At 46.9% G+C, this 71,126-nt stretch overlaps 1 protein-coding gene across 1 annotated transcript; it reads left to right on the top strand.

Annotated features, from left to right (window-relative positions):
- The first annotated feature begins 14,275 nt into the window (after positions 1 to 14,275).
- LOC139672662 (dynein axonemal assembly factor 9-like) lies at positions 14,276 to 62,151 on the top strand. The gene is given in 31 exon segments (XM_071557108.1): positions 14,276 to 14,560; positions 14,655 to 14,911; positions 18,595 to 18,730; positions 20,993 to 21,074; positions 21,825 to 21,873; positions 24,921 to 25,008; positions 25,377 to 25,453; positions 25,715 to 25,759; positions 26,198 to 26,243; positions 26,681 to 26,792; positions 27,510 to 27,580; positions 29,102 to 29,152; positions 29,908 to 30,004; positions 34,488 to 34,594; positions 37,326 to 37,472; positions 41,141 to 41,229; positions 41,444 to 41,542; positions 41,777 to 41,867; positions 43,342 to 43,368; positions 44,189 to 44,277; positions 45,442 to 45,588; positions 47,770 to 47,895; positions 49,796 to 49,833; positions 54,439 to 54,574; positions 55,008 to 55,094; positions 57,000 to 57,106; positions 57,782 to 57,856; positions 57,986 to 58,185; positions 59,618 to 59,683; positions 60,009 to 60,102; positions 61,733 to 62,151. Coding segments are annotated over 31 exon segments (3,234 nt in total). The 3' UTR covers positions 61,846 to 62,151.
- The last annotated feature ends 8,975 nt before the right edge of the window (positions 62,152 to 71,126 follow it).

Here is a 71,126-nt window from a genome sequence, read left to right as displayed (position 1 = left end):
AACACCCTCCTTGCTCCCAAAATGGAGCGGGAACAGACGGGCGGGATTGGGAAAATCAGCATGTCTTCCTTACAGGTTGTGATGAGCTCAGCAAAGGGAAAGGGAGCACCAAGAGCTGGAAATCCTCATGGTGGGAAGGAGCGACAAAAATCAGAGAGTGCACAAACAATCAGATTTTTAAATTTAATATTTATTACTTTCATTATTATGTTAATATATTATTATATATAATATAATTCATTCTCATAGGTGATTACCAATTAAATTTATCTAATATATTGAATAAGAAATCTTTAATCGCTTTTCTAACACATTAATTAAAGTATTCTCTTCTCCGCGGACACCCGCTTGTCGCGGGGGGAGAAGCTTGCGTGCTCTCATGAGGTTGAGAGCTATGCTGGAGGTGGTTTGTGCTGCCGGTAGGGTCTTCCATGACAGACAGGTCTCAGCTGAAGGGTCAGACAAAGTGTGTCCACGGGCAGGATGGGCTCGCTAGCCGTCTGGCAACCATCCTAGGAGAAGGAGAATTCCAACCCCAAACCCGGGCAGATGGAGCTCGTTTAGCCTTGCAAGGCTATCCATCTAAGAGAAGGATACTCTAAGCAAACCTACGTCCTGAGGTATTCGCTGTCACCGTCCAAGCTCGCTAGGCTGTGGCAGATGAACCTTAGGAGTAAAGGGTGGGGCCAGTTCTGCGCACGCCGTGCCTCACTTAAAAAATCCATTGCGCAGGCCTGAAGGGTTCACCCACATTGCAAAGCCCTGTAGCGACAGGTGAGGGTCGAAAACGGCAGGTGACAGGAAGCAGCTGGAAGCCGCAGACCCAACCCTGCATGCAGGCGGTTCAGGATATGGGTCATTAGAGACTTGACCCCGGAGATGACAGTCTCTTGCGGCAGCATCCTGAATGACCAAGCAGCCTTTTCTAGGGACAGCACTGCTTGCTCCACACGGAGAGGGGCCTAGCAAAGGTGACCTAAACAAAGCTCATCTCCACACCCGGTTGGATAACCGCGGCCAACCGGCATCTTCCATGCGGTCAAACAAAAACAAAGAGATTTCAAAGGCATGCACACCTGCCTGCAAAGGTGTGTTCAAACTAACACTCGCATGTTGGAACATCAGAACCATGCTTGATACTGGGGATAGTGGACGTCCTGAGCGTCGTTCTGCTCTAATTGCCCATGAACTGTCACGGCTCAACATTGACATTGCTGCTCTCAGTGAAGTTCATCTTCATGAGGAAGGCAGCCTTAAAGAACATGGTGCTGGCTACACACTCTACTGGTCAGGCAAACCCAAAACCAAAAGACACCGTTCAGGAGTTGGCTTCATGATTAAAAACTCCATTGCCTCCAAACTTGAAAATCTGCTGACAGGTCATTCCGATCGCGTTATGTCCTTACGCCTCCCTCTACACAACAAGCAGCATGTTGTTCTTTTTAGCATATATGCCCCAGCTCTCCAAGCTGACCCAGCGGAAAAAGACAAATTCTACACAGACCTGAGCCGCCTCACCCAAAACGTTCCTGCAGATGATAAGATCATAATCCTTGGTGACTTCAACGCCAGAGTAGGTAAGAATTGTGAAGCCTGGAAAGGAGTCCTGGGCAAGCATGGCGTTGGAAACTGCAACGACAACGGACGCCTCCTGCTAGAGTTTTGCACAGAACGGCAGCTCACCATCACCAACACTATCTTTCAACAGAAAGACAGCCTGAAGACAACCTGGATGCATCCTCGATCCAAGCACTGGCACCTCATTGACTATATCTTAGTACAACAGAGAAATGTCAGTGATGTCCGTCATACTCAAGTGATGCCGAGTGCAGAATGTCAAACAGACCACCGCCTTGTGCGCTGCAAACTTAACCTCCACTTCAAGCCCAAACCTAAGAGGGGCGGCATTCCAAGGAGGAGGCTCCAAGTCAGCAATCTTCAAACAGCCACAGTGAGAGACAGCTTGCAGGGAAACCTTCAGACTAGACTTAAAGATAATCCCATAGGATCCCTCTCCTGAAGCGCTTTGGCAACATATTAAAAGTTGCATCCTGCAGTCCTCTGAAGAGTGCCTAGGGTTCTCCTCCAAGAAAAACAAAGACTGGTTTGATGAGAACAATCAAGAGATCCAGGAATTGCTGAAGAAGAAGAGAACTGCTCACCAAGCACACCTTGCTCAGCCATCTTGCCATATAAAAGCCGCCTTTCGTCTTGCATGGAGTAAGCTCCAACAGAAACTTCGAGACATCCAGAACAAATGGTGGCTTGACCTAGCAGAAAAGACACAACTATGTGCAGATTTGGGTGACCAAAGAGGATTCTATGAGGGCCTGAAGGCAGTGTACGGACCCACACACCAGGTTCAAAGCCCCCTACTCAGTGCAGATGGTCAACTGCTTCTAACAGATAAAACCTCCATCCCGAACCGATGGTCTGAGCACTTTCAGACTCTCTTCAGTGCCAACCGTGTAGTCCAAGGCTCAGCAATTCAGCACATTACACAACAACCGGTGAAACATGAATTGGATGCAGCCCGTACTATGGGAGAGATACTCCAGGCCATACAACAGGTGAAAACTGGCAAGGCAGCTGGGGTTGATGGAATTCCACCTGAAATATGGAAGCATGGATTCCACGAGCTTGTTGTGCGTGGCTGGGAACAAGGGGAACTACCACCAGATCTCCGTGATGCAGTCATCATCACCCTGTACAAGAAGAAAGGAGAAAACTCAGACTGCTCAAATTACCGAGGTATTACTTTGCTCTCCATTACTGGTAAAATCCTTGCAAGAATACTTCTGAACAGATTCGTACCCACTATTGCAGAAGATCTTCTACCTGAAAGCCAGTGTGGTTTCAGAGCCAATAGGAGCACCACAGACATGGTGTTTTTTCTCAGACAACTGCAAGAGAAGTGTAGGGAACAGAACAAAGGTCTCTGTGTAACCTTCGTTGACCTCACCAAAGCTTTCGACACTGTGAACAGAAAAGGCCTGTGGCAGATCTTGGAATGTTTAGGATGTCCCACCAAGTTCCTCAAAATGATCATCCTGCTACATGAGGATCAGCGTGGACAAGTCACATCTGGCCATGCACTCTCTGAGCCCTTTCCAATAACCAATGGTGTGAAACAAGGTTGCGTTCTCACACCAACTCTATTCACAATCTTCTTCAGCATGATGCTCCAAAGAGCCACAGCAGACCTCGATGAAGAAAACGGCATCTACATCCGATATCGTACCAATGGAAGCCTCTTCAACCTAAGGCGACTGAAGGCCCACACCAAGACCCTGAATCACCTTGTCCGTGAGCTGCTTTTTGCTGACGATGCCGCCCTCGTTGCTCACACAGAAGCAGCTCTGAAGCGCTTCACATCCTGCTTTGCAGAGGATGCTGAGCTTTTTGGGCTGGAAGTCAGCCTGAAGAAGATGGAAGTTCTCTACCAACCTGCACCTCAAGAAGTCTTCCATCATCCTCACATCACCATAGGCAATTCAGAGCTTAAGTCAGTCCAGCAGTTCACCTGTCTGGGAAGTATCATTTCCTCAAACGGTAAGATTGACAAAGACATAGACAACAGGCTGGCAAAGGCATACAAAGCCTTCGGAAAACCCCATAAGAGAGTCTGGTCCAATAAACACCTGAAGAAAAGTACAAAGATCAGTGTCTACAGAGCCATTGTACTGTCTACTCTTTTATATGGGTCTGAATCCTGGGTCATCTACCGCCACCACCTGCGGCTTCTCGAACGCTTCCATCAGCGCTGCCTCCGTTCAATCCTAAACTTCCACTGGTCTGATTACGTGACCAGTGTGTCTGTTCTTGAAAAGGCAGGGGTCAGCAGTATCGAGGCCATGCTGATGAGAACGCAGCTGCGCTGGGCAGGACACATCTCCAGGATGGAGGATCACTCACTGCCTCCCAAAGATTGTGCTCTATGGTGAACTCGCTACTGGCTGCCGCAAGAGAGGAGCCCCGAAGAAGAGATACAAGGACTGCCTGAAACAACACCTCAGCCTTGGCCATATTGACTGTCACCAATGGTCCACTCTGGCCTCCAATAGGAATTCATGGAGACACACCATTCATGACGCTGCTGCTTCCTTTGAGAATGCACGGAGAGTCAGTCTTGAGGAGAAAAGACAACGCAGAAAGAACCGTTCCTTGCCAATGTCACCTAGGGAGACGTTCCGCTGTGCCTTTTGTGACCGGACCTGCCTATCCCATATCGGCCTTTTTAGCCACCAGCACGCTTGCAGCAAGTGTGGGTAGTGCCCTTCTCAAATCTTCGTTCACTAAGCCTGGCCATGATGATGATGATAATGTAGCACACTAATGATTTTTTCCGTATACACACTTGGTCCATCTCCGTCGCCATCTTCTTGTCCATCTCTGTCGTCCTCTCCTGCAGAGACAGAGAGATCCAAACCAAATAATTTCATTTCTGAATAGTCCCTGAGCTAATCCAAAGCAGAGGGCAGGGAGAGAGAGAGAGAAAGAGAGAGAAAAAGAGATCAGCAGTTGTGGTTCCAGTGTGGATACAACTGACGGGATATCAGTCCAGAGTCCAACACTGATCCAGTTGATGGCATGTGAGTCCAGTGTCCAACATTGATCCAAGTGATGAGATATCCATCTGGAGTCCAAAGCTGATCCAGCTAAAGGCATGTCAGTCCAGTATCCTAACACTGATCCAGATGATGGGATGTCAGTTTGGAGTCCAACATTGATCCAGTTCTTTTGTAGGAGGGAGGGAGGGAAATATTTCAGAGGAGGGAAGGGAGCCAGGGAGGGAGGGAGGGAGGGAGGAAGGGAGGGAAGGGGAGGGGATGAGGGGAGGCAGGGGAAGGGTGTTGCCGACCAAGGGAGTGGGGAATGTGGGGGAAGGTGGTGAAGGAAGGGAGAGGAAGGGGTGGGATGGGATGGGATCCAGATGATGGGATGCCTGTCCAGAGTCCAACGTTGATCCAGCTGATGGGATGTCCATCCAGAGTCCAACGCTAATCCTGGTGATGGGATGTCCATCCAGAGCCCAACGCTGATCCGTGTGACGGGATGTCAGATCCCCTTCTCCTCATCCATCTCCATTGTCCTCTTCTTGCCTACCTCCATCCTCCTGCAGAGAGAGAGGGAGAGAATGAGAGAGAGGGGGTAGGGAGATCCAGGACCTCCTCCCTCCTGAGGGATCAGCTCCCGCAGTCGGACTGAGCTCTGCCCTCCTTATATACCCCTGGGGCAGGGCAGGGCTCTGGAATGTCACAATGGGCTCTGGGCACCACCATGGCCATGTCACAAAGGGCCCTTGAAGGTGCCTCTGATGTCACAAAGGGCCACCCCTAGCCGCCCATAGGCAGGGAGAGGATGGAACTGGCCCAGGGCAGCCCCAGCACCTCCAGCCCCTGTCTGTGTTCCCTGCTGTGCCCAGAACCTTCTCCTTTGAGGAGATCAATGGCCATAACAGAACAGTTTTGTTACCTTTTTCAGTGTTATCACATAAAATTGGGATATTCCCCACTCATTAGTGGTGTTACTGTTTAGCACCCTTTTTCCTGACAAGCAATTGCTACACTTTCCTCTTTTTTCTTAAAAAAGCAAATATTTACAGACAAGGCCCAGTGTAGCAAAAATCCTAAAAATGTGTCCCCCTGGGTGAGGAATTGGGCAGTTCCAGCCTCAGTCACCACGAGGGCACCTGCCAGGTTTGGGCTGGGCAGGGTTGGACACAGGTGGGATTGTGGTTGTGCAGGTGGAATGAGGGCAGAATAAATGCAGGGCTTTTAAAGTTTCCCTGAGTGCTGTCCCATTGCTGAGAAGGGCTGGAGAAGAGGCAGAGAGGGTGAGGAACTGTGGAGACGAGTCTTTCTTCCCTCAGGCACTGATCTCTTATCCGTGTGACAATGACAGCACCCAGGGAAGGGCTGGAGGTGTGCCAGGGTAGGGACAGCACCCAGGGAAGGGCTGGAGCTGTGCCAGGGCAGGGACAGCACCTAGGGAAGAGCTGGGTCTGTGCCAGGGCAGGATCAGCACCCAGGGAAGGGCTGGAGCTGTGCCAGGGCAGGGACAGCACCCAGGGAAGGGCTGGAGCTGTGCCAGGGCAGGCTCAGGTGAAATATCAGGGAAAGGCTCTTCCCCCAGAGGGTGGTGGACACTGCCCAGGCTCCCCAGGGCACTGGGCTCAGCCCCAAGGCTGCCAGAGCTCCAGGAGGGTTGAGATGATCCACTGGGGCACAGGGTGGGATTGTTAGGGTGTCTGTGCAGGGCCAGGGAATGGACTGAATGGTCCTTGAGGGTCCCTCCCAGCTCAGGACATCCTCTGTCCTATGAAAACTGTGTCTGTGACACTGCGATGAGCTGTAAAGAACACCCACCCAAGGGAGTCAGGACAACTCCTCCCCTCCCACAGGCCAGAACACTCCACCTGCTTCACAGCCTCTTCCAGAACTTCCAGCCAGGTCAAACATGTCTGTGCTGCTTCCTCCTGCCTTTGTCTTCACTCCTCTTTGGTGCCAAACGCCCCGTGGCCTTTCCTACCCACATCTCCTGCACAAACTGGAGTAGATCAGAATTCCCTCCAATAATTTTTTTCCAGAAATTCTCGATAAAAAAGTTATCTGGGAAAGTGTGGTGCTGAGTAGAAAGGTGGTCAGACTGTGGGAGGTATTCTGACCCCCACCAAAGTCCACCCTCGTTCTTCCAACTCAACCCACAGCCACATCTGGTGGTTGGAGAAGTCCCTGGACACCAAGGGGCAAGAGCAGAGCAGGAGTCCAATCCACCTTAGCAAACCACCCCTGGAGGGATTTCAAAGCCTTGTGCATGTGGCACTTGGGGACATGGTCAGTGGTGGCCTTGACAGTGCTGGGGGATGGTTGGATTCGGTCTCTGAGGTAATTTCCAACTTAAATCATTCTGCAATTAATTCTGTCATTTTGTGTTATCCCATTTTAGACATTCTTTCCACTGCTGTGTCTCCACAAGGTTTAGGTCCTGGTTGTCACCTCAGGGCTTAGAGGCTTGGAGGCCTCAGGGCTGCCAGGCTTGGAGGTGCCCTGATGTGCCTAATCCAGGAATACCCTCAGAGCCTCCATACATTTTCATTTCCGTGGGCAATAATTCTGCCTTGTACATTCATGGAATCATGGAATGCTTTGGGTTAGAAGGGACCTTAAAGATGCTCTCATTCCATGGATAGGAACACGTCCACCCAGCCCAGGGCGGTCCAAGCTCCATCCAACCTCTCCTTGGACACTCCCAGGGATGCGGCAGCCACAGCTTCTCTGCCCAACCTGTGCCAGGGCCTGCCCAACCTCACATCCAGGAATTCTTTCCCAATTTCTTCCATTTTCCTACATTCTTTGCTCTCATTTTCACCCCTGGCTACGATTCTATGAACTTAAGCTGGGATTTGTTTAAAGCAGGGGTTGTCCTCTTAGTCTGTACCAAGCTGATGCCCCACAGCAGGAGCTGCAGTTCCTCCAAAACACAGAATTATCACAGAAGCAGGGAATGGTTTGGCTTGGAAGGGACTTTGAAGACCATCCAGTTCCAGGTCCTTGAAGAAGGGACTAAACCACACCTGGCTTTGTTGCTTTGTCTGTAAAATGGGCAGAAAATGGACATTCTCATGTCCTGGGGATCTGCAGAGGAGCTGCATGTTCTTCACAGCACACACAGAATCAGGTTTTTGAGCACTGCAGCTCCTCAGGAAAACGAAGCTTTGGCAAGACTGAAAGTTGCTCTTGGAAATCAATCCATTTCCTCAAGAGTTTAAAAAAAAAAAAGAAAAAACCCAAGAGGATAAAAAGAGGGGAAAAAATTGCACCAAATGATCTTCCTGGCCCAACACTTCTTGAGAGTAAATTAAGATAGTAAATTAAATAAGGTTGATCTCCCCTTGAGGAGCTCAGTGGAAGCAGGCAGGAGAGAGGGCTGCTGTACTTTTATTTCAGGATGCCTGATTTCTTAAGGGTTGCTAATTGTGAATCCCTCTTGCCCAGAGAGTTGAACTTTCCAGTACAAAGGAACCATAATGGCTGATCTTTGCCTGGTTGGAATTCCAGTGCATGGGCACTGCTTTTAATTTTCCTGTGCTCCAGGGATCCCATGGATTACCAGGGAATTTAATTGCTCTGTAGAGATCCTTGAGGAGTAAGTTATGGCTCCAGAGCTGCTTGTTACACCAGCAACGATAATTAATGCAAAGAAAACACTCCTGGGATGAGTGTATTGGATCCACAACTGATCCCAGTGGGAATCAGGCTATTCCTTTGGAGCCTCAGGTACACAGAAAGTTCTCCTAAAGGGGAAAAAACCCTTGGAAAACATAAGCAGCATCCACAAACCCTGCATGATCCAACATTAGGTACTGGAAAGGAATTGGTGGCTGGGAGGGAGGGCAGGCCCTGGCAAAGGTTGGGCAGAGAAGCTGTGGCTGCCCCATCCCTGGGAGTGTCCAAGGCCAGGTTGGAAAGGGCTTGGAGCAGCCTGGAATAGGGAAAGGTGTCCCTGCCCATGGCAGTGTGTTGGAATGAAATGATATTTAGGGTTGTTTCTAACCCCCCTGCTCCAGAATAGCAAAGCATGGACTTGCCCAAGGAATGCCACGTTCTCTGTAATCAGAGAATCATCATAAAATCACAGGGGTTTGGGTTCGGAGGGACCTTCAAGATCATCTCATCCCACCCCCTGCTATAGGCAGAGACACCTCCCTCAAGCCCAGGGTGCTCCAAGCCCTGTTCAAGCTGGCCTTGGACACTCCCAGAGATGGGGCAGACACAGCTTCTCTACCCAACCTCTACCAGGGCCTGCCCACCCTCCCAGCAACCAATTCCTTCCCAATATCACACCTATCCCTGCCCTCTGGAAGTGGGAAGCCATTCTCTGTGTCCTGTCCCTCCATACCCCAATTCTAGGTGTTAACACTGAAAAAAGTATCACAACTGTTCTGTTATGGCGTTTGATGTCCTCAAAGCAGAAGGTTCTGGGCACAGCAGGGAACATAGGCAGGGGCTGCAGGTGCTGGGTTTGCCCCAGGCCAGTTCCATCCTCTCCCTGCCCATGGGGGGCCAGGGGTGGCCCTTTGTGACAACAGAGGCACCTTCCAGGCCCCTTTGTGACATGGCCATGGTCGTGCCCAGAGCCCCTTTTGACATCCCAGAGCCCTGCCCTGCCCCAGGGGTATATAAGGAGGGCAGAGCTCAGTCCGACTGCGGGAGCCGATCCCCCAGGAGGGAGGAGGTCCTGGTCCTGGATCTCCCTCCCTCCCTCTCTCTCATTTTCTCTCTCTCTCTCTGCAGGAGGATAGAGATGGGCAAGAAGAGGACAATGGAGATGGATGAGGAGAAGGGGATCTGACATTCCATCTCCTGGATCAGCTTTGGACTGTGGATGGACATCCCATCAACTGGATCAGCATTGGACTCCGGACTGGTATCCCATCAGCTGGAGCCCATCCCATCCCTTCCCCTCGCTCCCTCCTCCTCTCCCTCCTCACGCTCTCCTTTCCACCCATCCCTCCCTCCTTCCTCCTCCTTCCGCCACATCCCCTCTCTCCCTTTCCCTGCCTCCCCTCATCCCCTCCACTCCCCTTCCCTCCCACCCTCACTCCCACCCGCCCTCACTCCCTCCGTCCTTCCAAATATTTCCCTCCCGCCCTCCTACACAAAAGATTCTCTCTGTCCCTCCATCCCTCTCTCCCTCCTAGAAAAAAACTGCATCGACGTTGGAGTCCAGACTGACATCCTATCACTTGGATCAGTGTTGGACTCTGGACTGACATCCCATCAGTTGTATCCACACTGGAACCACAACTGCTGATCTCTTTTTCTCTCTCTTTCTCTCTCTCTCTCCCTGCCCTCTGCTTTGGATTAGCTCAGGGACTATTCAGAAATGAAATTATTTGGTTTGGATCTCTCTGTCTCTGCAGGAGAGGACGACAGAGATGGACAAGAAGATGGCGACGGAGATGGACCAAGTGTGTATACGGAAAAAATCATTAGTGTGCTACATTATCATCATCATCATGGCCAGGCTTAGTGAACGAAGATTTGAGAAGGGCACTACCCACACTTGCTGCAAGCGTGCTGGTGGCTAAAAAGGCCGATATGGGATAGGCAGGTCCGGTCACAAAAGGCACAGCGGAACGTCTCCCTAGGTGACATTGGCAAGGAACGGTTCTTTCTGCGTTGTCTTTTCTCCTCAAGACTGACTCTCCGTGCATTCTCAAAGGAAGCAGCAGCGTCATGAATGGTGTGTCTCCATGAATTCCTATTGGAGGCCAGAGTGGACCATTGGTGACAGTCAATATGGCCAAGGCTGAGGTGTTGTTTCAGGCAGTCCTTGTATCTCTTCTTCGGGGCTCCTCTCTTGCGGCAGCCAGTAGCGAGTTCACCATAGAGCACAATCTTTGGGAGGCAGTGAGTGATCCTCCATCCTGGAGATGTGTCCTGCCCAGCGCAGCTGCGTTCTCATCAGCATGGCCTCGATACTGCTGACCCCTGCCTTTTCAAGAACAGACACACTGGTCACGTAATCAGACCAGTGGAAGTTTAGGATTGAACGGAGGCAGCGCTGATGGAAGCGTTCGAGAAGCCGCAGGTGGTGGCGGTAGATGACCCAGGATTCAGACCCATATAAAAGAGTAGACAGTACAATGGCTCTGTAGACACTGATCTTTGTACTTTTCTTCAGGTGTTTATTGGACCAGACTCTCTTATGGGGTTTTCCGAAGGCTTTGTATGCCTTTGCCAGCCTGTTGTCTATGTCTTTGTCAATCTTACCGTTTGAGGAAATGATACTTCCCAGACAGGTGAACTGCTGGACTGACTTAAGCTCTGAATTGCCTATGGTGATGTGAGGATGATGGAAGACTTCTTGAGGTGCAGGTTGGTAGAGAACTTCCATCTTCTTCAGGCTGACTTCCAGCCCAAAAAGCTCAGCATCCTCTGCAAAGCAGGATGTGAAGTGCTTCAGAGCTGCTTCTGTGTGAGCAACGAGGGCGGCATCGTCAGCAAAAAGCAGCTCACGGACAAGGTGATTCAGGGTCTTGGTGTGGGCCTTCAGTCGCCTTAGGTTGAAGAGGCTTCCATTGGTACGATATCGGATGTAGATGCCGTTTTCTTCATCGAGGTCTGCTGTGGCTCTTTGGAGCATCATGCTGAAGAAGATTGTGAATAGAGTTGGTGTGAGAACGCAACCTTGTTTCACACCATTGGTTATTGGAAAGGGCTCAGAGAGTGCATGGCCAGATGTGACTTGTCCACGCTGATCCTCATGTAGCAGGATGATCATTTTGAGGAACTTGGTGGGACATCCTAAACATTCCAAGATCTGCCACAGGCCTTTTCTGTTCACAGTGTCGAAAGCTTTGGTGAGGTCAACGAAGGTTACACAGAGACCTTTGTTCTGTTCCCTACACTTCTCTTGCAGTTGTCTGAGAAAAAACACCATGTCTGTGGTGCTCCTATTGGCTCTGAAACCACACTGGCTTTCAGGTAGAAGATCTTCTGCAATAGTGGGTACGAATCTGTTCAGAAGTATTCTTGCAAGGATTTTACCAGTAATGGAGAGCAAAGTAATACCTCGGTAATTTGAGCAGTCTGAGTTTTCTCCTTTCTTCTTGTACAGGGTGATGATGACTGCATCACGGAGATCTGGTGGTAGTTCCCCTTGTTCCCAGCCACGCACAACAAGCTCGTGGAATCCATGCTTCCATATTTCAGGTGGAATTCCATCAACCCCAGCTGCCTTGCCAGTTTTCACCTGTTGTATGGCCTGGAGTATCTCTCCCATAGTACGGGCTGCATCCAATTCATGTTTCACCGGTTGTTGTGTAATGTGCTGAATTGCTGAGCCTTGGACTACACGGTTGGCACTGAAGAGAGTCTGAAAGTGCTCAGACCATCGGTTCGGGATGGAGGTTTTATCTGTTAGAAGCAGTTGACCATCTGCACTGAGTAGGGGGCTTTGAACCTGGTGTGTGGGTCCGTACACTGCTTTCAGGCCCTCATAGAATCCTCTTTGGTCACCCAAATCTGCACATAGTTGTGTCTTTTCTGCTAGGTCAAGCCACCATTTGTTCTGGATGTCTCGAAGTTTCTGTTGGAGCTTACTCCATGCAAGACGAAAGGCGGCTTTTATATGGCAAGATGGCTGAGCAAGGTGTGCTTGGTGAGCAGTTCTCTTCTTCTTCAGCAATTCCTGGATCTCTTGATTGTTCTCTTCAAACCAGTCTTTGTTTTTCTTGGAGGAGAACCCTAGGCACTCTTCAGAGGACGGCAGGATGCAACTTTTAATATGTTGCCAAAGCGCTTCAGGAGAGGGATCCTATGGGATTATCTTTAAGTCTAGTCTGAAGGTTTCCCTGCAAGCTGTCTCTCACTGTGGCTGTTTGAAGATTGCTGACTTGGAGCCTCCTCCTTGGAATGCCGCCCCTCTTAGGTTTGGGCTTGAAGTGGAGGTTAAGTTTGCAGCGCACAAGGCGGTGGTCTGTTTGACATTCTGCACTCGGCATCACTTGAGTATGACGGACATCACTGACATTTCTCTGTTGTACTAAGATATAGTCAATGAGGTGCCAGTGCTTGGATCGAGGATGCATCCAGGTTGTCTTCAGGCTGTCTTTCTGTTGAAAGATAGTGTTGGTGATGGTGAGCTGCCGTTCTGTGCAAAACTCTAGCAGGAGGCGTCCGTTGTCGTTGCAGTTTCCAACGCCATGCTTGCCCAGGACTCCTTTCCAGGCTTCACAATTCTTACCTACTCTGGCGTTGAAGTCACCAAGGATTATGATCTTATCATCTGCAGGAACGTTTTGGGTGAGGCGGCTCAGGTCTGTGTAGAATTTGTCTTTTTCCGCTGGGTCAGCTTGGAGAGCTGGGGCATATATGCTAAAAAGAACAACATGCTGCTTGTTGTGTAGAGGGAGGCGTAAGGACATAACGCGATCGGAATGACCTGTCAGCAGATTTTCAAGTTTGGAGGCAATGGAGTTTTTAATCATGAAGCCAACTCCTGAACGGTGTCTTTTGGTTTTGGGTTTGCCTGACCAGTAGAGTGTGTAGCCAGCACCATGTTCTTTAAGGCTGCCTTCCTCATGAAGATGAACTTCACTGAGAGCAGCAATGTCAATGTTGAGCCGTGACAGTTCATGGGCAATTAGAGCAGAACGACGCTCAGGACGTCCACTATCCCCAGTATCAAGCATGGTTCTGATGTTCCAACATGCGAGTGTTAGTTTGAACACACCTTTGCAGGCAGGTGTGCATGCCTTTGAAATCTCTTTGTTTTTGTTTGACCGCATGGAAGATGCCGGTTGGCCGCGGTTATCCAACCGGGTGTGGAGATGAGCTTTGTTTAGGTCACCTTTGCTAGGCCCCTCTCCGTGTGGAGCAAGCAGTGCTGTCCCTAGAAAAGGCTGCTTGGTCATTCAGGATGCTGCCGCAAGAGACTGTCATCTCCGGGGTCAAGTCTCTAATGACCCATATCCTGAACCGCCTGCATGCAGGGTTGGGTCTGCGGCTTCCAGCTGCTTCCTATCACCTGCTGTTTTTGACCCTCACCTGTCGCTACAGGGCTTTGCAATGTGGGTGAACCCTTCAGGCCTGCGCAATGGATTTTTTAAGTGAGGCACAGCGTGCGCAGAACTGGCCCCACCCTTTACTCCTAAGGTTCATCTGCCATGGCCTAGCGAGCTTGGACGGTGACAGCGAATACCTCAGGACGTAGCTTTGGTTAGAGTATCCTTCTCTTAGATGGATGGCCTTGCAGGGCTAAACGAGTTCCATCTGCCCGGGTTTGGGGCTGGAGTTCTCCTTCTCCTAGGATGGTTGCCAGACGGCTAGCGAGCCCATCTTGCCCGTGGACACACTTTGTCTGACCCTTCAGCTGAGACCTGTCTGTCATGGAAGACCCTACCGGCAGCACAAACCACCTCCAGCATAGCTCTCAACCTCATGAGGGCACGCAAGCTTCTCCCCTGCGACAAGGAGGAGGCACACGCGGCACCGCCCGCTCCCGCTCCGGAAAACCCAGCAAGACCACAGCAACCATGGGATCAAAGCTTTTCAACGCCGTTTGTCACCGCGAAAAGCCAAGAAGTCGTCTTTGCACCGCCTTACAACTACCAAGAAACAGCCTATGTACAGCGAATGCCGCCTGCTGCCGCTGCCGCTGTAGAAGCGGCCGGACCTCAGCAGCAACCTTGGAACCCCACGAGACACGCCGCAGAAAACCAAACCGTGAGTGAGTTTTTTTTAAATCCTAACTCCGAGAAGGCGCGATGGGGAATGCCCTCAGCCGAGAGAGACATGTGGAGGGGGGGACAAACCCCGTGGAGTTTCTCTTCCCCGTCCATCCACCTTCGGCGCCGGGTCCGCCACCGCCGCCGCCAATGCCCCACGGGTACCTCGGGGCTAAGGTCGCCCCACCGCCGCGCTCCCCGCCGCCCCGTGGGTACACCGGAGTTGCTCCGTTGCGGCAGGAGACTGTTGAGGCAGACATTCCAACAGGGCTACAGCAGCCTGGCATAACCGCGTGGCCAGGAAAACAAAGAGACCACGTGATGGCAAAGCCCGCGAAATCAAACAAAAGAACGGCGCGCCCTTACCACAAGGCGCCAGGACCGCCCAACCCCCCTCCCTACTGCCTGCCAATCACAGCGCATGCGCCAGGCGCGGGTCCGCCGCAGCCTGCGGGGGCCGGGGTCGGCTCTGAATTCACCCGCTCCGGGGGTGGATCAGTTCCCGCACCACCCCAACCACCTCCTGCGTGGATTGACTACGTCATGGAGAGGGGAGAGACTCCTCCACAGTGGAGCGGAGCCACCGGAGCTCCCCCTGAGCGTTACCTTCACTGCGTGCCATTCACAGCGCAAGCGTCAGCGCTGGCCGCGCAGAACACAAGCGCTGCAGCACCAGTGGGGACCCTCTCCCCGATAGCCTCACGCTGCCCGCAGCTGCCAACACCGGCACTGGAACCCCCCGCGCCGGTAGAGACTGCCCCTGCGCCGGCAACCTGGTACCTGCAGCCTCCATCACCGACAGCCACACCCACTGGCTGTATCCCAGAGTGGAGAGCAAAAGAAAAAGAAGCCTCTGTTTGGGACATGCTGGGGGGAGATGGGAATCACGATGTAGTAAAAAAGGGATTTGAAACATCCAAAAATGCTGCTTTAGCTGTCTTTTCTAACCTTCCTAGAACAGGGAAGCCTCTGGTAACTCAAAAGACCATTTCAGAAGCCTTCACAGCTATGGTGAAGCCAGATGAAAAGCATCTAGCCACCATAATTCAAAGGGTAGTTAAATCCAGAGAGTATCTAAGTGTATCTCTTGCATTTGTAACTTGTCTTGTTGCTGTTACTAATCAAAATGTATGGATAATGCTTTCTCAACAAGCAAATCTAAAAAATATCTGCTCAGATAACATGGTTAAAGCAGGAGAACCAAACAAAGTGTGCCTTATAGGAATACTTTATCATAACATCAAAGATTTCATTCCTTTTGGTATTGAGGAAGCAAAAGTGTCCTGCAGTGGTACTGGAGAAACCATAGCAGACATCATATGGCAATTGAATACTTCCTTAGAGAGGGATCCACAAGAGCTAAGGTTAGCAGGAGCTCTCCCTGGAAATGAGTCATGTGTTGAATTTCACCCTGTGCATTCTAGTGTATCTGAATGGTCAAGCAAACACTGGTCACAGCAATATTTTCCTGTGGGAAACACAGATGTCACTCCTCATAATAAGAGTTACACCAATAGCAGTTGGTGTTGGAATGTTATTGGTTCACAAAATACAAGTTACCCCAAAACAAGATTGGTTCACACAAAAGGTAACCAGAGAAGAGCGTTGCCTCCTGGATATTTCTTAATTTGTGGTAATAGAGCATGGCCTGGAATACCTGCCCAGGTAAAAAGTGGACCTTGTTACTTAGGCCAGCTGACCAAATTTACACAATCAATACAAAAGCATGTTAAGTGGTCTAGTCCTCAAGCTGAGGAAAACACCATAGAACATTGGAGTGATACGGGAAATTTGCTAGCAGCAGTTTTTTCCCCAGTTGGTGTAGACAGAGCATTAGGTTTAGTGCAAATGCTTAACTACTGGGTGCAAGAACAACTAAACATCATTGCCAAAATGCTTAATGATTTCTCAACAGATGCTGATAGGATAGAACAAGCAGTATTACAAAACAGAGAAGCCCTAAGATTCTTGTTGATGATTCATGGTTACCAATGTGATGAGTTTAAAGGAATATGTTCCACAGAACCAAACAATCCACCCAAAAAAGGGAGAAAAGACTCTGGAATTTAACAACAAAATCTAGTCCAGCACAACCAAAATATAGCAGAACTCAAAGCTTCACTGGAGAATGTAACCGTTGTCACAGACTTGGTCACAAAACCCAAGATTGTCATTCTAAATATAAAAAGGATGGTACTCCTCTAACAAACATGGGGTGGGGAGCTGGACCTCCAAAAAACCAGAGGGGCTGCAAGCCATGGGGCGCAGCCAGTCGAATATCTCATGGAAACTGGAGCCATGCTGCCTTCCCCATATGGCAACCACAACCACAAGCAGTAGTAGCCTAGGACTAGTCATTGACTGTCCAATCAAACAAGAACAGTCCAGTTCAAGTTACCATGTTGTTTAGCCTATATTTTAAAATTCTGTTAACTTTCAGTTAAAGTGCAGTTTTAAGCTTATTGCACTGTCAAGTTGCCCAGCAGGCTGCAGGGGTAAGGATACCTGCCCCCCTAAGCTGCTGAACATTTTCTAGAGAGCGTAAGATCATCAGTACTTCCTCTCTTTCAGTGTTGGTTATGTTTAGCCTTTGTGAATTTCCTCTGTGAATTCACACTTGTTTACTGCTTTACCAAGAGTGTATAAGGACTAAAAATCAAAGCTTCACTCTCAAACCTCTGTAGTGGCCACACAGAAGTTCTGAGAATGGACCTTGAACATAAGGAGATTTAGTTCAGCTGGACTGAACTTGCTTCTTTGCTAAGTTAAGTCACTCTGCACTCTTGGACACTATGCACAGAATTTAATAAAATTTGTAGTTTGTTTACAGTGGTTTGTGCAGTGACGACTGCACAGGAAAGACCACAATTTCACGCGTGAAAGAAAAGTTCCTTGTTTTGCACTAGTTGTAAGTTTTCAAATTCCAAACATCCATGTCTTAGTCATGTATTAGTTTGTGTTAGTTTACAAAGGTTACTGTACCTCCTTCCAAAAGTCTATTTTGAAAAGAGAGGGGGAGGTAGGGATGTGTAACCCGCAAAATACCCTGTTAAGTCTTGAATTAGCAAAATTTAAGACTTTCAAAATGTTATTTCTCAATTTTTAAAAATTTTCAGCCTTTCTGTTCAAGTTGCAATATGCATGATGTGTATTATGTTGTTTGCATTTTTGCTTTGTTCTTTGAAACAAAAGGGGGAGATGTTGCAGCCTCTAATTCAGGTGGGTCTGGAAGACCACCTTACAGGTTTCGTTTTCACCTTAAAAGGACATGTTTCCTTAAAAGGACATGTTTCCAGCCTCAACCAATTGGAGTCAGACCACCGCACCTGGGGCGGGGTCACTTGAGGTCATATATACCTGTGTTTTTGAATAAACTTGGGATTTGCTTTACATCACATTGGTGTGTGCAGTCTCCACTAGGCCAGGTCAGCAACAATTCTCTGTGAACCTCAACATGTTATTCCAATATCCCTGATGCCATAATGCATCAGCTATAATTCCTTTTGGGATCACATCTCATTTTGTGCCTATGGAAAAAGAACAAATGCAAAGGTTATTCCTGCAAGGATAAGTCAAATTTTCACAGGATTTAATGCTGTAGTTCTTAAATATACAATATAATTGTGACAGAAGCTGTACACTTTTTGCATTCTTAATGTGATCCATTTTCTCCTTCTTCTATCACTGGAAGTGTCCAAGGCCAGGCTGGACAGGAATTGGAGTAATCTGGAATAGTGGAAGGTGTCCCTGCCCATGGGATGGTCTTCAATGTCCTTTCCAACCCAAACCTGTCTGGGATTCTCTGACAGTTGTAATTAAAAGAGAAAGGTTGTTTGTCTTGTGTTGAAGCCCCAAAGTTCTGCTCTTCTGAATTAAATCAAGGTTTTTTAGCTTCTTTAATGCCCCTGCAGATTATTTAGAATAGACCAGTGGAGTTCAGTGCCCTTATTGTTTACATTGAAATAATGACAAGCAAACCCTTGACATCTCCAGCTGAGTCTTGGGACCAAAGCTAGAACTAAACCCAAAATAGTTTTGTTTATTTTGAAGACAGTCATTTCAGGGTTTTTCAAGATGGTAAATTTAAACCTAATCAGCTTTTCAAGGCAATTTGCTTTTAAGAGAAAAAAATCCTTCTAATATCATTTAGGGACAGCCTTGAGAAATGTTCTTGTACTTGGAAGAAATTACCACCTTTTCAATGCAAGTAGATGTTTCTTTGGAGCTTGGTCTTTGCAGTGGGGACCTATGTGCAGCCTTAGCAAAATTCAGTCCATCAGAGTTGGAAACTTGGATTTTATGGTTATTTTGAAGTTTCCTGCCAGTATTTTGGTGGTGATTTTCTCCTCCCTCCCCAGCCCCAGCCGGCTGCCCTTTGTCCTCTTTGGCAGCCACTCCACCAAGGACAACCTCAACTCTGGCAACATCAATTTCCCATCAGAAGGACACCTTGTTCGGAACACTGGCCTTGGTGGAAGCACTGCCAAGCACATGGTAAGGCTTTTGGGGAGTTACCTGAGATATGAAGCTTTTTGGGGGAAGATTTTCTCTTTTTGCTTCGGGTATTTTTTGTGCTTACCTGCCATGAGTTAATTGCCTAATTCTTCATAGCATAAAAAATATTAGCTTAACAATTAGTCAGTTTAGACAACAAATTTCCTTTTTATTTCTTCTTTCAAGTTAAAATACTGGGTGCTTAATGAGGGACTGCTGAATGAGTTAAAATAATTTATTTCCTGTAAAAATACAATACTTTTTTTGTGTGTGGTGGGGGAGAGGGAAATGCTGTTTGTGGGGACATCTGTCCTAGTCATGAAGTGAAAACCTCCTATAATGTATTCAATTCTGACACAGAGATTATATTTTAATCAGCTTTTCTTAGCCATTCCTTACAAAAGAAATGAAAAGACACTTTTTTTTTCCTAATAGAAGACAATTTTGTGGATAGACACAGGATTTTTCCACTTACCCAAATTCCAGCTTGTCCTTCAGCAGCTGATGATAAAAGTGTGAAACTCTCTGTGGTGTTTCAAGAATGTCCAAGATGTAAAGATTAACTTGTTTCTATTTCCAAGTGAAAGCTTAGTTTGTAAAGGTGTGATGAGGCTCCTGGTGGCGCAGGGGCCGTGAGGGCATTGGGCAGCGACAGAGCAGAGGTAGAGTGTGGGCACCCCGGCACCCCCTGCCCGCCCCGGGGGCACCGAGGGGGGCGAGGCCAGAGGGGTGTGCCTGAGGCCACATGGAGGCCAGAGGGGTGTGGATGAGTCCAGGTCATGTCTAGAAGGACGTGGTTGAGTCCAGATGGAGTCCAGAGAGGTGTGGTTGAGTCCAGGTCATATCCAGAGAGGTGTGGTTGAGTCCACATGGATGTGGTTGAGTCCAGGTTGAGTCCACATGGATGTGGTTGAGTCCAGGTTGAGTCCAGAAGGGTGGGGTTGAGTCCAGGTTGAGTCCAGAGGGGTGTGGTTGAGTCCAGGCCATGAGTCCACTTGGATGTGGCTTAGACCAGGTCGTGTCCAGAGAGGTGTGGTTGAGTTCAGGTCAAGTCCACATGGGAGTGGTTGATTCCAGATGGAGTCCACGTGGGTATGGCTGAGTCCAGGTTGTGTCCAGAAGGATGTGGTTGAGTCCAGGTCATGTCCAGAAGGGTGTGGTTGAGTTCAGGTTGAGTCTACATGGATGTAGCTGAGTCCAGGCCAAGTCCACATGGGTGTGGCTGAGGCCAGGTCAAGTCCAGAGGGGTGTGGTTGAATCAAGGGCGAGTCCACATGGGCATGATTGAGTCCAGGTTGACTCCAGAGGGCTGTGGTTGAGTCCAGGTCATGTCCACATGATTTTGGTTGAGTCCAGGTTGTGTCCAGAAGGATGTGGCTGAGTCCAGATGGAGTCCAGAGAGGTGTGGTTGAGTCCAGGCCATGAGTCCACATGGGTGTGGTTGAATCCAGGTTGAGTCCACACGGGTGTGGCTGAGTCCAAGTTGAGTCCACGTGGGTGTGGTTGAGTCCAGGCCATGCGTCCACATGTGTGTGGCTGAGTCCAGATGGAGTCCAGAGAGGTGTGGCAGAGTCCAGACCATTGTGGAGTGCAAAGATGAGTGAGGGGTTGAGTCCACCATGACATTCCATGTGCAGATGTTGCAGGGATGGATGGAGGGATGGATGGATGGATGTGGGTGTTCTGGCCACATCAGAGCCTGAGAAAGGATTGTTGTAACATCCTGGTGAATCTCATCCTCCATGTGCTGCTCTAACACTCTCTCTAAAAACACTTCCAACTTTGTCTTTCCCTCCCCTGATAACCTTGAGACCATTTCATACCCTTCCAAGTGCAGGTACAATTTTATTCTGATGTACTTGCTCCATCTGTTGTCCTCAGATCCTGTTGCTGTTCTTAAAAAGGTGGTTTATTTACAGGTACAGGTGATACTGTTTTAATAGGGTGTCATGAAAAGAGTAAATAAGACCCCAGTTATGGGGACCTGACCCACTTTCCTCTGCATGGAAAGAGCAGTTGAATAGGAAGTTGAAAACATGAGTCAGAGCTCATTTTCCTTCCCAAGCCTTTCAGCCATTCAGGTCAAGTCAAAAGTGAACTAGACCTTTGAAAACGTAAGTTGCTTTTTCAACCTCTAGTTCCGTGTGTGTTGTAAACTCCTGTAGCATGTCAGTGCTTAGAGGACTAATTAACTTGTTGTTAATTATTGCCCCATTGTGCTTTGCTGATGCCTTTCTGTGTCTCATTCATACTGCCCACCAGGTAGTGCAGTGGGTGTCTCCAAAGGGACCTCTGGCTTGTTCAAGGACCTACTTTTTTGGAACCACTCACGTCCCTTTCCTGGGTGAGTACATTAAAACTATCAAGGCACTTTGTCTCTTTTGATGATTTTTACATTTGTAGCAATTAAAAGCTGGCTGTGATTCTTTTATGAGCATCAGGAGTGGTGGACACTGTGTGGTTCTGTGGGAAATGCAGATTTCTTGGATAAAACCTGTCAGATGTGAGTGTGACACAGAAAATCTGTCACATCTGACTCGCAGACCTTCTGCAATTAATATTTCAGTCCATGTTCCATACAGGTTGCTGGGAAAAAGTCTCCAAAAATACAGTGGTTCAAACTATTTATTATCCTCAGATAATTGAGGAATTGCAAAAGAACAAAGGAAATTATTTCACTCTGTTATAGTTTAACCCAGGCTTGTTCCTGGTAACCACTTGCAACATTTTTAATTTTTTAAATTTTATTTTAAAAATTTTTCAGATTTCCTTTCTCCTCTAGTTTGGGCCCAATAGGCTGGGTTAGGACAACTGTCTTCCCAAATAAAACCAGTAAAAGCAGTTTTAAAAAATCATTTTCTTACCTATTTTAAATACCTGCAAGAGTCCAGGGATAAAGTCAGTTACTGTTTATCTTGAAACCATAACCAGTTCAAAAACAGCTGAAAAGAAAGTGTTTGGAGGGTTGGAATTAGGGATGGATTTGCTGTATTTCTGCCCTGCAGTGACATAAAATCCTGGAAAAAATCCTGCAAAATGTGCAGCAAAAATGTTCTCCAAGTGCTTCAACCAACCCTTGTTGTGTTTTCCACAGGAAACGACAATGAGATGCACAACCCAGCTGACCAAGTATAAGCTGCCAGGTTTTTGTGTTACCCTTTAGCTCTTCTCTCTCTCCCTAACCTGCTTTTAGTGGCTGTTGGCATTTGCGGAGACCCATTTTTATCAAGAATAATCTGCATGTGAGAGGGTTTCAAAGGCAAAGTGCTCAGGGAGGGTTTCAGTGAGCACAGTGTGACATCCCTTCTACTAAAATATTAGTAAGTTTTGATAAAAAAATCCTAATAGTTACATGAGTCATTTTTAAAGGTACTTCATATATACCAAGGGGGAAAGGATCTCAAACTAAATGGGAGCATCATCCACAGACAGAAGGAAAAGTGATTTTTAGAGCAGTTTGATCATGTGTAAGATTTATAGTGAAATGCCAACAGGGAGCAGTCACACATTCAGAATAATTCACTGTGTTGAAGGAACTAAAAGTTAATTTTTAGTTGAGAAGCTGCAAAGCATTTTAACCTTGTAAAATGAGGCTGTTTATCCCTGTCCAGTTCTCTGCATGGTGTGGATCCTGCCCAGCTGTAGGAGCACAGACAAAGTGCTTTGCTCCTGATAAACCAGACCCTTCCCTGGGGATTTTGTCCTCCTTGTTAGTTGGGATCATTTCTGGAACTTGGTTTTGCTTCTGCAAACCTGCACGACCCATGGGCAAGAAATAAAGATGTGTCAGTACTTTAACACCAAGTCCTGTTGACTTTTGGTAACTTTTTTGCTGTTCTCAAAGCCATGAAACTGGAGTTGCTGCACCTGAGCAGAGGATTTGTCTGTTGAACAGTAAACTGAAATCCAGCAGGTGGTTTTTCTTTGTACGTGTGTTCTGCTCAAGCACTTCTTGTCCTACCTCTGGAAGACTTTGTACTAAATCCATTCCTAATCAAGAGGAGGAGAAGTTCTGAACAATCAGGGCCAGTTGGTAAAATCAGTATCTTTAAAAGAAAGTCTTTTTCCTGGAAGCATCTTTGGATTGGATCAGTTAATCCAGGTTCAACAACAGCAGCATAATGAGCTTTTTGGGCAAACCTCATCTCAGAATTTCAGTCTTGGTTTGCAGTTGAGTCCTGTAACTGCTTATTAAATTTGTCAATATTTTCCAATGAAATCAAAAGTGAAATAAAATAATCTTCAGTCTGAGTTTGGCTGTATTTAGGGAGCACAACTGCAGCCCAGAGTGCATAAACTGACTGTAACTCTAAGGATAAACTGAGATAAACTTCATAGTTTTATATTTTTTGCCATTCTGTGTTTTGCATTGTTGTGTTAAACTTTTAAGGTAGTAAGAAGAGTAAAGTAACTGCACTGAAACAGTAATACTGACTGTTCATGATTAATGCAAAGCACAGCCCACTGAGGGGTTTTATTGCAAATATTTATGGGAATTTGAGGGGAAAATAGGAGTGGTTGCAGAGTTAGGAAAAATTAGAAGCATTTTTTGTACAGAGTGTACAGAAAATACATTACCTGCATGTGTTAGTACATAAAATTAAATGGAATAAACCTGAAAAAGTGGCAAGAAGTTCCATTCTAAGCTCACTTGCTGCTGTTGGGGATGCTCCCAGTCAAGCTCTGGGGCATTTTGAGGTCCCTCCATGTTGGGCCACTTTGGGAGCTGCAGGTGCTGCATTTCCATCCTTCAGGAATGCTTTGCATTGGCTTAGTTGCTGTATCCTTCTCTTTCCTCCCCTCCCTCGACTTCCAGTAGGGGCAGAGGAGGAATGACAGGAGTTAAACTTTGGAGCACTAGGACTTTTTGATCAATTAGTCCCAGTTTAGCAGGAAAACAGAGGCTGATGTTTCTTGCTTAGGCACAGGTGTTGTTTTCCCATTTGCTCTGGAGGTGTACATATATAAAAACTGAAAGTCACTTGGGGCTTCACCAATTTTGGTTTATTTCTGTGCAGTTATTTTCAGTTCCCTTTAAAGAAGGGAACAGGACTAAGGCACTCAGCAATAGGACAAGGGGGCACGAGCTCAAGCTCTGCCAGGGGAAATTGAAGTTGGAGAGCAGCAAAAACTTCTTTGCAGAGAGAGTGCTCAGGCATTGGAATGGGCTGCCCAGAGAGGGGTGGATTCCCCATCCCTGGAGGTTTTTCAACTGAGATTGGCCATGGCACTGAGTGCCATGATCTGGTAAAGGGACTGGAGTTGGACCAAGGGTTAGGCTTGATGATCTGGGAGGCCTTTTCCAACCCAATCTATTCTATGAGTCTATAGTTCTAAGATGTGATGTGGATGTCATGGAATCATGGCATGGTTTGGGTTGGAAGGGACGTTAAAGATGATCCAGTGCCACCCCTGCCATGGGCAGGGACACCTCCCACCAGCCCAGGTTGCTCCAAGCCCTGTCCAGCCTGGCCTTGGACACTCCCAGGGATGGGGCAGCCACAGCTTCTCTGGGAAATTTATTCCATGGCCTCACCACTCTCATAAGGAAGAATTCCTTCCCAATATCCCATCCAACCCTGCCCTCTGGCAGTGGGAAGCCATTCCCTGTGTCCTGTCCCTCCAGGCCTTGTCCCCAGTCCCTCTCCAGCTCTCCTGGAGCCCCTTCAGGCCCTGCCAGGGGTTCTCAGGTGTCCCTGGAGCCTTCTCTTCTCCAGGTGGCCCCCCCAGCTCTCCCAGCCTGGCTGTGCCAGATCATCAGAATTGTCCTCCCTTGGGCAGCTCATCAGTGACAGATGATCTCGAGGGCACTGTCTGTGCTGGCTTTCCAGGGCTGATTCCAGGGATACTGACTGCATTTATTTGGGCTCTCTAAAACAGTGGGATGTGATTCTTATCACAACTTCAGCAAGAGTCAACACCAAATCATATTTTTTATTCCTGACTGAGCAGGGGTACATTTGTCTCACGAGGTATCCTCCCAAAATATTCTCTAATTCCAGCAATTTCCTTGCCCTAATTCAATTTTCTTAGCCTAAAAGCTTAATTATAAAGCCACTTCTCCCCTTCCTTGAACAAGGTCCCCTTCCTGATTAAGGGCTTTGCACAAAGGGAGCAGAAATGCTGCTTTAGAGAGAGGAGGAGTCACCTGTGCGTGTGTAGTAAATGCTGTGTTTGTCTCTCTCTTCAGTACGCTGTTGTCCCAAATCTATTCTGCTGTTGTAGAGGCTGTGCTTGCTGCCATTGAGTGCTATGCTAAAACTTCCACTGAATCCAAGGTAAATGAAGCCCCCATTGTCCCTCTGTCCCTTTGACTGGCATTGCTCACAGTGTGCCAGGACAGGCAGACTGAAATTAAACCCAAGATAATTCAGTGTTTCGTGTGAATAACACCAAATTCAGCCTGTGGCCTCCAACCAACTCTGTTATTTCACACTGTTACCCATCTCCAATTGTTTCTCCATCTTTCATCGATTTTCCTGACCTCACAGGAAGGAAAATAAACTCTGGGGTAGGACAGATTTTAGCCTGGTGCATCAGTGTGTTCCTGTGTAGTTTTGGTCTGTTGTTTGGTGCTCTTGGAGGTGCTGGGATTTGGAAAGGGAGGGAAAGGGTGTTTGATTTATTCTCCATTTGCTCTTTGCAGGCCAAGATGGTGGCAGAGCAGGTGCTCCTGGCTGGGTTGGACAGCCTTGGCTTGGCACAGCTGAAATCTGATCTACGGTGGGTGTTTCACAGGTGTTGGTTGATCTCCTCTCTCAGGGGATTGGCTTCTTTGGGGGAAAAATATCTCAAATATTAATTTTAAACTGACTGCCCAACACGTCATCATACAGTCATAATTTCAAAATAATTATTATCATTGCCTTTTCCTACTTCTTCAATCCCTTCAGCAGTTACTTTGCTTTAAATGTTCCTGCCTATTTTTCATGTGTAGAAGGAGTTTAAACCACATTTTTCACCAGTGTAATTTCTGTTCTGCAGCTCCAAAATCGCTTTCCAAATTCAGGCTGTGAACAATCATGGAAGGTTTGTATCACTGTCTTGCACTTCGTGTTATTAATTAGTGCTTTTATACCATAATAAATTTATTTTTCTTCCCCTGGAACTCTGATAAAACCTTATAGTTGATTATTTCATACAAGACATGAGATAGTTGAATGATTTCATGTCTGTCATTCTGTGGAATCTTAAAAACAGCAAAGAAAATAAAAAAAAAACCTGGGCAGACCAATTTTATTAACTGTTAATGAGTAGAAAACTATGAGCTCATCAAGAGTTTCCTTTTAAAAATATGCCTTAAACTTAGTTGCGATCACAGACTTGTGCCTTTTAATCCCCACACTGCGTGATTGAAATGGCCTACAGGAATAAGAGCTTATTTTAAAATGAAATTGCATTTTTTTGGCTGCTTTGGAGTCACTGAAAATGATCTGAGTTTTAAATATTTAATTCTTATTCTTCTAGAATTACCCCATTAGATAATGAGGATAGCCTGAGTTTGATCAAAACGGTGAGTAAGCAATTATTGTGATTATGATAATTATTATTGCTGTTGCCATTATTATAGTTGTTATAGTCTTCTTCTTCTTCTTCTTCTTCTTCTTCTTCTTCTTCTTCTTCTTCTTCTTCTTCTTCTTCTTCTTCTTCTTCTTCTTCTTCTTCTTCTTCTTCTTCTTAAAATAGAGCTCAAGTGGCATTTTTTTCTGGGTCATGCTGAGATCTTTGTGAACACAAGTGTGAAGGGGAGACATGAAAGGGATTTCAGATGCTGAAACAGTTTTACTATTGCCAGACCATCTAATTTGGAATAAAACATTGTTTTGTGATCTCAGGCCTCTATAGAAGTGGTTGTGTAGAGTGTTCAAAACATGCAGATTTTGCTGTTTCACTTGAAATGCTCCAAGTTGTGCCTTCTCTTCCCTCCCTCCCCCTCTGGGGTGGCTCCAGGTGTCCATGATGGTGTTTGACATTCCAGACCTGCTCACAGGCAGAGGATGTTTGGGCTCTGTTGTGTTCTCAGAGTCCTTCCTGACATCACAGATACAAGTCAGAGAAAAAGGTGAGTGTTTTAAATTCCAGCACCAGTGTTCTCATTCTGCTGTTGGCTTTGGTTGGCATCCCAGTGGATGTTGTTGCTCTTCCCATGGTGGGTTTGAAACACTTTTGGTGGGAGGGAGAGCAAAGGAAGAGGCCACACCAAGATCAGAATAAATCAAAGTTTCTCTGGAATTGTGCAGCAGCACAAGGAGAGTGGGAGTTGCTCTGCTGTGAAAGCTTCACTTTAACACTCATAACTCCTTAAAACAATTATAGACTCATAGAATGGATTGGGTTGGAAAAGACCTCCCAGATCATCAAGTCCAATCCTTGGTCCAACTCCACTCCCTTTACCAGATCATGGCACTCAGTGCCACAGCCAAGCTCAGCTGAAAAACCTCCAGGGATGGGGAATCCACCCCCTCTCTGGGCAGCCCATTCCAATGCCTGAGCACTCTCTCTGCAAAGAAGTTTTTTCTGCTCTCCAACTTCAATTTCCCCTGGCAGAGCTTGAGCCCATCGTGCCCCCTTGTCCTATTGCTGAGTGCCTGGGAGCAGCCAGAGTGTTTTCATATTTCCTAAAGAAATTTCAACTTAAAAGCAACTTATGGACAGTCTGGAGTACGTGGGTGGAATTAGGGCTCAGTGGGCATGGTGGGAAGAGGTCTGAGGTTGGGTTTGGTGCTCCTGGAGGTGTTTTCATGGCTGTCCTGCTTTGCTTCCCGCCGGTTCCCTGCAGATGGCAGCATCACCCCGGAGAGCAGCCACGTTGTCCTGACCGCGGGAATCCCGAGATTCATGTCCTGGCTGGTGAGTCCCACACCCCTGGAATTGTGCACACACACAGCTCCAGCCCCACCAGGGACACTGACTGGGGAAAGTGCAGGACCTGCACATGGAGACAGGCTGTTAATGTCTTAATATATCCTCATTTTTGAGTCTGGATGTGGAGTGAGAAGCTGCCAAGTGGGAACAGGCTCTGGGTCCATCCCTGACACAAGTTTTATATCATTTTTCATAGAATTATAGAATGGATTGGGTTGGAAAAGACCTCCAAGATCATCAAGTCCAAGCCTTGGTCCAACTCCAATCCCTTTACCAGATCATGGCACTCAGTGCCATGGCCAAGCTCAGCTGAAAAACCTCCAGGGATGGGGAATCCACCCCCTCTCTGGGCAGCCCATTCCAATGCCTGAGCGCTCTCTCTGCAAAGAATTTTTTTCTGCTCTCCAACTTCAATTTCCCCTGGCAGAGCTTGAGCCCATCATGCCCCCTTGTCCTATTGCTGAGTGCCTGGGAGAAGAGACCAACCCCCACCTGTCCAGAACTTCCCCTCAGGGAGTTCCAGACAGTGCTGAGGTCACCTCTGAGCCTCCTCTTCTCCAGGCTAAACACCCCCAGCTCCCTCAGCCTCTCCCCACAGCTCTTGTGCTCCGGTCCCTTCTCCAGCCTCGTTGCTCTTCTCTTCTTACTTGGGTTGGAAGAGACCTCTGAGATTATCAAATCCAACCCTTGATCCAACCCCACTGTGATCACCAGCCCAGGGCACTCTGTGGATCAAGACATGGTGGATTCTCTGTCCCTGGAGGTGTTTAAGAGGACACTCAGTGCCACATCCAGTCCCTTCTCCAGCCTCGTTGCTCTTCTCTGGCCCCGCTCCAGCACCTCAAGATCTTTCCTGAGCTGAGGGGCCCAGAACTGAACACAACACTCAAGGTGTGGGCTCCCCAAGGCAGAGTCCAGGGGAAGGGTCACTGCTCTGGGCCTGCTGGCCACGCTAGTTTGGATCCAGGCCAGGATCCCCTTGGCCTTCTTGGCCACCACAGCTGTGTGCAGACCTGTACAAGCACACAGGGGAACTCCTGCAAACCCTGCTGGTTGTGAGGCAGTTCAGATCACCCCAGCAGGAAGCCAGCTCTGACTGCAGACCTCTCATGCTCTGCACTGTGTTAGGGGTAGAATTCCAATGGATTTAGTTAAGCTCAGGAACACTCTGCCCTTGGGCAGTCCATGATTTAGCAGCAATACAAAATAAAGGCTGGATGTGCTGCACTACTTTCTGTCTCTACAAGAGTATTTTAGTCTGTAAAACCATTGAACGGGCAGAATGTGCTGCAAGGAGCTCTTTTGGTCCCACGGTAACACAACATTAAGAGCAGAAACCTGGGCTGATCCACCTCAGGGACCTGAGGTTCTTGTTTGCCTCAAAATCTCCTTAATGCTTTTCATGGAACATTAGGCTGGCTTTATATAACTTGTTTTATTCAACGTTAGACTTGGTTTTTTTGGTACATAAATCACAATACATATGGAAACTCTTTCTGGCTACAGGTTGAAGACAGTGATGTGAAACTCTCTGAAAAGACACAGCAGGTTTTGGAGGTAAAATCAAACCTTTTTGTTTAAACATTTCATGAACCAGTATTCAAAAAACCTGAGCTCCTACCAAACTGTCCTTCATCATGTGTGTTATTTCTCTCCTACACCTCTTGCCTGTTCTACCCTTTCAAACTTTTTCCTACAAAAACTATATTGTATGTAAAAGTTGGAGGGTTTTATTTCAAAGAATGACAAAACCCAAGAGCAAAAAGAGCCCTAAGAAACCCACAAGTTCAAGGAAGTCTCACTAAACATCACTCCTGGAGGAGTTCTTGTGTTTGCAAAACCGCCACAACTCTACATGCAACTTTCTTTTAACTTAATTACCCCGCTAAATGTCTGAAGGAAAACACTCTGAAAAAGGGGAATTTGGAGTCTGGGAACATCTGAAATCTCATGAGTTTCACATTTGTGGTTGAATTTGTGGTTCCCAGGAATGTTCATTAAGAGGAGATTTATTTCCCTGTAATACACTCTCAGCTCAGTGGATGGACAAACTGCAAACAAAAAGCTCTGCCTTGTGGCTGTGACAATGGCTTGGAACATCCCAAAGCCAAAATGGAGGGAAGGCTTTTGGAAATCATCCTTCCCCTGGGCCTGCTGTGTCCAGGCAGGGTTAAACTCTCCTTTTAAAATCCTGGTGGGTGCTGTTTAAAAATAAAACCTTTTCTCCTGAATCAAAACCACAAGAAAACGTTCTTGCCTGGGTCAGTCCTTGAGCCAACCTGTGATGTTGCTGTTTGTTTGTTCCTGTTTAGGAGGACAGTTCTTTCCTGGGCACTTTACTCACCGGAGGGAATGGGGTGTATCTCTGCTCCAGCAGCTCCAGCAATGCACAGGCTGTGCCTGCAGAAGGTGAGAACTGCTTGGGCTTTTTCCCTGTGTTTTTAATTCTTTTGGTGTTGTTTTGTTTTTTTAAACATGGAGAGAGAGTTTCTGGGATTCACACTTGTGGTGAGTCAAACTGTGCCATCATCTTAAGCTTTCTTTACATTTGCTTTTACAACTTTTTCCTGTTAAATTCCATGCCTTGTTGTGTCTGTCCCCAAGGTCTGTTTGAAACTTCTGATCCTGAGAATTAAATATTTAAAACTCCTGATTCCTCTTGGGCTTCCTCTGGAATCACCTGGGGTTCTTCCCTGATGGACAGTGAAGTTTTACAGACCTGGGAGATGTTTTTTTTTCCTAATTAATGTTCAAAACATGCACAGAGTGGTTGTTTCTGTCCTTAGGAGATGATGTGCCAGACATTTCCTGCCATTTCCGTGCCTGTATGAACATGAGATTGGAAAAATTGGGCATTGTTGGACTTCCAGCTCCAGAAATGAAGGCAAATGTGTCCTTCAAACTGCCTGTGGTGTAGGAGGGGATGTCACAGACTCATTTACAGCCTCCTCTCTGCTCCTTCCAAACCCCTCCTGCAGCTGAGGGTGCTGCTCCCATTTTTCCCACTGTCATTTCCTTCAGGAATTGGTGCATCTCAGCACAGGAGCTCAGCTGTTACAGAACTGTTTGGTTTGGGTTTCAGTGCAGTTCCTGCTTCCTGACACAAAACTACTCACAGGAATCTTGGATCAGTCCTTTTCTTCTGGTGCCTTTTCCTTCAAGGACTTTGGGACACAAATATCCCATTAATGCAACTAAAGATAATTTGGTAGGAGGGTTTTCCCTCAATCCCTCACGTGCCTTGAACCAATAGATCCTTTTAAAGGTATAATAATTTTATATTCTAATATACAGATGTGTCTCAGTGCAGCAGGAAGTCAGGAATATCTGACATTAAGTTTCACTATAAGTTGATGATCTTTAGAGGGGAATCTCCACATTTATAATTATGCTCTGTAGTGTTGAGATAAATGATGTACAAGGTAATTAAAAAGCAGTTGTCAATTAAAAAGCAGCTGTCAATTAAAAAAAAAAACTGTCACAGAGGGGGATCTTCTTTTGCTCTAATTGATCAGATTTTAAAGCAATTTTTTTAATGCAGGATATGGAATTCAGCTGTTCTGCTGTGGTTCACTCAGCAAATAACTACAGAATGGACCTATTTTTGGCTCTGTTAAAACCTCCTGTTCATGCCCCAGTGGAGCAATTTAATTTCCCCCTTTTTTGGGGAGGTTTGTGCAGTGAAATTTTGTAATAGGTTTTGTGCTGGAGAGTGGTACAAGCACCATTATGTGCCACTTAGAATCCTAGAATGGATTGTGTTGGAAAAGACCTCCCAGATCATCAAGTCCAACCCTTGGTCCAACTCCAGTCCCTTTACCAGATCATGGCACTCAGTGCCACAGCCAATCTAGTTGAAAAACCTCCAGGGTTGGGGAATCCACCCCCTCTCTGGGCAGCCCATTCCAATGCCTGAGCACTCTCTCTGCAAAGAATTTTTTTCTGCTCTCCAACTTCAATTTCCCCTGGCAGAGCTTGAGCCCATCGTGCCCCCTTGTCCTATTGCTGAGTGCCTGGGAGTGAAGGAGTGAGTGAGTGAAGGATTTTCATGGGTGTGGAGTGGAAATGAAGTCGCTCTTGTTCCCTTTTTGTTGTGGTCAGATCTGGGCTCTGCTGAGGTGACAGCTCTGCAGTGCAAAAGGTGCTTGGAACCCTTGAATGGTTTTGGTGGGAATGGATCATTTCACGTCCTTTCCAAGTCCCTGCAATGGGCAAGGACACCTCCCACCAGCCCAGGGTGCTCCAAGCCCTGTCCAACCTGGCCTTAGACACTCCCAGGGATGGGGCAGCCACAGCTTCTCTGCCCAACCTGTGCTAGGGCCTGCCCACCCTCCCAGCTAGCAATTCCTTGCAATATCCCACCTAGCCCTGCCCTCTGTCACCACAAAGCCACTTTTATTAAAACAAAACATTATTACTGAACAATTTTGAAGATCTTAATAATCCTTTATTATCTCTTCTTGTCCGGGGGGGCTGTGCAGGCATTTCCAGCCACGTCTTTTGGTGACTTCGATTGTCTTGAAATGCAATTCTGAGTAAAACCTGATTTTTGGTTTAGTTGTTTCTTTAAAGAAAATACTGAGCCTTCCCCTTTTGCTGCCTCACAGAGTGCCCTGTGTGGGATGTTGGGGGTTGGTCTCTTCTCCCAGGCACTCAGCAATAGGACAAGGGGGCACGATGGGCTCAAGCTCTGCCAGGGGAAATTGAAGTTGGAGAGCAGAAAAAACTTCTTTGCAGAGAGAGTGCTCAGGCATTGGAATGGGCTGCCCAGAGAGGGGGTGGATTCCCCATCCCTGGAGGTTTTTCAGCTGAGCTTGGCCGTGGCACTGAGTGCCATGATCTGGTAAAGGGAGTGGAGTTGGACCAAGGGTTGGACTTGATGATCTTGGAGGTCTTTTCCAACCCAATCCATTCTGTGATTCTGTGGATGTGGCACTGAGTGAGAATCCACCATGTCTTGATCCAACCCCACTGTGATCACCAGCCCAGGGCATGGAGTTGGACTTGCTGATCTCAGAGGTCTTTTCCAACCCAATCCATTTATGATTCCATGTGGTGCTGCTTTTTCAGAGCAGGGGTCCAGCTGGCAGCCCCTGCCCTCACACCTGCCCAGGGCTTTCTGTCCTGGCACAAACTGGCTCTTTGCTGATGCCACTTTCTGTCACTTTAATGGAATTATTTTAATCCATTATCCCACCCAGCCTTGCTGTGTCTCATTTTCCAGCTCCTCTCGTCCATGCAGGTTTGTTAAGAACCAAGATTTAAATGTTATAAATAGTTAAATGGATGATTTAAACACTGTTACAATGTTTAAGTGGAATATTTAAGCATTTAAGTGGAAAATTTTAACATTTTTCTAATTTTTAAGTGGAATATTCAAGCATTTTTCTAATGTTTAGGTGGAAAATTTTAACATTTTTCTAATGTTTAAGTGAAATATTTAAGCATTTTTGTACTGTTTAAATGGAAACTTTAAATCTTGTTATAATGTGTAAGTGGCAAGTTTAAACCTTGGTATAAAGTTTAAGTGGAATATTTAAGCATTTAAGTGGAAAATTTTCACATTTTTCTAATTTCTAAGTGGAAAATTTAAACATTTTTCTAATGTTTAGGTGGAAAATTTTAACATTTTTCTAATGTTTAAGTGAATTATTTAAGCATTTTTCTGATGTTTAAGTGGAAAATTCAAACTTTTTTATACTTTTTAAGTGGAAACTTTACACTTTGTTATAATGTTTAAGTGGAAAAATTAAACTTTTTTCTAATGTTTAAGTGGAATATTTAAGCTTTTTTCTAATGTTTAGATGGAAAATTTTAACCTTTTTCTAATGTTTAAGTGGAATATTTAAGCATTTTTCTGATGTTTAAGGGAAAAAATTAAACATTTTTATAGTGTTTAAGTGGAAACTTTAAAAGTTGTTATAAAGTGTAACTGGAAAATTTAAACCTTGGCATAAAGTTTAAGTGGAAAATTTAAGCATTTAAGTGGAAAACTTTAACATTTTTATAATTTTTAAGTGGAATATTTAAGCATTTTTTGAATGTTTAAGTGAAATATTTCAGCATTTTTCTGATGTTTAAGTGGAAAATTTTAACATTTTTCTAATGTTTAAGTGGAAAATTTTAAAATTGTTATAATGTTTAAGTGAAATATTTCAGCATTTTTCTGATGTTTAAGTGGTAAATTTAAACATTTTTATACTGTTTAAGTGGAAACTTTACACCTTGTTATAATGTTTAAGTGAAAAAATGAAACATTTTTCTAATGTTTAAGTGGAATATTTAAGGATTTTTCTAATGTTTAAGTGGAAAATTGAAGCGTTATTCTAATGTTTAAGTGGAAACTTTAAACCTTTCTATAATGTTTAAGTGGACAATTTAATTTGTTAAAGTTTAAAACGAAATGTTAAATTTAATGCAAATTCCCAGTTAATTTTAATGTCAAATTCAATTTTTAACTTAAGGTTTTCCTTTAAATCAAATCAAAACAGTGTTTAAATTTTCCACTTCAACAATTTGTTCGTTGTTTAAATTTTCCCCTATTTTGGATTTGAGCTTTTCCCGAGTTCTTGCATTGTCACTTTTGTATTTCTGGAAGTTCGAAATTCAACAGAATGGAATTTTTGGGGCTTTTAGAGAAAAAAAGACACTCTAAAATATTGATGGGAAGTGGCTCCAGGGAGTGCAGTGCAGTTGTGTTGTGATTCCAGGATGGTGAGATCCAGGGGGATGGAATGGTTGTGCTCCACATACTCCTCCAAATCTCCCCCAAATTTACTGCTTGTTCAGTGTAAGCAAATCCTGCAAGAACATGAATTTGTTTCCATCATTCCATGGCATCAGCAGGAATGTTGATGTACAACTAATGCAGTTCTTTTTTATTCAATTCCAGGCAAACTGCACTTCTTCTCTGATGGGATCCTCTTTGCTCACCCCCACCACGGCAGCATTTCCATCCCCAAGAGCCACATGAACTCCATCTCCCTCTATGATGGGTGAGTGTTTGTCTGGTTTTAGTGCCATAGAATTTTAATCAACTTTTTAACAGTAATTCTGCAGAGTCCTGACACAATTTTTTCCTGCTCTCCATCTTCAATTTCCCCTGGCAGAGCTTGAGCCCATCGTGCCCCCTTGTCCTATTGCTGAGTGCCTGGGAGAAGAGACCAACCCGCACCTGGCCAGAACTTCCCTTGAGGCAGTTCCAGACAGTGCTGAGGTCACCTCTGAGCCTCCTCTTCTCCAGGCTAAACACCCCCAGCTCCCTCAGCCTCTCTCCACAGCACTTGTGCTCCAGTCCCTTCTCCAGCCTCGTTGCTCTTCTCTTCTCACTTGGGTTGGAAGAAACCTCTGAGATCATCAAGTCCAACCCTTGATCCAACCCCACTGTGATCACTCTGGCACTCTGTGCCCTGGGCTGATGATCACAGTAGGGTTGGATCAAGACATGGTGGATTCTCTGTCCCACTCAGTGCCACATCCAGTCCCTTCTCCAGCCTCGTTGCTCTTCTCTGGCACTGCTCCAGCCCCTCAAGATTTTCCTGACCTGAGGGGCCCAGCACTGAACACAACACTCAAGACTGGGTTGGTTACTGCTTCCTCAACCCTGTGAAAATCACTTTCCTTTCGTTTCCCTTGTGTTCAGGTCCAGCATTGCCCATTTGTGCAGTGCCCTCCAGCAGAAATGTGGGATTTCAGCAGTAAAATCCCCCTCAGAGTGTGACTCTGCTGAGGTGCAAACACAACAGCACAGAGAGTCCAACTTTGGCTGCCTTTTCTTGGCCATGCCCCTTGTATTTAAGCAGCTATTTTAACACTGACCTTCTTTCTATTGTTTGAGTCAAGACTCTCACTTAGATGGAAGTTGCTATTCCTGGGGCTGGGCCATCCCCCTGGAACCAGTGCCAGATTCTGAGTGAGCCTTGACAGGGGGAGTGTCACTGTCCTGCTGACTTGGGGAGGTTTGAACTACTCACAAGTGACAGGAGGAGCAGGGGGATTGTTATTTGCTTTTTCCGAGGGCCACTGCAACAATATGGATGGGAAAAGGAAAGACAATTTAAGGCTGGGCTTAAAATAAAAGATACCAAGTGCAGTTTCTCAGCAGTTCTGTCACCATGTGCTGCTTTTCAACTTGAAAATCTCTGGGTATTTTGTACTTCAACACGTGCTGAGAACTGGGCACTGAGCTGCTCCTGAAGTCCTGAAATCCTCCTGGACATGGAGAGCACAGAGGGCAGGGTGGATTTGGGCCATTCATCAACAAATATTCCCAAGTAATATTTAGATTTCCCAACATCTTGCAAGGCTTGGCCCTGGATGTTCTTAATCATGGCCATGGGGGTTGTTGCTGCTGCTCTGCAGCTTTTTCAGTTTGTGGAACCCCAACTGTTTTCCAGGAAGAGGAGCACATTTGTTGGACACTTCACATGCAGATTTTAGCATGGATGAGTTGGCCTTTTAGCCACTTCCCAGGAAATCTCTGAGCCATCCTGCAGAGTCCTGCAGGATCTGTGGATTCTGTTCCAAAAGCCATTTTTTTCCTGGCAGAAATTGTTCTGTTTTAGGAGAATATTTTTTGTGTGTTCTTCAGTCACCTCAATGACTTTGAGAGGATTATTTTTGTAATTAATCCCTCAGTCACCACAGGATAAAGATTCTGTTTACAAATGTCTCTGAATTTATAGAAATTCTTATGTAACAGTTTCCCAACTTGAGTTTTTTCTTCTCAAGATTTAGTACGTTGAGACATTAAAGTAGCTAAAAAACCTCGATTGAACCCAAACAAGCAGAACTTTGGGGTTGCAACAAAAGACAACCAACTTTCCTCTCTCAATTAAACTGTCTTAGAATCCCAGAATCCCAGGCTGGTTTGGGTTGGAAGGGACTTAAAACTCATTCCATTCCATCCCTGGCATGGCAGGGACACCTCCCACCAGCCCAGGGTGCTCCAAGCCCTGTCCAGCCTGGCCTAAATACTTCCAGGGATGGGACATCTAATCTGGAGAAAACAAAACAAAAACAACCAAACAACCCGAGGCTCAGGGTTAACAAAACAAAATTGGACAACCTGAGATCAGTGTTTGGGAGGGAGACCCAACCTGGGGGCTTCAGTATCCTGTAGTGAAGACAATTCAGGGGGAAAACCAAGGAATTTGGTAGAATTTGTGCTCATTAAACAATCTGAGAGAAACAGGACACTTCCCACCATGCCAGTGAACTGCACTGGGAATGACAGGCCTGAGAGTTGTGTCTTGTTCAGGTGGTTCCTTTCAGGTCAGAAACTCCAGAGCACAAAAAGTTTGCAGTGGCCCCAAAATTCCAGGATTTTTAGGTGGCATTTAATTCATTCGTCATGTGGTTCTGTGGCAGAGACGAGTGGGGGGAGATGAAGAAAAGTTTGTTGTGAAGCATTAACAGAGGAGAGGTCTAGTTTTTGGTGGGGGAAGAAGAGAAGATACTAAAATGCAGGCTTTTCTTTTCAATACAAGACAAAACTTGGGTGCTTTGAACCATCTCAGATGTTTGTATAATCTCCAGTAGCTGCAGAGAAAGAGGGGTGGCTCCAGCTGACCCTTCTGCTCCATCCCTGTGCCATGGAAATGATGGAATGCTCAGGTCTTTATGCCTGGCCATGGCTGGAGCACTTCCCATCTCTCCTATTTCATGTGTTAAGCCTTTTTCACTCTCAAAAACTGTTAATTACAACTTGTCCTGTTTCTTCCTCTTCCAGGATTCCAACAGTGTTGTTGCTGTTCTTTCCATAGACTTAAAAACTTCCCTGCTCCCTCACCTACACATTGAATTCCATACCCAGAACAACTTCTTGATGATTGCACTTTTCCCCAAAAGGAAGATTTATAAAGCTTTTTACTCACAGGTAAAGGACAAGAAGATTGATTTGGGTGGGGGGAAACCACACAATTCCTGTGTGTGTTTGGGGTGAGACACGGGGGTGAGTTTGGTGGGGTCTGTATTCACTGAGTTTGGAGAGAAGGGCTTTGTCTCTCAAAGAAGTTGAGCTGCTAAAGCTTGTTGCCTGATGAGTAGTTAAAGAAAAGTTCAAGGTTTTTCTTTCATCAGTCTTCACAAACAACACCTTTTCATCGTAGAATCAGTATAAAATCCACAGCTTTCAGATCACCAGAGTGTCTCCCAACCAGAAACTCTGTTTCTCTGTGTGACCTGTGCCATCTGCCTTGTAGAGTGATCCTTCCTAGCCCTTCATGGCTCCTGCTCCCAGGACCTGTGTGAGAAACTTGAGTTCTGTGTGGCTTTCTGGGGCTGATGGTGCTGTGGAGTTTGATAATAGAATGATAGAATGGATTGGGTTGGAAAAGACCTCCAAGATCATCAAGTCCAACCCTTGGTCCAACTCCACTCCCTTTACCAGATCATGGCACTCAGTGCCACGGCCAATCTCAGTTGAAAAACCTCCAGGGATGGGGAATCCACCCCCTCTCTGGGCAGCCCATTCCAGTGCCTGAGCACTCTCTCTGCAAAGAAGTTTTTTCTGCTCTCCAACTTCAATTTCCCCTGGCAGAGCTTGAGCCCATCGTGCCCCCTTGTCCTATTGCTGAGTGCCTGGGAGAAGAGACCAACCCCCACCTGTCCAGAACTTCCCTTCAGGCAGTTCCAGACAGTGCTGAGGTCACCTCTGAGCCTCCTCTTCTCCAGGCTGAACACCCCCAGCTCCCTCAGTCTCTCTCCACAGCTCTTGTGCTCCGGTCCCTTCTCCACCCTCATTGTTCCCCCAGTGCTTCCATCCATGGCCTCCTGAAGGCAGGGAGTGCTCTCCAAGCTGCTTTCCTGGAGCAGAATTCCAGTCCAGCACTGCTGTGCCAATGGAAGTGGCTGCAGCATTCCCATGGAGTGGCAGAGCTTCCAGTGTGTTTCCCTGTGTCAGACACTGGGATGGGGCTCCTTGGGGAGGTTCTGGTGAAGGTTTTAAGGCTCCCTCATGGCCCTGAGTTGTTCTCTGAGTGCAGAGACCTCAGTAACCACAGTCTGGGAACAATAGTGCTTTTGAGGAACTGAGCCTGGAGATCTCAGGGCTTCCCAAGTCTTTTGGGATGGGATCATCACTCTGGACTGGGAAAGACCTCCTAGCTGAGTGAGGAGTTCCCACTGGAAGTATTAATGGCACCATAAAACATCTCCCTGTTTTATCTTAAATGTTTAAATTCATCCCACTGTTCCACTCTGTGAATGGTGGGAATTTGTTTTTTTGGGTTTAAATGTTCAGCCTATTTTATTAGTTCTGCTTTTTATCTGTTTTGTTTTTCTCTTCTCTCACATCACACATCCTCGAGATAATCAGAAATATTCTTGAGATATTCAGAAATTTCAGACCTATTCTTTCTGCCTTATTTTGTCTATTAAAATAAAACCAGATCCTTTTTAATCTATGCCTATAACAAGTTCCCTTGTCTTCTGACTGTGGCAATGCTTTTGTTTTGATCAGTGTTTTGGCTCTAGGCATCCAAACTGTGTGCAGTGTCTGAGATCAGGGGGGTTCTTTCCTGTGCATTGACAATTCCCTGCTCTGAACATGTTCTGAGGTCCCCTTGGTTTGCTATTACTGCTGCCTTGGATTCACAGACACACAGGTCCTTCCTTGCTGCTCCCTGATATTCCACCTGATTTTAGGAACATTTCCATGTCCATTCTTGCTTTTCTGCTTGAATTTCTCCTGTTTTTCCTTCCCATTTCCTCCCAGAATGTTTCTTTCATTCCCACAGTAGATTTACTTTTCTCCGAGTCCTCTCCCAGCTGTGTCCCAGCTCAGCTTCCCAAAATGTTCACTTCAGATTCCCAAATCCCTGGCAGAGGATGTCCCAGGGCATCTCCCCACCCTCTGCTGCTTTTCCTTGGAGCTCTTTATTCCTGCCCCCCTCTGAACTCACTTTTTGCTGCACTCAGGCTCAGTCTGGAGAGTTTAATTTTCTCATCTGGCACCACATCACTTGCTTTGCTCAAATTCAAGGAGATAAAACAAATCTTTTGTCTTAAAGATGTTCTTTCATGTAAAAAAACCTCTCCCTCAGATGGAGTTCACCTAACTGGGTGAGCTGTGGAAACTTTCGATTGTATTTTGTCAGTATTTACCTTCAGGCATTCATTGATTTCCACCAAAATTCTTTCTGAAATATCATTGAAGTCTCCCAGAGTACAAAGATTCCCTAAGATGTAGGTGCTGGTTTTAATCTTCTAAATTACCTGGCATGATCCCTCACTTATTGTACCTATGCTGGGATTGTTCCTGGGAACAGGGAATGGCAACTCCTGTTGCTCCAGATCTGGGTTAATGAAAAATCAGGATTTGGAGCACACAGGTGTGGTTTGCAGTTCTGTGAGGATGAGACAAAATCTTTCACCTCCTCAGTCTAATGAGGATGGGAGGATGGGAGGCTTAGGATGTGCTGATTTCTCTCATTTCCTTCACCTTCTCTAAAGCCACAGCAGCTTTTTCAAACTTCCATTAAGTTTTACAAAAAAGCCTCATTTGTTTCCATTGAGTTCTTTGCCTGACCTGTGTTTTCACTTTATCCCCAACCCTTCCCCTCCTACAGAATACAATTTTCCCTTGATCATTCCTTCTTTCCATCCCTTCTGGGCTTTTCTTTCAGTCCCTCCTCCATGTTTTGAAGTGGCTTTTTTTTTCTTTTGGTTGCCTGGATGTTTCTGCCCAGGCAATATTCCCTTTGTTGGTATCAGAGGGATATTTTCCTTTGATGGTTTTCATCTCCTGCCCCTGTGTCTGTGATGCTGATTTGTTAATGGAAAGCAGTTGTGTCCCCTCCTCCCCCCAGGTTGTTTTGTCTTGCAGAAAGTTATTGTGAAAAATGACAATGGCTGTTGCCTTTCCTTAGGAAAAGGAGGGAAATACCAAACACTGCCACGACTGTGATTCATCTGAATCTGATTTCTGGCTTCCCAGTGCCAGTCAGATTAATGTGCCTTGGCTGGAGCAACAGGATGGGAGCCAAAACATCCTTCCCTGGGGAAATGAAGGGCTGCCTTTGCTTTTTGGGGAGGAACAGACTTTTTCTTCAATTTCTAGACACGATTGCTGCAATTTTACCTCATGGAAATTACAATAATTACAATACTGCTTAAAAGAGACTTGTATGAATTCAGTTCCTGCTGTTCAGCACTGGGGCATAAACACCTACATTTTTATCAGGGAAAATTAAACCATTTCAATAAAGTTACCCTTAAGGCAGTTCCAGTCCAGGACAAGGTTACAAAACCCAACCTGGGGAGAATTTTTCCACCATTTGAGTTCATGGGATAGTTTGGGTTGGGAGGGACCTTAAAGACCATCCAGTACCACCACCCCAGGGTGCTCCAAGCCCTGTCCAGCCTGGCCTGGGACATTCCCAGGGATCCAGGGGCAGCCACAGCTTCTCTGGGCAATTCTTGCAGCAAACCCAGTGTTGTTGTGCGATACTGAATGAAAATGTGAACACAAAACCAATCCCTAAACAAACTGAAAGCAAATTTTGGGCAGTGGTGATGCTCATGCACAGCTCTGGTTTGTTCCAGGTTTTCTCCTCGTGGCAAAACCAGACAAGCTCAGGATTATCTTTAAGGGTTGTCCAGGAGGAATTCCTGTCTGTGGAACAAAAGAGACTGTAAGTTCATACCAGTGCAGTGACACATGAACTGTGTGCTGCAATCAGAAAAATGCTGTTACTCATTGATTTTGATAATAATTCAAGAAGAAATTGTTGCATTCTTAGTCCAACACTCTTATTTTTTGGTCCATTTAATATGTAGCCATGTGGTTTAAAGAAGACACATTTTTAGGTTTCTCCTTTAACTAACCAATTAATTTGCTTTTTTTAGGCATTCCAGTGTTCAGAAGCTCTTTAATGCCTTGTCTTTTCCTTCTGGGGAAAGATGCAGGGAGCTGAAAATATCTGCTGCCCTTCCAGAATTGGAGAGGTGAGAAATTATTTTTGTGTTCAAGGGATGAGTTTAGTCAGAAATGACACAAAGGTATTTTGGTGGCTGTGACAGTCATCTAAAACTGGCTTGAGATATTTCTGTTGTGGGATGAATGATTTCCTCTCTAATCTGACCTTTCAGTAATCCTACTTTAGTAATTCCCCAGCTATTTTTGTGAATGAAAGGTTTTGCTCGGGGTTGTAAGAGAAGGAACTTTTTATTTTTTGCAAGGTTTGTGCGACATTTCACCGTCGGCAGCGTCAGCAACGAGCCAGTGCTGAGGGCACATCTCCCTGTGGAGCTGCAGCAGCCAGAGCCCCCCGCTGAGGACACAGCAATTCCCAGTGCAAAATATGGAACAACTCACAGCAATTCCCAGTGCAGAATATGGAATCATGGAATGGATTGGGTTGGAAAAGACCTCCAAGATCATCAAGTCCAACCCTTGGTCCAACTCCAGTCCCTTTACCAGATCATGGCACTCAGTGCCACAGCCAAGCTCAGTTGAAAAACCTCCAGGGATGGGGAATCCACCCCCTCTCTGGGCAGCCCATTCCAATGCCTGAGCACTCTCTCTGCAAAGAAGTTTTTTGCTGCTCTCCAATTTTCCCTGGCAGAGCTTGAACCCATCGTGCCCCCTTGTCCTATTGCTGAGTGCCTGGGAGAAGAGACCAACCCCCACCTGTCCAGAACTTCCCCTCAGGGAGTTCCAGACAGTGCTGAGGTCACCTCTGAGCCTCCTCTTCTCCAGGCTAAACACCCCCAGCTCCCTCAGCCTCTCCCCACAGCACCTGTGCTCCAGTCCCTTCTCCAGCCTCGTTGCTCTTCTCTGGCCCCGCTCCAGCCCCTCAAGATCTTTCCTCAGCTGAGGGGCCCAGAACTGAACACAACACTCAAGGTGTGGCCTCCCCAAGGCAGAGTCCAGGGGAAGGGTCACTGCCCTGGGTCTGTTGGCCACGCTAGTTTGGATCCAGGCCAGGATCCCCTTGGCCTTCTTGGCCACCTGGGCACACTCTTGGCTCCTGCTGAGCTTCCTGTCCCTCAGTCCCCCCAGGTCCCTTTCTGCCTGGCTGCTCTCCAGCCACTCTGTGCCCAGCCTGGAGCGCTGCAGGGGGTTAGGGTGGCCAAAGGGCAGGACCTGCACTTGGCCTTGTTGAACTTCATCCCATTGCAATCAGCCCATCTCTCCAGTCTCTCCAGATCCCTCTGAAGAGCCCTCCTGCCTTCCAGCAGGTCGACACTCCCTCCCCACTTGGTGTCATCAGCAAATTTGCTGATGATGGACTCAATCCCCTCATCTAAATCATCAATAAAGATGTTAAACATGTTAAAGATATTAAATATGTGACAAATATCCTGGCCTTGGTTCTGTTGAAGTGTAATAAAAGCACTGCTGGGTGTCCAGCCATGCTCTGCCTCCTCCAGTCCCATCAGTTCCCCCTGACTGTTTTCTACTCTGTTTTGTAGAATAAATTGCTCTGCTTTGATTTCTTGGTTACATATTTAATTCTTTTCCACTTAATGTTTTGGAAGTGCAAGTGGCCTCTCAGCCAGAGGCAGAAAAGAAGGTGTAAATCTTGCAACGAGCAGTTTTCTCTGATGTCCAGAGAGAATTCTCCTTAAAGCAGCTGCTTGTTTTTGTGAATTGCTGAATAATTTAACTGAATTGTTCTCTGGAACATAAAAGTCCTTTAAATAGTATGGAGGTAGCACAGGATATTTAACTTAAGGATATTTAACTTAAGGTGTGCTTAAAATAGCATTTTCAGAGAAAATATTTCCTTGGAACTTCCCAGCCTTTGAAATCTGCTGAAAGCAAGAAAGTCCAAGCAGCAAGAATATAACAATTCTCTTGGAATATTGCAGTGGGTGACAGACTTATTTCCTGGGATCTGCTTCACGGGCCATACTGACACTTAATTCATAACCCTACTGAATGTTTTTAAATCTGATTTTAAGGTTGGTTTAAAAAAGAAATATAAGGTGTGTTTAAAAAAGAAAGATAAATGTATTTGAATGTGCCCTTTTCACCATAGAAAACAAAGTTTCTCTTCTCTGAAAGAGAAGAGCAACGAGGCTGGAGAAGGGACTGGAGCACAAATGCTGTGGGGAGAGGCTGAGGGAGCTGGGGGTGTTTAGCCTGGAGAAGAGGAGGCTCAGAGGTGACCTCAGCACTGTCTGGAACTGCCTGAAGGGAAGTTCTGGCCAGCTGGGGGTTGGTCTCTTCTCCCAGGCACTCAGCAATAGGACAAGGGGGGCTCAAGCTCTGCCAGGGGAAATTGAAGTTGGAGAGCAGCAAAAACTTCTTTGCAGAGAGAGTGCTCAGGCATTGGAATGGGCTACCCAGAGAGGGGGTGGATTCCCCATCCCTGGAGGTTTTTCAGCTGAGCTTGGCCGTGGCACTGAGTGCCATGATCTGGTAAAGGGACTGGAGTTGACCCCAGGGTTGGACTTGATGATCTTGGAGGTCTTTTCCAGCCCTATCCATTCTATGATTCTAAAGTATTTGATGTTTTTTCCAGTGTTTCTGTGGTTGCTGTCACTTCATTTTGTGGTGAGATTTAAGAGTCTGTGAGCACAGATGCCTGAGGTGTGTGTGGTTGTTGTAGCCCCTCTCTGATGTGAGTCCTGTCCCTGTTCCAGGTGATCATCACCATCCTCACGGGACTCCCCGGCTGCTGCTCCAGCGACCTCTGTGCTTTCCTGGTCTCCTTCACCAAGGAGCATGGCAGGTTGGTACAGCCCTGCTGGCACCAAACTCAACTTCACAGGGTTAAATCATCAGTGCTTATTTCCTATTTTTAAACCTGATTTCTAAACTGATGTGTTACAAGAACAAATTCCATAAATATCTCTGAGGTCCTGTAGGGTCTGTTACTTCAGGGATTTCACTTAACTCTGCTCTCAGGTGGATTTGCCTTTAAATTTTAGACATTTAGACAGAAAAATAACACAGAAGATTTCCTTGTTGCTGTTTCATGTTAAGGAAACCACTGTAGGTCTGATGTGTATCTGGAATAACACTGAGCTTGCAACAGGCAGGAATCAGCTTGGAATGGCAAATGAATCCTGCCATAGGCAAGTGTAGAAGGTGTCACAACTTGAAGGAAATGAGTGAAGAGCTTCCCTTTATTTTGGAGAAAAGGCTGTGCCAGCAGTCCTTGCCACAGCACCGTTTTAATCTGACCTGATTTCTGTTCTGCAGCAGCAGGAGGTGCATTCAGAACATCTATTGTATGTAAGATAAATCTGCTGGAGGAATTTTTCATTGTGTGTGTTGATGGAGCTTCTGGAAAACCAGCAAAAGGAACTCTCATCCTTTTAAATCTTGCAGCCACCTCAGCATTTGATCTTAGTCATTCCTGCAGTGGTTTTACACTTTTAACTCAGTGTCTTGATATTATCGAGTTGATTCAGAGCAGTTTTGTGTTTTGTTGTAGGGCAAACATGGAAGGTGACTTTTGAAGGTTGTATAATAATACATTTAATCATGTTCCTGCAAATGTCAGTGTTATTTTCCAGTTTGGCAGTGAAACATTTTCATGCCCAGTCTCCTCTGACTTGGATTTGTATCATTTTCGTTTCCTGCATCACTGATGGTGCTCAGACTGACCCTGTGATGCACAGCTGTGAAAAAAGCTGTTGAACATCATTTTATTAAAAATAACAAACAAAAAACCCTTTCTGGCAGTAATGTAAAGAATGTGCTTGTGCTGGAAAGGATAGAAAGTGAAGTTCTTCTCCTTTCCCACGTGCTCAGGTGGAATGAGCTGATGATGAGATGGTGAGAGATGTGGATTCTTGGGGCTTGTCAAACCCATTTTCGCTCTGTTGCTTCCAAACCAAAGGAAACCAGAGCCATCATGTCACAGATCTCCTGGTTTTGTGCCCTTCAGGTGGATGTTGTATCGGCAGACCATGGACAGCCCGGAATGTTTCAGTGCCAGCCACTTCCAGAGGTTCCTGTCAGGGCTCCTGGAGGCTCAACAGAACCAGGCCCTGCACCCCAAAAACTACAGGAGGCTCCTGGTGGTCCTGCAGGGGTGAGTGTTTGAAACTCTTACAGCTGTGGCACAGAATAAGGGATTTTTCCATTCCCTTCCCATTTCCCAGGTGTTTTTAAACTTTCCCATTAAATTTCTGTGCTGTGGGACTTTGGGAATTCTGTTTTATGTCTGTGCTAAATGGAGCCTTTCTGCAGCTTTTCATTTTATTGCTTGTTACTCCTTTGGGAAAACAGGTGACCGTGGGCTTCCCTCAGTGCTGTGGGAGCAATGGGCACTGCCAGCCCAGACCCCCCGTGCCCTGGCTGGTCCCACAGCATGGGCAGCAGGGCAGGGCAGGGGGATTGTGCCCCTGTGCCCCCTCAGGGGAGCCCCCAAACCCCCCAGAGCTGCTCCAGCCCTGGGCAACAACAGCCCAAGGCCATGGAGCTGCTGCAGCGAGTGCAGAGGAGGCCCCGGAGATGGTGCAGGGCTGGAGCCCCTCTGGGCTGGAGCCAGGCTGGAAGAGCTGGGGGGGTCACCTGGAGAAGAGAAGGCTCCAGGGACACCTGAGAGCCCCTGGCAAGGCCTGAAGGGGCTCCAGGAGAGCTGGAGAGGGACTGGGGACAAGGCCTGGAGGGACAGGACACAGGGAATGGCTTCCCACTGCCAGAGGGCAGGAATGGATGGCAGGACATGGGCTGAAGCTGCACCAGGGGAGGTGCAGGTTGGACATGAGGAAGAATTTCCTCACAGAAAGGGGGGTTGGGCATTGGAAGGGGCTGCCCAGAGAGGTGGTGGAGTCCCATCCCTGGAGGTGTCCAAGGAAAGGCTGGAGGTGACACTCAGTGCTCTGGGCTGGGGGACAAGGTGGTGTTGGGTCACAGGTTGGACTCGGTGATCTTGGAGGTCTTTTCCAACCTAAATGATCCTGTGAGATGGAACATTAAAGAGAAATTCCTGGCTGGGAGGGTGGGCAGGCCCTGGCACAGGTTGGGCAGAGAAGCTGTGGCTGCCCCTGGATCCCTGGGAGTGTCCAAGGCCAGGCTGGACAGGGCTTGGAGCACCCTGGGCTGGTGGGAGGTGTCCCTGCCCATGGCATGGGTGGAATGACATGATCTTTAAAGGTCCTTTCCAACCCAAACCCTTCTGTGACTCTGTGACCTGTGGCACTGCCAGCACAAGGCAGGCTCCAGAACTCTGCTGTGGAGCAGCTGATTTTGGAGTAACACTTGTTGACATGTTTTGGGTAAATGCCAGTTTTCTTGTGGAATAAAATTAAGACTGAGCCACCTCTGTTTGACATTTCCACCTCCAGTGTAGCATTTGAGAACCAGAATCATCTGCAGGAAGTTTTCCCCCCTCTATTTGAGTCACCAGAAGGTGACATAAACCACACAAGGGATGCCCCACCCCGACCTGACTGGAATGGTTTTGTTTCCTGGGGAATCAGGTGTTCATCTGCAGATACCTGGAGTTCAGCTTTTTTTAGTTATAAACCATTCTGATAGTGCTGAAAATCATCATTTTTTTCCATTTAAAAGACAGGTTTTTCTTTTTGTTTCTCAGACTTATCAGGAGTGGTGTGAAGTGCAGCAATGTGCAAAAGCAGTGGCTGCAGGAACAGCTAACTGGAGGTTTCCCACTCTTTCTGGATAGTTGAAATTGTTGTAGGCAGCTTTAGAGGAGCTGCAGTTCTCTAAATAATCCAGTAATTTGATAACTGATGGCAGTTTTGAGAGAAGATTGTGACTGGATGAGAAATAAACATCTGAAATTCAGCCTCAGGTTCACTTAAACTTGGTGATCACACAAACATGACCCCAAAGCAGTGCCTGAAGTAGTGATGAAGAAATGAACACATTAATTACAGAAGCATCTTTAAACTGGAATGCTGATAAGTGGGAGATGCTGCTTTTTTATTTGTTTTTTACTTGAATTATATTTAATATTCTTGGCACCAAATATAACTTTTTGTGTTGTATTATGCTCTTTGTGCTTCCTCGGAGCTGAACTTTCCAGTGCAAAGTTTATATTGCTTTTCTCTCTGTAGTTGTCAATAATTTATTTCCAATATCAGCTTGATTTGCCTGGATTTGCTTAATCAGTGTGGATTTGCCACGTTTTGAGCTGCTTCAGTGGACTCTTTCAGGAATCCAACCTTCTTGCAAGTGATGGATTTCTTCCTAGGTGGTGGAACCATCACTCTTGAGAACCCACGTTTCTTTGGTTTCCCTCCAGGTACACTGATGTTATTGAGGTTGTTCAAGCTCTGCAAACTCACCCTGACCCAGCTGTCAAGTCTTCCTTCCTCGTTGGAGCTGTCAACACCTGTGTGAAGCCTCTGAGCTGCTACATGGAGCACAGGTATGCTTTGGAACAGTCCTACCAGCTCCAAAACAGAGAGGTGTGTCTATGAGATCACTGTCATAATAATTAATGATATCTGGTGGTTAAATACCTTTGAAGCATCTCATAAGATTTGGATGAACTTGGAAGTGCTCTTTGATTTATCAGGATGATACTTGGTTTCCAAAAGGTATATAATTATATGAAGGTATATAATTATATGAAGGAAAGTTTGGCTTCTGGAAGAACAAACAAAATCTGCTAAAATACAGAGGTGAGGACTTTGTATTATTGGACAGTCCTAAATAATTCTATTCTATTCTATTCTAGTTTCTATTTCTTACAATCTTTTTGTGAGCTTGACTGAAGCTTGAGAGGTGCCCTGGGTTATTGATTGTATCACTGCTTTGGAATGTTAAGAAAAGACTTTTCAGCCTTTAAAAATGGACCTGAAGGGAAGCAATTCCCAACTGAGTGGCAGAGAGTGGCCAAGCAGGAAGAGAAAGCACTGCAAGTGTTAACTCTGCTCTCCTGGGTTACTGCAGGGCCAGGGTGGGGAGGAAACACTCCCTGAGCCAAGGCAGTGACATTTGCAGGTTCCACAGTGGATGTGTGTGCTCCAGACTCCAGCAAACATGGGAATTATTTCTCTCTGTAAGATTGTAACACTCCAATGTTTTAATTATGCCTTGCAGATGAGTTGATCAAAGTAAGTTGAAGCAGTTAGAGCTCTTGCAGTTGTTGGCATTGCTTCTGTTTGTGCCCCACAGCTTAGAGGTGAACTGCCCAAGCACTTTATCCAAGTGGATTCCTGGCACTTCTTGCCTGTCCCCAACCACTGACCAATCATGTGCTGCTTGTGCTTTGCAGTAGTCAATAAATAGACCTTATCTTGCTGCTGCTTCTTGTCTCCCTGACAAAGATTGAACTGAATAACAAAGACTACCTAAAACCTTGGTGAGCTGGGGCTGGAGTGCTGTTGGAACTTGTGCTTTCCATAATTACAGGGAAGACAAGTTCCATTCCTGGTTTCTTTGTAACTCACTAACTATTACTAGTCCTGCTGCAGGATTTACAGCAGCACAGCCTGCAGAGCTTCCACCAGCAGGGCAGGAGCAGTGAAGGGAAAGCTCAGCCTGTGCTGTGGGTTATTTATGACCTGCTTTGAAGTTTGCTCTGCTCAGGATTTCCCAAGTGGGACAGATCTTGCACTTGGGCAGCTTTGGCGTTTTCACTGTGAGAATGGCCAAGAGTGGATTCAATATTTGGCTTGAAACTTTTTCAGTCAAGAAAATCAAACCCCTTTCCTGCCTCAGAGTTCATTCCTGTAGAGATCTGGCTCTTGCCTGAGTCTGGGATGAAACTTCTCCCTAAAAGGTTTTCCCTAAAACTGTTTTTGAATCGTAACCCCAAGTCAGGGGGAGAGTGAAGGGGGACAGGTGAAATTCTCTCTCTGGAGCTTTGTATGCATGAGAAAGTTTTATAATTATAAAAGTAGTTGTCACTTGTCTGACACAGCACCACAAATTGGCATTATTATTTTTATTATTACAATCTATGAAGAGTTCCCACCATGCTTGGAAGGAAAAATTCTTTAGGGCAAGCTTAAAATTCCTGTTGTTTAAATAGGAATTATAGTAATACCAAAGCCTTTCTGACACCCTGGAATGCAGAATAGGTGACATGGTGGGAATTATCTCTTAAATCCATTGGACAATTAAAACCACCTACAGAACCAGTTTTTGAGGAAGAAGTCCTGGAAGAATTGTGGGAATGTTCCAGTTGTATGGAGTGAGGAAAGGAAGCATGAAAATGATTTGGTTGGTGAGATTGTAGCTGATGGTGTCCAGCTGAATGTAAGTGTTTTATTTAAATAATAATACCCATTCTTGATACAGAAACTTTTTTTGTTTTTTAGGCTGCTTTTCCCCAAGTTCTTGGACCAGTGTTCACAAGGTAGGTGTCACTTTTCTTGGCTCTGCAGAACAAGTAGCAGAGCAATGTGGCCGAAGGGAAGCATTTATATTGTATATTTGTGCTGTAAATTCATGTAGCAAAGGAACAGGGTAAACTCTTGGAGGTGAGAATAGCCAGTCCTGCTATTGATGGGCTGAGGTGGTCCTTGCAGGTCACCTGACCTCAAATCACTGTCCTCAAATCCTGCCCCATTCCTGGGAGTGTCTCAGGCCAGGTTGGACAGGGTTTGGAGCACCCTGGGCTGGTGGGAGGTGTTCCTGCCCATGGCAGGGGTGGCACTGGATGGGTTTTAAGGTCCCTTCCAACCAAAACCATTCCAGGATTTTGGAGCCCCTCTGGGCTGGAGCCAGGCTGGGAGAGCTGGGGGGTCACCTGGAGAAGAGAAAGCTCCAGGGACACCTGAGAGCCCCTGGCAGGGCCTGAAGGGGCTCCAGGAGAGCTGGAGAGGGACTGGGGACAAGGTCTGGAGGGACAGGACACAGGGAATGGCTTCCCACTGCCAGAGGGCAAGGATGGATGGGATATTGGGAAGGAATTGGTGGCTGGGAGGGTGGGCAGGCCCTGGCACAGGTTGGGCAGAGAAGCTGTGGCTGCCCCATCCCTGGCAGTGTCCAAAGGCAGGTTGGACAGGGCTTGGGGCACCCTGGGCTGGTGGGAGGTGTCCCTGCCCATGGCATGGGTGGCACTGGGTGGGCTTTAAGGTCTCTCCCAATCCAACCCATTCCAGGACTCTGTGGCTCCGTGAAATAAATCCTGTGTCAGGAGGAGCAGCAGATCTGACTGTGGACCTTTGCAGTTGTTTTTAAGTGTTGTAGCTGGTGCACAACATTAAAAGCAGGACAGGGATGAAAAGAAACCCCTCCAGTCAGGAAATCTTTATTTCACTTTAGGCAGACTATAAAGCTCAGCCTGAAGGTGGATACACCACTGACAGTATAGATATATTTTTATGTACAGCTTGACTCCCTGATCTCACACTCATGGCTTTTGAAGGGAACTGTAATTTTTATGTTCATTTTTAAATGCTGTTGTAGGAGAAAATCAGAACAGGGTGTTGAGCTCCTCTTACGGCCACTCTGAGTGCTCTGTTTGGCTACCAGAATTTTGCCTTCTCTTACTGAGCTGTGAAGGGAGCCCCAAAAGAATGATGTTGTGAACAAACTGGGTGCTATTTTATAGCTCAGTATTTTCGTCTTATTTGGAGCAAAATGTTGGGGCTGCAAATTGGGGAACTGCCCTGGTTGTAACCAGGGGTGAATTGGCAGAATAATGGTAAGAATATAAAGAATTATCAATAACTACTGAGAAGTTAAAAGTGCAAACATGCCTTTTTGGTTTATGACAGAATTAAAAAAAAAGAAATAAATATTTTTTACCTTTTTTTAAAGTGCTTTGTACAGGCCTGACCGGGGAAGAATTTGTCATTGTTGAAGGAGGAACTAGAAAATGCCCAGGACAGGCATAGCTGATTTTCCTATGGTCAAATTGCTGCAAGAATTCCAAATACTGGAGCTTAGAGGAATGTTCTGCTGGCAGTGACTTATTTCTGCACATTGGAAAGTTTTGTCATCCCCTTTTCAGATCCAGAATGTGACATTGCAGGTCCCTGCGTGTAAAGAAATAGTTTCACAGAAATAGGGGTAATTTTTGTGCAAGGAGTTTTAGGAGGAAAAGTGTGCTGTGAACTGAGATGGGGGACACTGAAACTTTCCAGAGCAGTGCAGGATTGTGTCACTTGTGTAGCAGGGAATTCACTTCTGCAGGATTTATGGAATCACAGAATGGTTTTGGTTGGAAGGGACATTAAAGCTCATCCCATCCCACCCCCTGCCATGGGCAGGGACACCTCCCACCAGCCCAGGGTGCTCCAACCTGGCCTTGGACACTCTCAGGGATGGAGCAGCCACAGCTTCTCTACCCAACCTGTGCCAGGGCCTACCCACCCTCCCAGCCACCAATTCCTTCCCAATATCCCATCCATCCTTGCCCTCTGGCAGTGGGAAGCCAGAGTCCTGTCCCTGTGTCCTGTCCCTCCAGGCCTTGTCCCTAGTCCCTCTCCAGCTCTCCTGGAGCCCCTTCAGGCCTTGCCAGGGGCTCTCAGGTGTCCCTGGAGCCTTCTCTTCTCCAGGTGACCCCTCCATCTCTCCCATCCTGGCTCCAGCCCAGAGGGGCTCCAGAATCCTGGAATGGTTTTGGTTGGAAGGGACCTTAAAACCCACCCAGTGCCACACCTGCCATGGGCAGGGACACCTCCCACCAGCCCAGGGTGCTCCAAACCCTGTCCAACCTGGCCTTGGACACTTCCAGGGATGGGATATCAACAACTTCTCTGGGAGAACTGAGATAACTCTCAATAGGGAGATTCCACTGTGATTGCACATAATTGAGAATTTATTTCTGGTGCAACACCAGCAAGATTTAAAGACATTCACTTGGAGAGATACTGGTCCTACTTAATCACAGAATCATGGAATGTCCTGAGCTGGAAAGGACCCCCAAGGACCATCCAGTGCCACACCTGGCCTTGCACAGACACCCCAACACTCCCACCCTGTGCCCCAGAGCATCATCCCAACGCTCCTGGAGCTCTGGCAGCCTTGGGGCCCTGCCTACTGCCCTGGGGAGCCTGAGCAGTGCCCACCACCCTCTGGGGGAAGAGCCTTTCCCTGAGATCCCACCTGACCCTGCCCTGGGGAGCCTGGGCAGTGCCCACCACCCTCTGGGGGAATTTTGGGAGCATTCTGTCCCCCAGTGCTGTTGTTTGTGGTCCTGGTTACCAGTGGGCCAAGGCACTGTTTTTGTACTGGGTGTTGTACCAGCCTGAAAACAGAAACTTATAGGTGTAAGAAAAGCCAAGTATGGGCATGGGCAGGTGGAAATTAATGAGACCTTTAGATGCCTTCCTTTTTTTGGATGCCTTGGGTTTGCCTTGTGCTGCTGCTTTCCAGGTCTGTCCTATTGTCTGGCTTATCTCTGTAACAAAGAATGTTGTCCATGTGACATCATTTTCCATGAGTTACATTCCCCTTTGGAAAGCCCCAAGAGCAGCAGAGACAGATGAGGATGGGGGGAACTGATAAAGCCTCGAGCAGAGTCACCAACATGAGCAGTTATCCTGTGCATTTGCTTCAGCTTTCCCAAAAACTCCTGCCACTATCTCTGTGCTGTAATTTCCTTTTCCCTCTCCTTTTTCCCCCTTTTTCCCCTTTCCTTGCCTGCACAGAGGCTGTAGGATGGCACCTTCCTAATCTAAGGGCACATTGGCACCCCTTGCAAAACAATTTCACATACAACACAAATTAAGAAGCCCCATTGTTAAATATGCCCATTGTACATGTGGGAGCAAAGGGGGCCCATTATTTTCCTAAAGCATATGTATTTTTAATCCATCCCTCCTGTTTCTTTCCTGCTCCCATTGAACGTGCTATTCCCCAGGCTGGGAGGAATTTTTCCTTTAGGTCAGGGTATAAAGAATTAAACAAAACTGGGTGGTCTCCAAAATGCATCTCTCAGAAACAGAGAGGGCAGTGATGGTTTGAATAGAATTCCTTCCTAAGGCTGTGTGGGCACCTTCCAGTTCCCAGAAAGCTGTTTTTGTGCTGGATGGCACCTCCTGTCCATCAGTCAGTGCCATGGGCTGTGTCTGCCCACCCAGGGCCCCTGTGTGATACCAACACCTCCAGGAGACAGAATGCACAGGAGCAGCATTCCCTGAAGAGGTTTCATAGAATCATAGAATGGATTGGGTTGGAAAAGACCTCCGAGATCATCAAGTCCAACCCTGGGGCCAACTCCAGTCCCTTTACCAGATCATGGCACTCAGTGCCATGGCCAAGCTCAGCTGAAAACCCTCCAGGGATGGGGAATCCACCCCCTCTCTGGGTAGCCCATTCCAGTGCCTGATGCACTGAGTGCCATGATCTGGTAAAGGAACTGGAGTTGGGCCAAGGGTTGGACTTGATCTTGGAGGTCTTTTCCAACCCAATCCATTCTATGATTCTATGATTTTATGTTAGGATGAACTGGGTTGGAAGAGACCTTCAAGATCATCAAGCCCAACCCTTGATTCAACCCCACTTTGCTCACCAGATCATGGCACTGAGAGCCACATCCAGTGTCACCTTAAACACCTTCAGGCATGGCAAATTCACCCCCTCTCTGGGCAGCCCATTCCAATGCCTGAGCACCCTCTCTGGAAAGAATTTCTTTCTGGTATCCAAACCAAACCTCCCCTGGCACAGCTCCAGCTGTGTTGGGAGAAGAGACCAACCCCTCCGCGTACAACCCCCTGTCAGAAAGTTGTGGAGTGTGCTGAGGTCCCCTCTGAGCCTCCTCTTCTCCAGGATAAACATCCCCAGCTCCCTCAGCCTCTCCCCACAGCACTTGTGCTCCAGTCCCTTCTCCAGCCTCGTTGCTCTTCTCTGGCCCTGCTCCAGCCCCTCAAGATCTTTCCTCAACTGAGGGGCCCAGAACTGAACACAACACTCAAGGTGTGGCCTCCCCAGCACTGAGATAAGAGTGGCATGGCCAGTGTGTCCCTGGTTTGTCTCTGGTTCTGTGTGATTGAGCTGTGCTTCCCCCCAGGCCTGGTGAGCACTGTGGTGTTCACCAGCCACGTGGCAGAGCCGAGGCACCCGCTCCTGGCACAGCTGCAGAGCCTCATCCGCGCCGCCAACCCCTCCGTTGCCTTCGTGCTGGCACAGGGCGTCATCGTGACCAGGTAACCCACCCTGACCCACCTCCTGGCACAGAGTGGCACTGTGACCAGGTAACCCACCCTGACCCATCCCCTGGCACCTGGGGCACTGCCTGTGTGCTCCTGGTACAGAGCAGTGTGGTGACCAGGTAACCCACCCTGATCCATCCCCTGGCACCTGGGCACTGCCTGTGTGCTCCTCTGGGGATTGACAGCAAGAAAAGGCAGATTTTTCTTAATTTCTCCTCATGCCAAAGGGGTTTTCCCTTTACATTGACAGCTTTTTAAATACAGGGGCTGGGAAATGTGTTTGCTTTGCAGAGCATGATTTATGTCACTGTTACTGCCTCACACTCTTAATTTTACTGTCACTAACACATTATGTTTTATGTAACCAGATAGTGGCTGTTTTATTGAACTTATAAAATTAAAAATCTTCACCTTTATCTCTTTACAGGAACAAGGATATCAAATTAATTCTCTCAGAAAGCAGTTTCTCAAATCCCCAGATGATGAGACCTCGTTATTTGATGTATCCTGGCTGGCGAGTATCTAGGCTGAGAAGTACTGAAACTATTTTTCTAATTAACTTGAAGATTCAAATGTTTCACTAACTTCATTGATACTTATTTTTTTCCAAGACTACTCATTTGGAACAGGCAGCAGCTTTGTAAATCATTTTTAAGAGAGGTGCTGATTAATCTTAGTGAATACACAATTGCTGCCCTTTTATGGGGAAAAGGCTCCTTTCTGGACACCATTTAAATCAATGGCACCATCACTGTTGCTTTCCAGAAGAATGGGAAAGACCCCTCTGGGAATAAGCTGGGAAGGATTGGGATGGGTGAGGTCAATAATGAGTGGAGTAATTTCATGCTGACAGCCATTCAGCCTTTCTGGAATGAACTTGCTCTGTCAGTGCAGCCATTAACACAACAATTACTCACACAAACCAGAACCTTATTGACAGGCTTGGCACAGGCTGAGGGCACAGAACCACGTGGCACCAAGATTGCCATTTTACTCCAAGGAGATTTTTCATGGATTTTTTTTGTTTTACACATCTTGTTGCACTTATCTGAGCTGCACCTTTTTGGCAGAAATATAAATCTGTCAGCCCTCATAACTCCTGGCTGACTGGGCTCTGTGCTGGAAATATGATTTATTTATCATACCTTGCCTGGCCTGGATGTGTGTGTATCTTTTTATTCATAAATCTGGTTCTAAATTGGATTCAGGGAAAGCTCCTAGAGTAAACTGGCACAAGGCTTGGGGTGTTGGAGCTGCTTGTGGATTGTGTGGAGCCAAAGGGAGACACAGGGAGAGCAGGAAAAGAAAGTGTTTAAAACTTTGGGACAGCTCTTAATCTGTTTGATGACAGGATGAAGGAATTGTATGTGGGGAGTGTGTTGGGGGAAAAAAGGCAGCAGGAAGAGCATTAAAAGCATCCAGGGAGATGTTAGTGCAGCCTTCCAGTACCTAAACAGGGCTCTTAAAGAAGAGGAAGAGTGAATTTGGATGTGGGTAGATGGTGGCAGGACATGGAGAAGGGTTTTAAAGTAAAAGAGGAGGTTTAGGTTGGACATTAGGAGGAAATTCCTGGCTGGGAGGGTGGGCAGGCCCTGGCCCAGGTTGGGCAGAGAAGCTGTGGCTGCCCCATCCCTGGGAGTGTCCAAGGCCAGGTTGGAGCACCCTGGGCTGGTAGAAAGTGTCCCTGTCCATGGCAGTGGTTGGAAATGATCTGAAGGTTCCTTCCAACCCCAACCAAGCTTTGGTTCTGCCATGAAAAGGAGTCCTGAGCACTTTGAACAGCCTGGGCCTGTTATACCACATTGTCATGGATGTCTTGGAGAAAAAAGAGCAAGACTCTCCTGAGGGGAGAGAACAGGTGCTCCCTGTGAGCAGTGGGGTGGGTGACAGGCACAGGTGTGCCCTGGCTGAAGGACAGATGTCCCTGTGGGCAGTGGGTGGGTGCCAGCCCCAGCCCACGTGTCCCCCATGGGCAGTGGGAGGGTGTCAGCCCAGCGACGTGTGTTGGACACGTGTCCCTGTGGGCAGTGAGTTGGTGCCAGCCCAGACAGGTGTGCCCTGGCTGAAGGACAGATGTCCCCCATGGGCAGTGAGTGGGTGCCAGCCCCAGGTGTTTGGTGGCTGTTAAAGGACAGATGTCCCCCATGGGCAGTGGGTGGGTGCCAGCATGAGCCCAGGTGTCCCCCATGGGCAGTGGGAAGGTGCCAGCCCAGCCAGATGTGTCTTGGCTGAAGGACACATGTCCCTGTGGGCAGTGGGAGGGTGTCAGCCCAGCCCAGGTGTCCCCCATGGGCAGTGGGAAGGTGCCAGCCCTGCCAGGTGTACCCTGGCTGAAGGACAGATGTCCCCATGGGCAGTGGGAGGGTGGCAGCCCCTCCAGGCGTGCCCTGGCTGAGCAGGTGCCCCTGTCTGTGCCCAGGTGTGAGGGCAGGTACAGCGCCGGGCCCGTGTTCCCGCCCATGGTGCAGATCTGCGTGTGGTTCCACCGCCTGCTGGAGAGGACGCGCTTCGTGGCCAAGTGCAAAGGTACCCGTGAACTTTGCCTGACTTGACCCAAATCCAGGCCTGAAGCTCGGAGGGGAAGGAAGGCACTGACGTAACACAGGGATTTAATTAATGCCCCAGTCGACTTTTAATTGAAAATTCAGCTTTCCTTCCTAAAAGTGCAGTAAATACTGTTTCTCAGTGTCTGCTCTGGAAAACTGACACAGGAGTTTGTTCAGATAAAAATCTAATATAGTTGTTGGTTTTTAGGACTAAGACACTTTGTGTCTTTTTTTTTTATTATTTATTTCCCATTTATTTTATGTTTAATTTTATTTGGTAGTGTTGAAATACAGTTCATAAGTGACCATCAGCTTCTGCTTTCTGTGCCAAAGAATTCTTTGCAGCTACTGGAAAACAGGCTCAGCTCTGTTTTGGGCAAGTACAGTAGATAGAAAGTCATGCCTGTCCCCAGCCAAGCAGTGCTAAGGAGGACCATTTCACTTCCCACACACTCTGGAAACCTTCCCTGTGCCAAAGACATTATTTCCCAAACCCCATAGCAGAGAAATGAGAGCACGGAGGAGTGTTACGTGGTGGAACTCCCAGCTTTTCCCTGGGAAGCTGTGGATTAGTGATCAGTAGCTTGGGCTGAGCAGGAGCTGCTCCAAGAAGATAAATAAGTGAGATAATCTGTTTGTCTTCTGTTCCAAACAGCGATTAAATCACTGCTCAAGCCAAGCCCTTTCTCTGGAAACATTTATCACATCATGGGCAAAGTGAAGTTTTCAGGTAAGAGCAAATCACTGCTAAGATAAAAACTTATTTCTGTTATTTCTGTTCTCTCTGCACCCATATGTTGGTGTTAAATCAGATCAGCAATTGTCAGGACATTTCTCCCTTCTGTCTCCTCCTTGTCAGACTCTGACAAAGTGATCGAGGTGTGTCACAACATCTGCTCCAACTCCCTGAGCCTGCTCCCTGTCCAGGAGGGGCCAACTCCTGATCCCAGAGGTGATCCCAGAGACTGCACCACTCAACAGCAATACTTCCTTGTCTTCATTGGCTGCTCCCTGAAGGAAGAGGATATCAGAGACTGGCTCAGAGAAACTGCCAAACAGGTTTGTGGGCAGGTTTCCTTTTGTTCACTGTTTGGCATTTCTTCACAACCAAAGGACAAATCCCAGTGTCTCCATGAAACATTTTATTTTTTTCATCTCTTTTTTCTTCTGCCAAGGCCACTCCAGTGTGCAAATGTGTTTCAGAAAGGGGACTAACAGTTTCTGTAATTGGTATATTGTTTTACTACTTGCTACAGCTTATTCATGGATTGATGTGCTCTTGAATGCTGGAGCAAATGGATTCTGTCTAGGATAAACATGGGATGATTTAGCTGAGCTGTGATTGCCAAGAGCTCAAGTGTAGGATGAAATAAATCTCCTTGAAGTACCTGAATGCTGCAAAGCTGAAAATGTGTTTTGATTCACTAAATTAAACCTCCTTGAATGGAATCCACTGGAGTGGAGGGTTCTTCTGGTTGTGTCAGTCAAGTGAGCAGTTGTGGAGGCCTCCATGTGTTCCTGCAGGGATGGGGAGAGGAACAGGGACTGTGGGACACTTGATAGAATCATAAAGTCATAGAATGGTTGGGTTGGAAGAGACTTAAAACCCATCCAGTGCCACCCACCATGGGCAGGGACACCTCCCACCAGCCCAGGGTGCTCCAACCTGGCCTTGGACACTTCAGAGATGGGGCAGCCACAGCTTCTCTGCCCAACCTGTGCCAGTGCAAATTTTGGAACATTTGCTACTTTAAAATACTCATAATTACTTCTTTTTGTCTTAGAATTTGCACAGTATCTCTAAATATTTGAATAGGAAAGGCAAATGTTTCCTGCAGATTTGTTGGAGCAGTTTCTGAGGATCCTCAGGTTCTCACTCAGTCCTGGCAGGTTGTGTTCCTTCAGGGAAATAATGGATTTTCTGCGCTTACCTCATGCTCTGTGCATCTCTCAGGGGTAATCCAGGGATACCAATGCTTTACTCAGAGGAGAACACTCTGTGGAATATTATATTAATTTAATGAAAACTTGGAACTTAAGTGCTTATCTCAAGTGTGAAGTGTTTCCTCTTGGAGCAGTTCAAGACCATAAATAGTCTTTACAATCTCACCAGTCATGGCTAATTTAGGGCTTCAGATAGTTCTGAGAGTTACCACATGCATGAAAGGAATTATAAAACTTCTCAGGCTCAAAACTAAGTTGTTTTTTTTGTTCCTGTGCCAGCTTTCTTAATTTCTTACAGTAAAGCTGTTTTTAAATGATACTGTTTAAAACACTTGTAGGATTTTTCTTAAGTGTTTTAGGTAAAATCAGTGAATTTTTCCTTTTATTCTCAGAGCACCTTGATATAATTGAATTATTTTAGAAATTAATGTTAGAAATACCTCTGTTCTGTGGTTTGGGTCGGGTGTTTTTATGTGGCTTTTTTTAAGTAACTAAACTGTGGTACCACATTGTCACTCAGTAATTATATAATTAATTCTTCCTACAGAAGCCTCAGAGGAAAGCCCTGAAAACCAGAGGAATGTTGACCCTCCAGGAAATCAAAAACATTCACGTGAGTGGAAACAGTTCCTTCCAAGCCTTCTGGCTGATTTCCTTAAATATCCATGTGGATGACGAAGCCCCTGCCACACCTGCCATCCAGGTGTGCTGAGCACTGAATTATTGCACCAGTCCTGTCTGGGGAGATCCTTGGAGCACAACTGGAGCTGTCCAGGAGGGATTGGGGATATAAATCTTGGAGCTTCCTCTAGAAAGTGGGAGGAGGATGTTGGACATTTGTAATAATCCTTCTATTTTTCTTCTATCTGTTCAGGTTTTAAGGGCAGTGTCTGCACAGTTCTGAGTGTTTAATTCCTGCTCCTTATTCCCCACTGTAGGTGAAACATCACTTGGATCCACTCCCAGCTGGTTATTTTTACAATAGGACTCAATTTGTCAACTTTTTTGGTGACAAGATGGATTATCATCCCTGTATCCTTTAAAATGGGGGCTTGGGGAAGGTTTGGGACAGGCCACAGGCTGTGCAGGTCTTGAGTTTCAGAGTGGTGAAGAACCAGCTCCTGGCCATTGAAAGCTCCTCCTCAGAGAGAAGATCTGAGGAACAGAACAGGACCAACCAATCCCCAACCTGCACAGGAGCTCAGGCAGAGGGTGATTTATGTACCACAGCTTGTCAAAGGAGCAGGTTTCAAATCAAATAGTGCTGGAATATCACTTAGTGCCAGGGCAGGATTGATAAGGCTTTCAGAGTTTTGTCTTCAATGTTACTCTGGCCTTCCTTGCCAATGTCCCAGTGTATTCCAGTTGTTCCCCACCTAGGACATGGGTCAGTGGTGGCCTAGGCAGTTCTGGGTTAATGGTTGGACTTGATCTTAGAGGTCTTTTCCAACCTTAGTCATTCAGTGATTCTCTAATATTCATAACTTTGTATTCCTTTTGTCTTTGTTTTGTTACCAATTTCCAATTTGGTTTTATTTTCCCAGTTTAGTTTTCATCGTAACTTCAGCAAACTTTTCAAAAATCCAGGTGGGTTCTGTGATGCTGCTTTGAAATTAGAACAGTTATTTTCTGTGTCCTGTGGGACAACTTAAAAAATTAAAACAGCAGACTTGGACTTCAATCCTCACTGGAAAAGTTACAGCTGTCCCATCCCTGGGAGTGTCCAAGGCCAGGTTGGACAGGGCTTGGAGCACCCTGGGCTGGTGGGAGGTGTCCCTGCCTATGGCATGGGGGTGGATGGGCTTTGAGGTCCCTCCCAACCCAATCCATTCCAGGATTTTATGGCTCCTTCCTCCACCTCCACCTTGGTGTTTGGCAGTGGAAGATACAGGCCCTGGTTAACCCTCTCTGGGGGATTTGAATTTTGGGCAGTACCTGAAGGGAAGTTCTGGCCAGGTGGGGGTTGGTCTCTTCTCCCAGGCACTCAGCAATAGGACAAGGGGGCACGATGGGCTCAAGCTCTGCCAGGGGAAATTGAAGTTGGAGAGCAGCAAAAACTTCTTTGCAGAGAGAGTGCTCAGACATTGGAATGGGCTGCCCAGAGAGGGGGTGGATTCCCCATCCCTGGAGGTTTTTCAGCTGAGCTTTGTCGTGGCACTGAGTGCCATGATCTGGTAAAGGGACTGGAGTTGGCCCCAGGGTTGGACTTGGTGATCTTGGAGGTCTTTTCTAACCCAATCCATTCTATGATTCTCTTACACTTCTGCCTCAGAAATATACTCACGGTCACAGAGTGGTTTGGGTTGGAAGGGACCTCAAAGCCCACTCAGTCCCACCCCCTGCCATGGGCAGGGACACCTCCCACCAGCCCAGGCTGCTCCAAGCCCTGTCCAACCTGGCCTTGGACACTCCCAGGGATGGGGCAGCCACAGCTTCTCTGCCCAACATGTGCCAGCAATTCCTTCCCAATATCCCACCTATCCCTCTATCCTTTTACAGCCCCAGGTACCACAGAGCAGGTGTGGTCAGGTCTGGCTGCAGAACTCCCACTGGACTCCTCCTCCCTGAGTGTCCCTGAACTGGCACACCCTTCAAACCTGGATATTCTTTCCTCCTAAATGCTATTTGCACCAAGGTTTTCCCTTAATTTTTCCAACCCCAGTAATGGACCAGTTCATGAATGGTTACTTGGAGGAAGCCAACAGGGAGATCGAGAGGTACAACAGGGAGCTGGAGGAGCAGGAGTACCACAACCTCTTTCAGCAGAAGACATAAGCACGTGGGTCCTGGGCCTTTCCAACCTGCTGGCAGGAACCAGGAATGCTCCTTGTCCCTGCTGGATCACTACAAATCGAGGGAATTGTCTTTTTGCAGCACTCCTTTCCAAACTACAAGATCATTCCTGTAAGGTTGGCATTTAACACGGGCTCTGCTTAGCTGTGTGTGCTGTCAGGTTTGCTTCCACTTCACCTAATTCCAGACTGGCCAAAGCATCTCCTGGAATCTCTGGCGAGTAGTGGGAAGTTCTTCTGAAGAAGAAGCAGAAGAAGAAAAGAAGCAAAACTTTTATTTATTTCCTATAGGTGGGAATGTCATGGTGGAATTGGGCCGTTGTGCAGAGATCAAACTGCTCCGGGTGTCCCTGGGGAATTGGTGCACAAGGTGGGGATGTGGGATTGGGGTGTTCCCAAAGGGACAAACAGGGGAATGTTGGGGAAAACTCAGAAGATTTTTGATCCCACAGCTGTGGGGTGTTCCCAAAGGGACAAATGGGGGAACAGTGGGGAAAACTGAGAGTTCTGAGTCCCTGATCCCAGAGCTGGGGTGTTCCCAAAGGGAGAAATTGGGGAACACTTCACTGGAAGAGACCCTGATCCCACAGCTGTGGGTGTTCCCAAAGAGAGAAATGGGAGAATGTTGGGGAAAACTGAGAGTTCTGAGTCTCTGATCCCAGAGCTGTGGGTATTCCCAAAGCGAGAAATGGGGAAACAGTGGGGAAAACTCAGAAGAATCCCTGATCCCACAGCTTTTGGGTTGTATCCAAAGGGAGAAATGGGGGAACAATTCCAAAATTTCCATTGAAGAGTCCCTCACCCTACAGCTGTTGGGGTGTCCCCAAAGCGAGAGATGGGGAGACACTTACTCAGAATAGTCCCTAATCCCACAGGTATCAGGATGTTCCCAAAGTGGGAAATCAGGGAACGTTACAAAAATTTAGAAGAATCCCCAATCCCACAATTTGTAAGTTGTTCCCAAAGCGAGAAGTGGGGGAACGGTGGGGAAAATTGAGAGGAGTCCCTAATCCCACAATTTATAGGTTGTTCCCAAAGCAAGAAAAGAGGGATATGTTAGAAAAAAATTGGAATTCCTAAATCTGCAGCTGTGGAGGTGTTCCCAAAGCGAGAGATGGGGGAACACAGGATAGTCCCTGATCCCACAGTTGTTGTGGTGTTCCCAAAGTGAGAAATTTGGGAAAATTTAAAAGAGTTCCTAATCCCAGAGCTGTGGGTGTTCCCAAAGCGAGAAATGGGGGAACAGTGGGGAAAACTCCGAACTAAGTCCCCACTCCCACAGCTCTGGGGTGTTCCCAAGGCAAGAAATTTAGGGAAGAGCGGGGAAATCTCAGAAGATCTCTGATCCCACAGCTGTGGGTGTTCCCAAAGTGAGAAATTGGGGAACAGTGGGGAAAACTCAGAGGAGTCTCTGATCCCGCAGCTTTTGGGTTGCATCCAAAGGGGGAAATGGGGGAACAATTCCAAAATTTCCAATGAAAAGTCCCTCACCCTGCAGCTGTTGGGGTGTCCCCAAAGCGAGAAATGGGGGAACAATGGGGAAAACTCAGAACTGAGTCCCCATTCCCAGAGATGTGGGGGGTTCCCAAAGTGAGAAATGGGGGAACTATTGAAAAACTTGGAATCCCTAAATCTGCAGCTGTCAGGATGTTCCCAAAGTGAGAGATGGGGGAACAGTGGGGAAAACTCAGAGGATTCCCTGATCCCACAGCTTTTAGTTTGTTCCCAAAGCAAAAAATGGGGGAACTATTGAAAAACTTGGAATCCCTAAATCTGCAGCTGTCAGGGTGTTCCCAAAGCAAGAGATGGGGGAACAGTGGGGAAAACTCAGAAGAGTCCCTGATCCCACAGTATTTGGGTTGTATCCAAAGGGAGAAATGGGGGAACAACTCACAAATTTCTGTAGAGGAGTCCCAAAACCTGCAGCTTTTGTGTTCCCAAAGTGAGAAATGGGGGAACAGTGGGAAAAATGCAGAGGAGTCCCTGATCCCAGAGCTGTGGGGTGTTCCCAAAGCAAGAAATGGGGGAATGTTGGGGAAATCCCAGAAGAGTCCCTGATCCCAGAGCTGTCAGGATGTTCCCATAGAGAGAAATGGGAGAACAGTGGGGAAATCTCAGAAGAGGACCTTGTCCTACAGCAGTTTGTGTGTTCCCAAAGCGAGAGACGGGGGAACATTTTCAAACCTCAGAATTCCCAGTCCCACAGTTGTTGGGGTGTTCCCAAAGCAAGAAATGGGGGAACAGTGGGGAAAACTCAGAGGATTCCCTGATCCCACAGCTTTTAGTTTGTTCCCAAGGTGAGAAATGGGGGAACTACTGAAAAACTTGGAATCCCCAAATCTGCAGCTGTCAGGATGTTCCCAAAGTGAGAGATGGGGGAACAGTGGGGAAAACTCAGAACTGAGTCCCCACTCCCAGAGCTGTGGGGGGTTCCCAAAGTGAGAAATGGGGGAACAATGGGACAAACACAGAAGAGTCCCTGATCCCACAGTATTTGAGTTGTATCCAAAGGGAGAAATGGGAGAACAATTCCAAAATTTCTGTAGAGGAGTCCCAAAACCTGCAGTTTTTGTGTTCCCAAAGTGGGAAATGGGGGAACAGTGGGAAAAACTCAGAACTTTGTCCCCACTCCCACAGTTGTCAGGGTGTTCCCAAAGCGAGAAATGGAGCAATGGGGAAAAGTCAGAAGATTCCCTGATCCCACAGTTTTTGGGTTGTATCCAAAGGGACAAATGGGGGAAGTGTTCAAAGATTTAAGATCTCTCAACCTGCAGCTGTCAGGATGTTCCCAAAGCGAGAGATGGGGGAACAGTGGGGAAAACTCAGAGAAATCCCTGATCCCACAGCTTTGAAATTGTTCCCAAAGCAAGAAAAGAGGGACATGTTAAAAAAAAATTGGAATTCCTAAATCTGCAGCTGTGGAGGTGTTCCCAAAGCGAGAAATGGGGGAATATTGGGGAAATCTAGGAAGATCCCTAATCCCACAGCTGTCAGGATGTTCCCAAAGCGAGAAATTGGGGAATATTTTAACAATTTAGAAGAATCCCCAATCCCATAGTTTGTAGGGTGTTCCCAAAGTGAGAAATGGGGGAATGTTGGGGAAATCTCAGAAGATCCCTAATCCCAGAGCTGTCAGGATGTTCCCAAAGCGAGAAATTGGGGAACATTTTAACATTTTAGAAGAATCCCCAATCCCACAATTTGTAGGGTGTTCCCAGAGCGAGAAATGGGGGGACACTTAGTTGGAAGAGTCTCCAGTCCCACAGCTGGGGCTGTTCCCAGAACAGGGAATGGGGAACACTTAGAGGAGTCCCCAGTCCCACATTCCCAGATTGAGGAATGGGGAACACTGAGAAGAGTCCCCAGTCCCACATTTCCAGAGCAGGGAATGGGGAACACTTGGAAGATTCCCCAGTCCCACATTCCCAGAGCAGGGAATGGGGAACAAACACTTAGAGGAGTCCCCAGTCCCACATTCCCGGAGCAGGGAATGGGGAACAAACACTTGGAAGATTCCCCAGTCCCACATTCCTAGAGCAGGGAATGGGGAACAAACACTGAAAGGAGCCCCCAGTCCCATATTCCCAAAGCAGGGAATGGGGAACACTTAGAGGAGTCCCCAGTCCCACATTCCCAGAGCAGGAATGGGGAACACTCAGAAGAGTCCCCAGTCCCACATTCCCAGAGCAGGGAATGGGGAACACTCAGAAGAGTCCCCAGTCCCACATTCCCAGAGCGGGGAATGGGGAACAAACACTTGGAAGATTCCCCAGTCCCACATTCCCAGAGCACGGAATGGGGAACAAACATTTAAAGGAGTCCCCAATCCCACATTCCCAGAACAGGGAATGGCCCTTCCCACCCTCTGCACAGTTTGATCTGCACTGGAAATTTTGACTTTTCTAAAGAAAAGGTTTTATACATTTCAGGGTGAAATCAGTGGAGAAATCTTAATTTCTTCCCAGTGCTCTCATTGGAATTCTAGGAAATATTCCAAGGCTGGCTGCATCTGTTCCTTGCTGTTCTTAGATCCCTGAGAGAGTCTTAGGTCAGTCCTAAAAGCTGAGCAAGGCAAGGCAAGAGGGAGATTCTTTAGCTGAAAAATTCCTTCTCTTGGAAGGAACGATTTGCAAAGGTAAAAAATCCCAGAAGGTGGAACTTGAACCAGGGAGGAACCTGTTGGTGGAGCTTCCAGAGGAATTTGCACACTGGTGAGAAATCAGGTTTTAAGTACTTGGAAAAAGGTTTTTATAGTTCCCAAATTACACAACCAGCTTGTCCTGACTTAATTCAGTTTTTAAGTGAGGTTTGTAAGGCACTGCCTGAAGGTTTAGAAGGTACTTACAGGTAATTAGTGCAGCTCATCTGAATGAGCAGGTTGTGTCAGAATTTGGGTGGGAACAGCCCAGGAGGAAGTTTTTTATTTTCCCATTCCTTTCTCTTGGGGGTAGTTCAGTCTTTAATCCAAGTGCAGCTTTTCTTTTTGGTCAGATCTGTGAGATAAAAGAAGAAATAGAATGAAAAATGTCTTAAAAACACCTACAAAATGTTTGCACAATCTCATTGCATGGCAGGAAAATGAGATTTTCCACCTGCCATCCAACCTGAGGCTCATTAGAGTTAATGCCTCACTTAAGAGATGGATTTTTTTACCTTTGGAATATGAAATGGCTGAAATTCAATAACCTGGACTGTGTTTTAGGTGGTTTCAGCCCTCCCTGGCAGCCTGTGCTGGGCTGGAATTCCAAGTGCTGGAATGGAGATTTTCCTGAGGTTTCATTCCCACTTTTCCTCCTTACATTTAAAAAGCTGAATTTAAGGCTTATTATTTTATATATTTTTGTTTTTGCACACCATGAGACTTTATTATAAACTCTTTGTGTCCTGTTAGAGGCCAGTAAAATCCAGCAATGAGTTTGTGTTTGAGGCTTCCTGGGGTATTCTCTGGAATTCCAGGTGTGGAACATCCCAAGGAGCCTCTTGAGTTTTATCTATGCATGGCTAAATTCAGTCTCAATATCCTGTAGTGCCTGTAGAGCAAAGGTAGCAAAGGTTGGGGGGCTGGGCAGCTTGCATGGAATTCCTTATCCCAGAATTCCTGGAGGTGTCAAACGCTGCAAGAAAAAGGGGCAAAAAGGAGATTTCAATCCAATTTTAGTTGTGTTGCCACCAACCCCAGCGTGCTCCTCCCCAGCCCCAGCTCTCCAAAGCCATATCCCTAGAGTAGTGGAATGAGTGTGTAATGTCTAGGAATTCCAGAGGCTGGGAATGCTGGAGGCTTTGTCCCAACTCCTGAGCCAGTAAAGAGTAGATTTAAGTGCAATTGATCCAATAGATGAAGATGCTGTAGCTGATGGGGCGCTGCTGACCTCTTTTTAAGAACCACAATTTGTGCAGCTCTAAAATCAGGATTGGTGGGGCTGATCCAGTTGGAATTCCAAGCCCTGCCCGTTGCAGACCATGCCTAGGGGAGACTGCACACACCAATGTGATGTAAAGCAAATCCCAAGTTTATTCAAAAACACAGGTATATATGACCTCAAGTGACCCCGCCCCAGGTGCGGTGGTCTGACTCCAATTGGTTGAGGCTGGAAACATGTCCTTTTAAGGTGAAAACGAAACCTGTAAGGTGGTCTTCCAGACCCACCTGAATCGGGCTGCAACATCTCCCCCTTTTGTTTCAAAGAACAAAGCAAAAATGCAAACAACAGAATACACATCATGCATATTGCAACTTGAACAGAAAGGCTGAAAATTTTGAAAATTGAGAAATAACATTTTGAAAGTCTTAAATTTTGCTAATTCAAGACTTAACAGGGTATTTGCAGGTTACGCATCCCTACTTCCCCCTCTCTTTTCAAAATAGACTTTTGGAAGGAGGTACAGTAACCTTTGTAAACTAACACAAACTAATACATGACTAAGACATGTATGTTTGGAATTTGCAAACTTACAACTAGTGCAAAACAAGAAACTTTTCTTTCATGCCTGAAATTGTGGTCCTTCCTGGGCAGTCGTCACCGCACAGATCACTGTAAACAAACTACAATTAAATTTTGTGCAAAGTGTCCAAGAGTGCAGAGTGACTTAACTTAGCAAAGAAGCAAGTTCAGTCCAGCTGAACTAAATCTCCTTATGTTCAAGGTCCATTCTCAGAACTTCTGTGTGGCCATCACAGAGGTTTGAGAATGAAGCTTTGATTTTTAGTCACTTTATAGACTCCTGGTAAAGCAGCAAACAAGTGTGAATTCACAGAGGAAATTCACAAAGGCTAAACATAACTACTTACATTCTGCAGTGGAATAAGCTTAAAACTGCACTTTAACTGAAAGTTAACAGAATTTCAAAATACAGGCTAAACAACATGCTCTTGAACTGGACTGTTCTTGTTTGATTGGACAGTTAATAAGTAGTCCTAGGCTACCACTGCTTGTGGTTGTGGTTGCCATATGCAGAAGGCAGCGTGGCTCCAGTTTCCATGAGCTATTTGATTGGCTGCACCCCATGGCTTGCAGCCCCTCTGGTTTTTTGGAGGTCCAGCTCCCCACCCCATGTTTGTTAGAGGAGTACCATTCTTTTTATATTTAGAATGACAATCTTGGGCTTTGTGACCAAGTCTGTGACAACGGTTACATTCTCCAGTGAACCTTTGAGTTCTGCTATATTTTGGTTGTGCTGGACAAGATTTTGTTGTTAAATTCCAGAGTCTTTTCTTCCTTTTTTGGGTGGATTGTTTGCTAAGAGCTGTGGCTAGAGCAGAAGCATGCAGTTTTGCTTTTTCCTCCTCTTCTACCCAGGGCAATCTGGCACAGGCTTCAATTAACTGTACCAAAGTAGCTGTAGCTGGTAGAGAGGCTATGAGCTGTTTGCATTGAGGATTGGCATTATTAATTACCAGATCTTTCAATAAGGCTGATTTAATGTCAGGGGTAATATTTGGAGCAGCTTCCAAAGCTTCTGTTACTTTATCTACAAATTCCATGAATGTCTGTCCAGGTTTCTGCATTATTTGCATATAGGGTAGAGAAGGTTTTCCCTTCTTAGGCAGATTAGAGAATGCGGTCAAAGCAGCATTCTTTGACTGTTGCAAAATATGAAAATGTAATGCAGCTTGTGTGTGTGGGTCTTCATAAGCTCCTGATCCCATTAGCTGGTCTAAAGATGCTAATCTTAAGGGATGTCCAGTTTCTAAGTGTATATTTTTTGCCTGTTCCTCCGTTAACTGCTCTTTCCATTTCTGTAGAAATATCATATAAGCAGTAGGAGGTAGAATAAACTCCGTTAAAGCCTTAGTGTCTGCTGGGATTAGGTTATTGTATTTTATGAAGGCTGTGATTTGGTTTTTTACCAAGGCATTGTCATAGCCGTATTGAAAGACTACAGTGTGTATTTTTTGTGCAATTTTCCAATTAAGTGGCTCCCATTTTAAGCCTTGTGTAGTATTAATCACAGGCGCAGAAACCAGGGGTTGCAGGGAAGGTGAAGGTGTACCTACTTCTGCAGCTATGGATACTAAGTCTTTGTACCTTTGCTGGGTATTAAATGTGAGGTCGCGAGGTGGCTTTGTGACTCCATCTGCAGAATCTGGTACCTGGGTATCAGAAAGCTTTGAAATTAAGTTAACAGCATTTTTGGATCTTTCAAATCCCTTTTTTACTACATCGTGATTCCTAGCTCCCCCCAGCATGTCCCAAACAGAGGCTTCTTTGTCTGTTGCTCTCCATTCTGGGATACAGCTGGTGGGTGTGGCCGTCGGTGATGGAGGCTGCAGGTACCAGGTTGCCGGCGCAGGGGCAGTCTCTACCGGCGCGGGGGGTTCCAGTGCCGGTGCTGGCAGCTGCGAGCAGTGCACGGCTATCGGGGAGGGAGTCCCCGCTGGTGCTGCAGAGCTTGTGTCCTGCGCGACTGGCGCTGTGGGAACTCGTTCTCGGGACACTTGCGCTATGGAGGGCGCACAGTGAAGGGGACGACCAGGGGGAGCTCCGGTGGCTCCGCTCCACTGGGGAGGAGTCTCTCCCCTCTCCATGATGCGGTCGATCCACACAGGAGGTGGTGGGGGTGGCGTGGGAACTGATCCGCCCCCGGCCCCTGCGGGCTGCGGCGGACCCGCGCCTGGCGCATGCGCTGTGATTGGCAGGCAGTAGGGAGGGGGGTTGGGCGGTCCTGGCGCCTCGTGGTAAGGGCGCGCCGTTCCTTTGTTTGATTTCGCGGGCTTTGCCATCACGTGGTCTCTTTGTTTTCCTGGCCACGCGGTTATGCCGGGCAGCTGTAGCCCTGTTGGAATGTCTGCCTGAACAGTCTCCTGCCGCAACGGAGCAACTCCGGTGTACCCACGGGGCGGCGGGGAGCGTGGCGGCGGGGCGACCTTAGCCCCGAGGTACCCGTAGGGCATTGGCGGCGGCGGTGGTGGAGCCGGCGCCGAAGGTGGATGGACAGGGGAAGAGAAACTCCACGGGGTTTGTCCCCCCCTCCACATGTCTCTCTCGGCTGAGGGCATTCCCCATCGCGCCTTCTCGGGGTTAGGATTTAAATAAAACTCACTCACGGTTTGGTTTTCTGCGGCGTGTCTCGTGGGGTTCCAAGGTTGCTGCTGAGGTCCGGCTGCTTCTACAGCGGCAGCCGGTGGTCTCATTCGCTGTACATAGGCTGTTTCTTGGTAGTTGTAAGGCGGTGCAAAGACGACTTCTTGGCTTTTCGCGGTGACGAACGGCGTTGAAAAGCTTTGATCCCATGGTTGCTGTGGTCTTGCCGGGTTTTCCGGAGCGGGAGCGGGCGGTGCCGCGTGTGGGTACCGCGGCGGGGGTCCCGCAGGCGGCACGGGTGGAGAGGGGTACCGCGGCAGCGTTTCTGCGAGCGGCGGTGCCCACGGCGGTGCAGAAGGATGTTCAGGGGAAAAACTGCTCTGTAGAAGCTGACTTTTTTCCCTTCTCTCCGGTAGATCGAGGTTTTTACGGGCTTGTTCTACCTCTAACAGCATTTTCCTTATAGCTGCATATGACGAAATGTGCGGCAGAAATTCTTCGGGTGCAGTTTGCACTAAATTCCACAAATCTGCCCCAATTTTATCACACACTTCTATGGAAAGCGTGGAATTGGCATCTGTTAGGTGCCTTCGAGTGAAACACCAGTCCAAAAATTCCTGTAATACTTGTCTTTCAATGTTTGTTTTTGTAACACGAGCTAGTTTTTCAAATTTATCAAGCAATAAGTTTGTTTTAGTCGAGTTGAAATTTCCCATGTTTCTTTAACTCACCGGTTCGAAGG

The sequence above is a fragment of the Pithys albifrons genome, chromosome 5 (genome assembly GCF_047495875.1).
Source record: "Pithys albifrons albifrons isolate INPA30051 chromosome 5, PitAlb_v1, whole genome shotgun sequence".
Lineage (NCBI taxonomy): Eukaryota > Metazoa > Chordata > Aves > Passeriformes > Thamnophilidae > Pithys > Pithys albifrons.
Note: the sequence above shows the minus strand (reverse complement) of the source record. Positions and strands in the feature narration are given on the sequence as shown.